Source organism: Ylistrum balloti, unplaced genomic scaffold (assembly GCF_031769215.1).
Source record: "Ylistrum balloti isolate Yb309-2 unplaced genomic scaffold, AGI_CSIRO_Ybal_v1 Utg369752, whole genome shotgun sequence".
Taxonomy (NCBI): domain Eukaryota; kingdom Metazoa; phylum Mollusca; class Bivalvia; order Pectinida; family Pectinidae; genus Ylistrum; species Ylistrum balloti.
This window is the reverse complement of record NW_026781955.1, coordinates 838,617-910,705: the sequence shown is the minus strand read 5'-3', so window position 1 is coordinate 910,705 and position 72,089 is coordinate 838,617. Positions and strand designations below refer to the sequence as shown.

Below are 72,089 nucleotides of genomic sequence, written 5' to 3'. Positions count from 1 at the left end.
TGGGTCATTCTAAAAATATGATGGCAGACAGATTGTCATCTTACCTTTTTGATAGTCATTGATTGTTATCGCTGTTTCTGGAGAAGTATTGAATTTCAAATATATATAGCCCTTTTTTTCTGATCAAATAAACAAAATGTCTCACATGTGGCCATCTTGGAATCTGGCAAAGGCTATATAAAAAATAAAGTTAGCTAATGATTAAGTTGGATAAAAATGAATGCAAGCTCATGATAAAGTTGGATGAAAATGAACGTGAGCTCATGATTTAGTTGGATGAAAATGAAGGTGAGCTCATGATAAAGTTGGATGAAAATAAAGGTGAGCTCATGATAAAGTTGGATGAAAATGAAGATGAGCTCAAGATATAGTTGGATGAAAATGAAGGTGATCTCATGTTTAAGTTGGATGAAAATGAAAGTGAGCTCATGATAAAGTTGGATGAAAATGAAGGTGGGCTCATGATAAAGTTGGATTAAAATGAAAGTGAGCTCATGATTTAGTTGGATTAAAATGAAAGTGAGCTCATGATTTAGTTGGATGAAATGAAGGTAAACTCATGTTTAAGTTGGATGAAAAGAAAAGTGAGCTCATGATAAAGTTGGATGAAAATAAAGGTGAGCTCATGATAAAGTTGGATGAAAATAAAGGTGAGCTCATGATAAAGTTGGATTAAAATGAAAGTGAGCTCATGATAAAGTTGGATGAAAATGAAGGTGAGCTCATGATTTAGTTGAATGAAAATGAAGATGAGCTCATGATAAAATTGGATTAAAATGAAGTTGAGCTCATGATAAAGTTGGAAGAAAATGAAGATGAGCTCATGATCATGTTGCCCAAGGAAAATGAAAGTGATCTCGTGTTGTTGCCAGACAAAATTGTAGGTGAGCTCATGATAAAGTTGGATGAAAATGAAAGTGAGCTCATGATTAAGTCGAATGAAAAAATGAAGATGAGCTCATGATAAAATTGGATTGAAATGAAGTTGAGCTCATGATAAAGTTGGAAGAAAATGAAGATGAGCTCATGATCATGTTGCCCAAGGAAAATGAAAGTGATCTCGTGTTGTTGTCAGACAAAATTGTAGGTGAGCTCATGATAAAGTTGGATGAAAATGAAAGTGAGCTCATGATTAAGTCGAATGAAAAAATGAAGATGAGCTCATGATAAAGTTAGATGAAAATGAAGGTGAGCTCATGATAAAGTTGGATTAAAATGAAGGTGGGCTCATGACAAAGTTGGATGAAAATGAAGGTGAGCTCTTGATAAAGTTGGATGAAAATGAAGGTGAGCTCTTGATAAAGTTGGATGATAATGAAGGTGGGCTCATGACAAAGTTGCCCAAGGAAAATGAAAGTGACCTTGTGATGTTGCTAGACGCAATTGTAGGTGAGCTCTTGATATAGACGAACAAAAATGAAGGTGAATACTTGATGTTTTAGGTGGAAAATAGAGGTGAGTTCAAAATGTTGTTGGATGAAAATGACTACAAGCTTTTGATATAGTTGTATGGAAATGAAGGAGAGCTCATGATGTTGCTAGATGAAAATAATGGTGAGCTTTTGATGCAGTCAGATGAAGATGAAGATGAGGTCTTGATGGGGTCAGATAAAAAGTGAAAGTTAACTCATGATGTTGCTGATAGAAAATTAAGGTGAGCTCTTTTTTTTACCTTGAAAAGAGTGAAGGTGTTGCCTTGATGTGGTCAGACAAATTAACAATGAGCTCTTGGATGTAGCCTGGCAAAATTTGTGGTGATAATATAACAGAATGATGTTGTTCCCCTTTATAGGGATGGAAAGTTGGAGCCTGCCCCGATATGTATATGGAGCTATATGACTTGTTTGAAATATCCAGGTGATTGATACAGGCCCTATGGGTTTCGTGCTACATTTGTTTACAGATGTTGTTGTGGGTCAGGTGATATAAGAAACTGAATCAATCTATATGTAATAAGTCTAACATTAACTAAAGGTAAAAATAAGGAACAATAGTTGATGTTTGATAGTAATAACCCACAGTACAGAATAGTGTAATGCTGAGATTCAGAATCACAGACAAGAAAAGTACAATTTATACCAGTGAAAAAGAGTGAATGTGGTGTAAAGTGCTGAATAAGGCTGAATATAGAACACATAGGAGAAAATGTTCATTGAAAATATAAACCTAATGTTGTAGTATTGAACAGAATCTAAATCCCTGGGGACTGTAAATCATGAAGACAAATATATATTTCTACAGTGAATAATAGATGACATGGGCTTGGTAATTTCATTAACCCTGATATTGATGATCAGGCATGCTGACCCTGGGTCACGCTAATTCAGCTATTTGACTGAAGAACTGCTGGTCTGGCACTAGAAAGTACAGGAAAATTGTTGTGAGACATCTCCCAATGGAAACATGGTTCTAGCAGAGAGAGGTGGTGGGGGGTTGTAAAATAAACTACAGTGGAATTTTTGGTGCACAGAAATGTGCATTGGTATTATTGATGTCACTCCTGTAAAAGCAGTACTTAGCATTTTCACAAAATCAATGAGCATTTTCACAAAATCAATTAATTTTGTGTAAGTTTTTATAGATCTGCCTACAAACTCCATTGACTGTGTAACAGACACTTTGTATCCAAATATAGTAATAGTTTCAGATTCATGCATAATAATTAATAAAACTGCAAAGCATTGTGCTTAGAAAAAAATACCAAAACCAGAATCAGCCAGATTATATATATTAAAGGGAGGTTTTCACTTATCTCATTGTTACCTCACCTACCCAAGGGCAAGTGAGCTTTTACCCTGGCATGTGGTCTGTCATTTTTTCGTTCTTCCATCTGATGTTAACTATTGGCTTTAAGCAACTTCTTAATAACCAAAAGGCCAAGAATAAAGATATTTAAAATCAAGCCAGACAGTGTTTGTGAAAACCAGATGATCTTGCCTCATATTCAAGGTTAGAGGTCAACTTTGTTGAAAGACTTGTATAGCTTCTATTCAATAACCAAATGGCCTAAAATCAAATACTTTGCTGGTACATTTCAACCTAAGTTTGATTCACGAATACGTTGAAAATATTGATTGATAAAACATTAAAGTCGTTCAGTTTGTAAGCCTGTAAGAGTGGATCATTGACTTTTTTTGTCAGTAGAAAATGGAAAGAAATCAGATTCAATGGAGGTGCAAAATTGAGTTGTGAGTCTGCCTTAAAAACTGGAAATGTTTCTTCAACTTTTCAAAAATCAGGAAAAAATTACAAGGATGAGTCATGGATGCATCAAATTAGAAAAGATGACAAAAAATAAAATTACTGCCCATGCTAGTTGTTCATATGTACTTGTTTCCTTCGCTCTTTATCGTATTGGGTGAGGGGAATAATCCTGAGTTTTCTATACAGAAAAGCAGATGTAGGTTATTGACTGTAAAATAAGCTGGCCATATTTGGTTATCAGTGTTGTTACAGGTAAGCATGATTTAATAAGTTTGCACGAACTGGTAATGCCGTCTGTCAGTCGCAGGGTATCGACAGGTAGTAGATTAGGTAATATGTTCATTAGCTTCAGGATATGTAAGTGCAATGTGTATCACTCAGGTTATGATGTGTTCTGTCATCAGTGTAAGCTGATGATGGAGATATCACGTGAAGTTGTATCTATATGATTCATGTACCTGTGGTGATGAGACTTTGTTCTGTACTTGTAAATGTTACTGGTGTCATGCACAAAAAACTACCCTACTACTAAAATGTCTCAAGATACTTTTTATGCACGCATATTTTATATTTTTGAATGCTTTTTAAGCTCTGTCATTCCAAGGGTGTTTAATTTCTAACAACATCGTATTGAAATGTTATCGTTAAGTTGCATTTTAGTTGCAATTACGTAGAAATTGGAATAATAGTTCAGCACAAAAAATACTATAGTTCTATATTTTTTCATTTGTTCAATATCTTTCAACAACAACATAAAACAATGCATGAACATTATTTAAGAAAGTTACTAGTCAACACTCATTTTACACAATCTTTTCACCATATATGGCATGTTGCTGAGATTTAAAAATAAATATAAAGTTTCCTGCACTAAAAGTCTATCTCATACATGCATGGTTAAGATACAAAAATAAATATAAAGCTCTCTGCACTAACATACTGTTGTTGGGCACTATGATATCATAGCTCAAAGGTACTATTTGTGCTGCTGAAATTGTCCCTCATGTAAAATCCTCCAGAATTTTAGTATCCTAATAACTTTCCTAAAACCTCACTGTCAACACCTGCATGTAACACCTCAGAAATGGCAGTCCTGACCTTGGAATCAGCTCTAACACTAAACCAATCCCTCAAACTATCGACTGTGTGAGATACAAACTGATCACATACAGGTACAGTCCGACATTCCCCTGACCAACTCTATCCCTGATCATGTGTCCCTTAAACTCAAACACGTAATTACATCCCCACCTAACACAGGCTCACTTGGAACTACTTAAGAAATTCTTTCAGAACTGGACCTGACTTGGAATTCCGAAAGTCCTCCAACACAGAGATAGTAGAAGTCAACAGTGGCTTTACCTCAGAAAACTCTAACTCAGACTTCTGGAAACACGCACTGCGGACGGAGAGATGTTTGTATGATATTCCAGGTCATAAATCAAATTGGAAACATCTTCTCTCAGTGGCCAACAAAATATTTTGACATTATTGAGAATTCTTATTACTATTTAGTATGTTGACTTTGGTTTCATGTGTTGACCCATATTCCAGGTCATAGGTCAAATTAACCACTACTTCTCCGAAGGGCCAACAGAGCTGATTCTAGAGGTGATTTCTGTTGATAACAGCCCTTGAAATACCCAATGCATTGCTCACTTTCATATGAATGATTATAAATACGGGTCAAGAGTAACATTTGCCCCGTACCAAACGAAATTGCTGTCAGACAAATGAAAACAAAGTGAGAACTGAATTTATTTCACAGTGAACGTGTGCACGACACTTGAGTACAACAGAAGTGATACAACAGAAGTGACACTCTATAACAAGAAGTAGTTTAATTTTGATCTACATACAAATGTTACTTAAGCCTCGAAGGAGCTTCCAAAATAAGCAGTTGACCTCAGAAATGTGTTCGTAGTAAAACACATACGAAGTGGATTTGTAAGACATCTATGCTGATGAGATGAGACAAAAAGTCTAAAATGGATAGCGGACTGTTTGAATTAGTCTTGTTTAGCAACAGGTCAAGTTAGCAGTAAAAGACCGAAAAAGAAGATAATCAATTTTAGATAGAGAAAAAGAAAGATTATGAGAAAATAGCAGTCTGAGTTTGTGGAAAAGTGAATTTGAAAGGCTGTATAATGATGATGAAACGGACAAATTAAGGTGATGACCGAGGCTGATACTCCTGGACCCTCTGCTAGTACTAGCAATGGCAGTTTAGTAGGTGTGATCTATTGTGGTATATGTCAACATTACAAGACCTTGGCAGATCAGACAAACTATATGTTCACCGATAAATATCAGTAATTTACTTAAAGTATATTGTTGTGATTACAATCTTATTGCTCTATGCACGACGTTAAACTGATATTTGAAAAACACCAATTACAATTGAAAGTTATCAGTGAAGACACGTAATTATTTCTTTCGGACAAGTGGATTTATCTGTAACTTGTCTGAGGTACAGAAAAAGTACGTATTGACCCCTTATGAGTGGTATCATTGATCTACAACTCTGTTATCATCGAGGCTCCTAATGTTGATGAATAGCCAGATAGGTTTTAAGGCTTATTGTGTAACAATGGTGTTTTTACCTAAACATGCACAACTGTGAGAATGTTTTGTAATAATTTAGATTTGACTATTGATTTTTACGGCAAGATATCAGATAGCTGGCTTTTGAAGCGAGCAATGACAGCTAATGGATATTTAGAAATTTATCGACTGACTTATACGTATAATATATCCATGCATACTCCAAATCTTGTTGGCCTGTGTACTTTATGCTTATTGAAGTGACCATGAGATAACATAGAACAAGTACTAAAGAACAAAACACAAACACACTTACAACTCTATTTTATACCATTATGATGGAACCAATTTAAACAAAAAGTTGACAGTCACGTACAAGATATTTTGCTACATGATTCAACAGTTACTTTATCTCACCCAGCTCTAAGGGCCTAGTGAGCTTATGGCGTACTACGGCGGTGTTTGTCCATCCATCTTTTAACTTTTTCCTAGAAAATGCTACTAATAATGACTTACAGAATTTTTACCAAATTTGGGTAGAGGCATCCTTTGGGAAAAGGGAAAAAATTGTGTGTAAATGGTGCGTCTGAGGGGCGGGGCCAATAAAATCATTGGATTTTGCCCAAATCGGTCCTAGTCATTTGTAGGTTATGGGGAATCAGAGTTCTATAAAGAATGGATTTCAGCCCCATTGTGCAGGAGGGGCAGGGCTAAAGGGGTAAGTAGAGCAAATACATTAAAATCCTACTCTTCCTGTAGGAATGATTGGATGTTGTCCAAATTTCCTCTGAAGCGTTATTAGATTAAGGAGAATCAATTTTGTTACAAATGGTGGGTCTCAGGGTCTGGAGAGTGCGGGCCCAAGAAGGAAAATAGAGCAATCACTTTGAAATCCTGTTCCTCCTGTAGGAATGGTTGGATTATGACCAAATTTTATCTGAGGCATTGTTAGGTAAAAGGGAATCAATTTTGCATAAATCTTGAGCCTCAGATCCCTTGGGCAGTAGGGTAGGGGCCCAATAGGGAAAATAGAACAGTTTCTTTAAAGTCCATTTCCTCCTGTAGGAATGATAAGATTTTGACCAAATTTTGTGTAAGGCATTCTTAAGTTAAGGGCAATCAAGTTTTTAGGTCTCATGATAACCTATTAAAGATCATTCTTGGTTTTGTACATCATGCGCTTGTAAACAATCTAATATTTGTGACTTCTTCCCAAAAACCCTAGAAATTTTGCAGAAACCATCCCTGGCCTCGGGTGAACCAAGATAGTGAATTATACGGTCCTTACCCAACAAGGGGCCTGAAGGGCAGGGCTAAAACGGTTAAAATTGAATCAGCTTTCAAAAATCTTCTCAACACCAAGATTTGGCAAAATCAAATACTTTACATGGATGGAAGCATCTTAAGGTGCTTTATCAAAGTTATGAATTTTGTGGCCCCAGGGCCTCACATTTTCCCAAGAGGAGGGATTTTTTTCATGACACTACTCCTACTGTCTGAATGAATGAATTTTGCCTAAATTTGGTCTGAAGCATTTTTAGGTGAAAGAAAATTAATTTTGCTAGGTGAGCAATACAGTCCCTATGGGCCTTTTGTTTTTATACGCCCGTCGAAAGACAGAAGTATTATGGTATGGCGCTGTACGTCCGGCGTAAAACTTTTATTTGTCTGGAGATCTCTTACATTTTTCAGCCGATCTTTATGAAACTTTGTAGGCTTAATCACCATGATATGAAGTTGTTTTCCTGAACAGGGATTTGATTTGGTGATTTGAACAAGAGTTATGGCCCTTTGTTTATTTCACTATAGAAAAATTGTCCGGAGATCTCCTCCCACATTTTTCAGTCGATCTTTAATGAAACTTTGTAGGCTTAATCACCATGATATGAAAATGTGTTTTCCTGAACAGGGTTTTGATTAGATTATTTGAATAAAAGTTATGCCCCTTTGCTGTTTTGAATATTCACAGGCGTATTTTGTTCTGCTTTGCGGTACTCTTGTTCAGTTATTGCTCTATTTTATGCACTTTCTTTCATGTCTGGATCATAAATTTACCCATGGGTAAGCAAGGATCATCAACCTTGATGTATACATTGGTCATACTAAAGGAATGTGCAGTGTACTAAGTTCAGGACTGTTGATTCCTCAATTACAGAGTTACTGCCCTTTGTTAAACTTTGGTGTCTGAAGCATAATTTTGCTTGCATTTATACTAGGATAATGAAACTTTGTGTATACATTGACCATACTAAGACAATGTGCAGCTTACCAAATTCAGGGCTCTTGACCCCTTAATTACAAAGTCACTGCCTGTTGTTACAATCATGTGTCTAGAGCACAACTTAACATTGCTTGCATTTAAACAAGGATAATGAACATTGATGGATATATTGATCATGTTAAGGCAATGTACCATGTAATAAATTCAGGGCCCTTGGCCCATCAGTTACAGAGTTGTTGCCCTTGGTTAAAAGTTTTCTTGTTTGTAGCACGACTCTGCCCATAGTTAAGCATTTAAACTATGATATTGAATACAATAACAGGGTAGTGAGGCAAACTCAGGGCTGATACCTCTTCAGTACAGAGTTATTGCCCTTTGTTAAAATATTGTGTCATTTGCATAGTCTTGCTTGCAATGAAACTAAAACTATGAAACTTGGTTTATACATTGGTCATACTAAGGGAATGTGCAGTATACCAACTTCTAAGCCTGCAAACTCTTGATTACAGAATTATTGCCCTAAGGTAAAATTTTGTTTACAATAAAGTCATTTTCGGGAAGCGTTTCATCAGTTTCAGGTTTTAACTAGTCTTTTACACTTTGTAAACTTTATAGCAACGTTGTATAAGTAATTTTGTAAGTTTTGGAACATTTATTGCTTGATTTTGTGGATTTAAATCTTGTCATGAGATTTCTGATTTGTTTTCAACCAATCTCTCTAAACATACAGCCATGTTTTCTCTCTTGGCAATTAGCTTTGTGAACATTAGAAGGGTTATTGCTCTTTGTCTCCTATAGTTATTTCATCTGGTCTGGAGATCGTCTTCTCCCTCAAATTTCAACCGATGTCATTCACACTTGGTAGAATTTATTATAATAACATACATCATAGATTTGTGCTTTTACTTGAAATTTCTTGTTTCATTTCCATATTAAAAATGATTATTTTCTTTTTTAGCAAGGAACAGAGGTATTTTTTCCTATGTGTGGAGTGCTTGATCCATCAGTTTATCTGTTTATTTGAAGTTTTCTTTGTTTCATCAATCCTCTCAGCCTTTTATCCATAACTTAAACATGTCAGAATGTTTGAAGTGTTTAACTAATGCATCAGATGTCATGTAGATGATGTATTACCTGTCAACACGCTTGGTGTGTAAACATGGTCATCAGTATTGTATAACCAAATATCACACTTTCATACAACCATTACATCATAACCATTAATTAAACACTCGACAGGATAAAAATATCCTACAGCTGTTACACTGTGTAATGATTGATAAAATTGCTTGTTGCAAAAAGTTGGAACACACTTTTAGCAAATTCTGTTCTTTGTGTAGATAAAGATCGTTTGTGTTAGACTTCCTTTCTGTATCATCTATAATGTAATGGTGTAGCGTGATAATCATCCAGAAAATGGATTTACCTACAAGGTAACACATCACTAGGGAGAAAGGTGTTACAGGTAGCCTTAATATACATTAAATTTAATGAGATAGATTTGTAGGTAGAAAGGTGTTACAGGTATCCTTTGATATATATTAAATTTGTACAGTGTTGAAGGTATGGAAAGGTGTAATATGCTAGGTTTGGTGCAGTCTTGTAGGTAGAAACATGTAACAATACACTAGGTATGGTGCAGTCTTGTAGGTGGAAAGGTGTTACAATACACTAGGTTTGGTGTAATCTTGTAGGTGGAAACGTGTTACAATACACTAGGTTTGGTGCAGTCTTGTAGGTGGAAAGGTGTTACAATACACTAGGTTTGGTGCAGTCTTGTAGGTAGAAACGTGTTACAATACACTAGGTTTGGTGCAGTCTTGTAGGTGGAAACGTGTTCCAATACACTAGGTTTGGTGCAGTCTTGTAGGTGGAAACGTGTTACAATACACTAGGTTTGGTGTAATCTTGTAGGTAGAAACGTGTTACAATACACTAGGTTTGGTGCAGTCTTGTAGGTAGAAATGTGTTACAATACACTAGGTTTGGTGCAGTCTTGTAGGTGGAAACGTGTTACAATACACTAGGTTTGGTGCAGTCCTGTAGGTGGAAACGTGTTACAATACACTAGGTTTGGTGCAGTCTTGTAGGTGGAAAGGTGTTACAATACACTAGGTTTGGTGCAGTCTTGTAGGTGGAAAGGTGTTACAATACACTAGGTTTGGTGCAGTCTTGTAGGTGGAAAGGTGTTACAATACACTAGGTTTGGTGTAATCTTGTAGGTGGAAACGTGTTACAATACACTAGGTTTGGTGCAGTCTTGTAGGTAGAAACGTGTTACAATACACTAGGTTTGGTGCAGTCTTGTAGGTGGAAACGTGTTACAATACACTAGGTTTGGTGTAATCTTGTAGGTAGAAACGTGTTACAATACACTAGGTTTGGTGCAGTCTTGTAGGTAGAAATGTGTTACAATACACTAGGTTTGGTGCAGTCTTGTAGGTGGAAACGTGTTACAATACACTAGGTTTGGTGCAGTCCTGTAGGTGGAAACGTGTTACAATACACTAGGTTTGGTGCAGTCTTGTAGGTGGAAAGGTGTTACAATACACTAGGTTTGGTGTAATCTTGTAGGTGGAAACGTGTTACAATACACTAGGTTTGGTGCAGTCTTGTAGGTAGAAACGTGTTACAATACACTAGGTTTGGTGCAGTCTTGTAGGTAGAAATGTGTTACAATACACCAGGTTTGGTGCAGTCTTGTAGGTGGAAACGTGTTACAATACACTAGGTTTGGTGCAGTCTTGTAGGTGGAAACGTGTTACAATACACTAGGTTTGGTGCAGTCTTGTAGGTGGAAACGTGTTACAATACACTAGGTTTGGTGCAGTCTTGTAGGTGGAAACGTGTTACAATACACTAGGTTTGGTGTAATCTTGTAGGTGGAAACGTGTTACAATACACTAGGTTTGGTGCAGTCTTGTAGGTAGAAACGTGTTACAATACACTAGGTTTGGTGCAGTCTTGTAGGTGGAAACGTGTTACAATACACTAGGTTTGGTGCAGTCTTGTAGGTGGAAACGTGTTACAATACACTAGGTTTGGTGCAGTCTTGTAGGTGGAAACGTGTTACAATACACTAGGTTTGGTGCAGTCTTGTAGGTGGAAAGGTGTTACAATACACTAGGTTTGGTGAAGTCTTGTAGGTGGAAAGGTGTTACAATACACTAGGTTTGGTGCAGTCTTGTAGGTGGAAAGGTGTTACAATACACTAGGTTTGGTGCAGTCTTGTAGGTGGAAACGTGTTACAATACACTAGGTTTGGTGCAGTCTTGTAGGTGGAAACGTGTTACAGGTATGTTTAATACATGCTTGGTTTGATGCAGTGTCTAGAGCTTGTAGGTATAAGATAATGTCACTTGGTGCCTTTCTGGCAGACACAAATTCAGCGCCGTTGAAAGAATAAATTTTGTCAGTATTACTCATATCCATCTAACATTATAATGAGACATATTATGATATATAGTATTGTCTTTATCACTAGCTATCCTCTCACTAGTCTTTTTGAATTACCCCCCCCCCCCCTCATCATCCCACCCACCTCCCATCCCCCACCCCCTATAAAGTTAATCTTGTCTGGAGAATCTCTCTCATTCTTATTCTGCAAACTGGATCAGTTGTTAATATTAGCCCATTATCCCCTTGAAGGCATTAAATTTTATTGTAGTTTAAGAAGCTGATGCTTTTACTTTGATACTGTATTCATTTGTTTGAACACATCAAACATGAAGGTTAAATTAACATGCAACCTGACATAACTACAGGTATGTTGCATACTGTATGCTATAATGAAGTTTGATATGAATATCTGTATGATCGTGCTACAGTTAACAATAGATTTTTGAAAAATGCAGGCCTTTTGAGCCTCTTGTATTTTGCTTGAGGACCTGTTGTTGTCTTTTGCTGTACATAAGAATGTATGTATAATAATTATGTGTTGGAGGAAGAGATGAGAGTGGTATATGTATGTATAATAATTATGTGTTGGAGGAAGAGATGAGAGTGGTATATGTATGTATAATAATTATGTGTTGGAGGAAGAGATGAGAGTGGTGTAGATTATGACTGAAATGTCTTCTATCTTCTCTCTATCATTTTGGTTTAGGGATCTGAATGTGTAGGTGTACAATAGGATAACAATGCCAGTGGTTGATACACAGATGATGCTAGACAAGTCTTTTGTTTAGAATTGACTACCTTATATGCAGATAGCTTGTGATAATTGTGTTACTTCCTCATGGTATAGGCACATAATACTATTACAAACGACTGGGTATTACAGCCATTAGACTCATGATGTTTCCAGAAAAGTACCGAAATGAAATTGAATTATCTTTCCAGCCAGTATGAGATTGACTCTTTTAATATTAAAAGGACGGAGGCTGTATTATGCCTATTGGTAGAAAACAGATATTCCTGTCAATAATTTCACCTCACAACTTGTTCGTATAAATCAATAAAGCATACAATGTTTGATGGTAGGCCTCATGTGACCCTGTTATATTTTACAGGCCTTCAAACAGAGAAGCACCAAGTTACCAGCACCATTCAGCCTGCAGTTTCTAGTCGTCGCTGTCGTCTGCCAGCATCATTAGTGTACAGCCATTCATTCATGATCCGTCACTGAGGGAAATGCTTGGAAATATTGGATGTAAATGGGCAAGCAACCAAGCTAACATACGTCATTGAAACCAAGGGAATTTACCACTCTTCAACTATCTGGGCTATTGATATGCTTTAAATTTTGTAAATAGTTGCCATTCATCTGACGGAGATCGACATTGTGCTCCGAGGTTTGTCTCCCTTATAAGCTTCCTGAATGTGTTGCAATGCGGAGAGTCCCTGGCCTCTGGCATGATCTGACCGAGGGTTGGAGAAGTAGACGTGTTTACAACAAGTGTGTTGCACCCTTCCAACATGTCAGGATCACCATTAGCTAGATAGTGATGCAGACATCCTTATTAAGTTGATAGTGATGGCCACCGTCAGTCCACTGTGGCCTAGCAATGAGGCAGCCCCAACTCCAAACAGGAAGGATAATGATGTTTCATTGCTCACCCCTAACAGTGGAGGTCCTCATCAGTCACGCTCGTCCTCTATCAGGTAAGGACATACATTACTACACCCTCACGAGTCATACTTTACTTTCATTAGGTAGTTAAGAATATTCATAGAAAGATGGGGTATGTGTGTGTGTAGGGGTGGGATGGGGGATGAACCAAAGAGTAAACCATATGTCCATCAACATTATTAAGTCTGAGAAATGTGTGATTTTCTGAGATAAATGTGAACCTCGATTGATCAATATAAACCCGAACCTTGATTAATCCAAATAAAATTGGACCTTGATTGATTATTTTTAAAAGTACTGTCCATTCGTAATTCATTTCCTATGATCAACAGAGCATCAATTTCAGTTAAAAAAAAACTATCATTTATCATTATGTATAAAAATGAACTTTTATGTTCATTACATGGTATATCAAAGTTCCTAATTGTAGCACATAGCACTTTTTGTCTAATAGAGCTGTTATAAATTCACACCTCAATAATTACTGTATAAAGATTAGCAATTAAAACAACTATATTGTAGCGCAATGTTTTCCATATGAAAATCGCTGAAATAAGACTACTGTACATATTTACTATGTATACAGTCAGCTAAAGATTGATTAAATGGCTGGAGTATACAATTTGATATAATTCAGAGGAAACTTAACACTGGACAAATATTATTCTGTAATTTTCTATGCCACACTTAATATCTGCTCTTATGAATTGTTGGAGAAAGTCAAATGATGATATATTGAGCCCAATATTGGAAGATGAATATTCATGATGTTGTCACTGATTCATATTGATAAAATATATATATGCAAATCAAAGGATGCATGTGAATTAGGGAAAACTTCAAAAGTAAAGACCATCGTCAATAGGAACAGAAGTAACAGAGGTACCCAGGTTTGCTCCTGCCCAAGAACTGAGAAAGTAATAATGTGGAGAGAGGTATCCAGGTTTGTTCCGCTTGAGTTGAAATTCCTCTTGAGTCGAAATATTATTTCCCTTCTATATCTTTGTAATTCCAGTTTGGACGACTCATTGAGTCAAAATTTTGGTTGAGTCGAAGCAATTATTCTGTCCCTTCAGTTGAAAAGTAAGGGAAAAGTCATTCGTTGTCTTGAAATTAATTCTTGTCAAAACATTGGCACGTCTTCTGACAAAATCAGTCAATACATACACAGAGTAGAAAGTCACCTGTTTAATTACCCTATTAAAAGTTAGCTTCTTAATTAGTGTCACCATTCTGTAGAAAGTGACTTACCTGTAACATGTTTACACAAAACTTGAAAACATTTACCTTGGTTGCAAATGTATGAGTTATTTTATGTTTTGTTATTTGGATGAATAAACAATAAAAGGACAAAGTAGGATAAATTCATTTGTTTATTTACTGCCATTTCAAATATGAAATTAAACTATGCAGTTTGCATGCTATCGTAGCCTTTCTTCGTTCAACGGTAATCAACATCAGGAAACTGATATCGTCAACCTTATTTATTCACTTTATTTGAGTCGAAATACGGATAGGCTGACATATTTTCCATGGTCCCTTGAATTTCGGTATTACGAGTTTCGACTGTAGTAGTGTTGAGAGTGATATCCAGGTGTACTCCTGTCTTAGAGCTTGGGAAGTTGTAGTGTTGGGATTGGTATTTAGTTCTAAATTTCCATAATGAAACTTCAGTGATGTATTTGGGGCACAGTCATTTTATAAAGCAGTATATATGTATAAATATCATTTTAATGAAGACTGATCCAATCATATAATGTGAGATATCATTGCAGATGCTGATGTCATTTTCAGGTCATCAGTATTGAACACATACATAGTATCTTAATTTACATGTAAAATCAAAGTGTGAATAATAGATACTATCAGGATCTTTTTAGAATTATTTAATATGGTTCAATTAAATGACATTTGGTTTGCTGTGGTGTGGGATATGATAGAACAGGTGTTCCAGAGATTGGTTTTCTGTTAGGATATGGTAGAACAGGTGTCACAGAGATTTGGTTTGCTGTTGTGTGGGATATGGTAGAACAGGTGTCACAGAGATTTTGTTTGCTGTTGTGTGGGATATGGTAGAACAGGTGTCACAGAGATTTGTTTGGCTGTTGTGTGGGATATGGTAGAACAGGTGTCCCAGATATTGGTTTTCGGTTAGGTTACGGTAGAACAGGTGTCCCAGATATTTGGTTTGCTGTTAGGTTATGGTAGAACAGGTGTCAGAGAGATTTGGTTTGCTGTTAGGTTACGGTAGAACAGGTGTCCCAGATATTTGGTTTGCTGTTGTGTGGGATATGGTAGAACAGGTGTCACAGAGATTTGTTTGGCTGTTGTGTGGGATATGGTAGAACAGGTGTCCCAGATATTGGTTTTCTGTTAGGTTACGGTAGAACAGGTGTCCCAGATATTTGGTTTGCTGTTAGGTTATGGTAGAACAGGTGTCAGAGAGATTTGGTTTGCTGTTAGGTTACGGTAGAACAGGTGTCCCAGATATTTGGTTTGCTGTTAGGTTATGGTAGAACAGGTGTCCCAGAGATTTGGTTTGCTGTTGTTAGGTTATGGTAGAACAGGTGTCACAGAGATTTGGTTTGCTGTTAGGTTATGGTAGAACAGGTGTCCCAGAGATTTGGTTTGCTGTTGTTAGGTTATGGTAGAACAGGTGTCACAGAGATTTGGTTTGCTGTTGTGTGGGATATGGTAGAACAGGTGTCCCAGATATTGGTTTTCTGTTAGGTTACGGTAGAACAGGTGTCCCAGATATTTGGTTTGCTGTTAGGTTATGGTAGAACAGGTGTCACAGAGATTTGGTTTGCTGTTGTTAGGTTATGGTAGAACAGGTGTCCCAGATATTTGGTTTGCTGTTGTTAGGTTATGGTAGAACAGGTGTCACAGAGATTTGGTTTGCTGTTGTTAGATTATGGTAGAAAAGGTGTCCCAGAGATTTGGTTTTCTGTTAGGTTACGGTAGAACAGGTGTCCCAGATATTTGGTTTGCTGTTAGGTTATGGTAGAACAGGTGTCACAGAGATTTGGTTTGCTGTTGTTAGGTTGTGGTAGAACAGGTGTCCCAGAGATTTGGTTTGCTGTTAGGTTATGGTAGAACAGGTGTCACAGAGATTTGGTTTGCTGTTGTTAGGTTATGGTAGAACAGGTGTCCCAGAGATTTGGTTTGCTGTTGTTAGGTTGTGGTAGAACAGGTGTCACAGAGATTTGGTTTTCTGTTAGGTTACGGTAGAACAGGTGTCCCAGATATTTGGTTTGCTGTTAGGTTATGGTAGAACAGGTGTCACAGAGATTTGGTTTGCTGTTGTTAGGTTTTGGTAGAACAGGTGTCCCAGAGATTTGGTTTGCTGTTAGGTTATGGTAGAACAGGTGTCACAGAGATTTGGTTTGCTGTTGTTAGGTTATGGTAGAACAGGTGTCCCAGAGATTTGGTTTGCTGTTGTTAGGTTGTGGTAGAACAGGTGTCACAGAGATTTGGTTTGCTGTTAGGTTATGGTAGAACAGGTGTCACAGAGATTTGGTTTGCTGTTGTTAGGTTATGGTAGAACAGGTGTCACAGAGATTTGGTTTGCTGTTGTGTGGGATATGGTAGAACAGGTGTCCCAGAGATTTGGTTTTCTGTTAGGTTATGGTAGAACAGGTGTCACAGAGATTTGGTTTGCTGTTGTTAGGTTATGGTAGAACAGGTGTCCCAGAGATTTGGTTTGCTGTTGTTAGGTTGTGGTAGAACAGGTGTCCCAGAGATTTGGTTTGCTGTTGTTAGGTTATGGTAGAACAGGTATCCCAGAGATTTGGTTTGCTGTTGTTAGGTTGTGGTAAAACAGGTGTCCCAGAGATTTGGTTTTCTGTTAGGTTACGGTAGAACAGGTGTCCCAGAGATTTGGTTTGCTGTTGTTAGGTTATGGTAGAACAGGTGTCACAGAGATTTGGTTTGCTGTTGTGTGGGATATGGTAGAACAGGTGTCCCAGAGATTTGGTTTGCTGTTGTTAGATTATGGTAGAACAGGTGTCCCAGAGATTTGGTTTTCTGTTAGGTTATGGTAGAACAGGTGTCACAGAGATTTGGTTTGCTGTTGTTAGGTTATGGTAGAACAGGTGTCCCAGAGATTTGGTTTGCTGTTTGGTTACGGTAGAACAGGTGTCACAAAGATTTGGTTTGCTGTTAGGTTATGGTAGAACAGGTGTCACAGAGATTTGGTTTGCTGTTAGGTTATGGTAGAACAGGTGTCACAGAGATTTGGTTTGCTGTTGTTAGATTATGGTAGAACAGGTGTCCCAGAGATTTGGTTTGCTGTTAGGTTATGGTAGAACAGGTGTCACAGAGATTTGGTTTGCTGTTGTGTGGGATATGGTAGAACAGGTGTCCCAGAGATTGGTTTTCTGTTAGGTTATGGTAGAACAGGTGTCACAGAGATTTGGTTTGCTGTTAGGTTATGGTAGAACAGGTGTCCCAGAGATTTGGTTTTCTGTTAGGTTATGGTAGAACAGGTGTACCAGAGATTTGGTTTGCTGTTAGGTTATGGTAGAACAGGTGTCACAGAGATTTGGTTTGCTGTTGTTAGATTATGGTAGAACAGGTGTCCCAGAGATTTGGTTTGCTGTTAGGTTATGGTAGAACAGGTGTCACAGAGATTTGGTTTGCTGTTGTTAGGTTATGGTAGAACAGGTGTCCCAGAGATTGGTTTTCTGTTAGGTTATGGTAGAACAGGTGTCCCAGAGATTTGGTTTGCTGTTAGGTTATGGTAGAACAGGTGTCCCAGAGATTTGTTTGGCTGTTGTTAGGTTATGGTAGACCAGTTGTCCCAGAGATTTAATTGGCTGTTGTGTGGGTTATGGTAGAACAGGTGTCCCAGATGTTTGTTTTCTGTTAGATTATGGTAGAACAGGTGTTCCAGAGATTTGTTTTCTGTTAGGTTACGGTAGAACAGGTGTTCCAGAGATTTGGTTTGCTGTTGTTAGGTTATGGTAGAACAGGTGTCACAGAGATTTGGTTTGCTGTTGTGTGGGATATGGTAGAACAGGTGTCACAGAGATTTGGTTTGCTGTTAGGTTATGGTAGAACAGGTGTCCCAGAGATTTGGTTTTCTGTTAGGTTACGGTAGAACAGGTGTCCCAGAAATTTGGTTTGCTGTTAGGTTATGGAAGAACAGGTGTCACAGAGATTTGGTTTGCTGTTGTTAGATTATGGTAGAACAGGTGTCCCAGAGATTTGGTTTTCTGTTAGGTTATGGTAGAACAGGTGTCACAGAGATTTGGTAGTTATATGTAAACGAAGCTTACATTGTGCAGTTAGTATTAAATGGCTTTTGTTGTTTAAGGTTTTATATGTTTAACTATGTGCATGATGAAGTTGTAAAAAAGATGACCTTGAAAATCCAATTACTGTAGAAATCTATAATTTGTTTCATGTAAAATGTATCCTGAAGTGTCTGGTTAAAACACACAAAATTGGTAACCATTGAATAATAAAAAAAAAAATTCCTTTGTAGTACATGTAATTAGTGTGTTAATTGTACCTCAGCATTGATAAGGACAAAACTGAGTTAATGTTCCAGACCAATTTATTTTTCACAGCTGCTTTAAAACCCAACTTGTTTATAAAAGGAAATTAACTTGAAGAAAGATTTGTAACTTAAAATTAAATTCATTTGAAATTATTTTGCTGAAATAAGATTGAAATGATAAATAAATGATCTCAGTGGTGCTCTTGTGAACTCAACATAAAATCTTCGAAAGTCAATTTTTCTAGTACTCAATTTAAGTTAGTGGAAAACATACCTACCGTTTTTTGTAGATAATAAGTTGCGGTTGTTTTCTTTGGTGGTTGAGCGTGTGGAGGAAAACAAATCAGCAGAATGAAAAAAATAAATAAATAAAATGTACCAGTACACCAGTAAGAGACAGTATTGAGTCTTTTAGGTGTATCTGTACTTCACATGTTTGTGACTGAAACAGATCATCTACAGCCATAAATTGTAACTGTATACAGGAAGATTTTAAGATTGAAATGAGAAAACATTCCCATGGATTTAATTAATCATACCTTTTAATATGAATCGTAATAATATCTTCTAAACTTTTGTGGTTGCTTCGGAAGCCATATCAGAAGTTTACCATAGCCTTTTGCATTCTGGGATCGTTAGGTCATCAAATTATAGGTCAAAGTCTAGAACAACTGCCATGCTTGTTTATGATGAGAATGGCTTTTTGTTACTGATGAGAAATAATTTCCGACTAAAAGAATTTTGTCAGCATGCATTTGTCTGTTCATATTTAACAGTACAGACACCGATGGAGATATTAAGTTAACTGTACTTAATGTCAGGCCCTATATCTTTGCATAGACAATCTTTGGAAGAACACTACCCAAACATGTTCAATAATTGCTTTTTTTAACGTTTTTTTAGCCCACCATCCCACATTTATTCAAATTGCTCTGCATCTGTGGTCCGTGATCCATGGTCCGTCCGTCTGTCTGTCCCTCCTTTTTCCATCCATCTGTAAACTATTTTTGTTACTGTTATTTCTTTTGGAAATTGCATATGTAAGTTCCACTTGGTCCCTAGTGTGCCAATTTGTTTTTGGGCCTGATCAAAAAAACAAAATGGCTGACACATGGCCATTTTGGATTTTTTCAATGAAGCTTGTTACCACTATTTCTTGCAATGTACTCAATGTATCTCTCTCAAATTCCATATGTTGGTTTCTATTGGTCCCTTGTTGTGCCCATTTGATTTTGGGTCTGATAAAAAAGAACTGGCTGACAGGTGGCCATCTTGTATTTTAACTTTGAAAGTTTGTTATTGCTATTTGTGGAGAACTAAAGCTTAGATCTTTCTCAAATTTGTTGTGTATGCTTTCCTTGATTTCTAGTTGTGCCTGTTTGATTTTGGTACTGATCAGAAAAAAAATAATGGCTGAAAGGCGGCCATCTTGGATTTTGACTTCAAAAGTTTGTTGATCACTATTTCTGGAGAGCTTCAATAGATCTTTCTCAGATTTCTTGTATAGGTTTCTTTAGGTCCCTTGTTGTGCCTGTTGGAGTTTGGACCTGATCAGAAAAATAAAATTGCGACAGGCAGCCATCTTGAATTTTTAGCTCACCTGGCCCAAAGGGGCAAGTGAGCTTATGCCTTGCATCCTGCACCCGTCAACTTTTCATTTAAACAACTTCTTCTGAAATACCAAAAGGCATAGAGTTATCATATTTGGCTGGAAGGTTCCTTTGATGAAGCCCAACAAAGTTTGCAGAAAGAAATGACCTTGACTCATATTCAAGGTCACAGAGGTCAAATGTGTTAAAACCTTTAAATGCCTTCTTCCAAGATACCAGAAGGCCTAGAATCATTATATATGGCTGGAAGGTTCATTTGATGAAGTCCAACAAAGTTTGTGAAAAAAATAACCTTGACCCATATTCAAGGTCACAGAGGTCAAATGTATTAAAACCTGTAAACGACTTTTCCCCAAATACCGGAAGGCCTAGAATCATTATATTAGGCTACTATATACCTCTTATGGTATCCTACAAAGTTTGCTTAAAGAAATGACCTTGACCAATCTTCAAGGTCACAGGGGTCAAATGTGTTAAAACATTTAAACAATTTCTTCTGAAATATCAAAAAGCCTAGAATCATTATATTTGGCCAGTATGTTCCTTTTATGAAGTCCAAGAAAGTTTTCAAAAAGAAATGACCTTGACCAATCTTCAAGGTCACAGAGGTCAAATGTGTTAAACCTTTGAAAGACATTTTCTGATTATCCAAAACATCTAGGATAGTGATATTATTCAAAAATAGGTTCTCAAGGATGCCCGGTATATATTTGACCTTGATCCATATTCAAGGTCACAACAGTCAAATGTGTTAAACCTTTGATCAACTTCAGCTTAACCAAAAGCCTAAAATCATAATATGTGGCCAAAAGGTTCCCTTTATGGTGCCCACATAGTGTGTGAAAAAATAGCTTGACCCATAAAAATATTTAAGGTCACTGGGGTTAATTTTGTAAAATCATTAACAACTTCTTATTGACCAAAGGCTCTCATATTTGGCTAGTAAAAGTTTCACAAAAGCTTATATACAAATATGTAGAACCTTCCAATGACCTATTAAAGGAATATATTTGGCTGGGAATTTTCTTGGCATAATTTGGAATAAATTATAAAGACCTTTCACAGTGATGTCAAACTGTTCCAAAAAATAGATTAGGCCAAGCCCCCTGGAGGTCTGAGAGGCTTGAGCTAAGTAATGTGAAAAACTACATGTTAGCCAATTACTTATGTTCTGTTCACAACATTAAAATACAGAAAACATGATTGGAAAGAGAATTGCAAGAGCTTGATTTAAGATTCTTCATAATTATAGCATAAATAGATAAGAAATTCTAAGTTGACCCCATTTGCTATGCAGTGTTTATAGGCCTACAGTGAACCGTGTTATCAGTATATCCCCAGTGACCAGGGGTTAACTGACCATGGTGACATCACTAATGATATGCATGAAACATTTTATTATTGGTTTTTAGTTAGGATTGTGGTTGATAATTACATGTACCTTAATTTTTGCTGTCTTTATATTTAATTGTTGCTATATATTGTTGACTTGTGCAAGTCTCAAATATCTTGTATCTGTGTTTGTAAACAATGATCTAAAGGGCAAGTAAGCTTCTGTTGTCTTGGGTCATCCCTCCAGCTATATCTAAGAGTTTTTCTACTATATTGTTTGACCATCTTCTTTCCTTGATTTAAAAGAAAGCTATCAATTATATTTAACTTGAAACATTATAAGAAAGTCTAAATTCAACATTGCACAGATGAGGGGTCTGACTACAAAGGAACAGAACCCATTTGCAGTAATTTGTCATATTGCTTTAAGCATCTACTGTGGAACATATGCACAGATATAGTACTGTTGGTCAAAAAGATCCAGGTGAGCGATACAGGCCCTGTGGGCCTCTTGTTCCTAGTAAAGATTGTTATTGCTATTTGTTAAGAAGTACTGAATGGATATCTCTCAACTTTCATGTCTATGTAACATTGTTCCCTGTGGTCGCTCTTGCTACTCGTTAGATTTTGGGACTGATCAGAAGAAAGAAAATAGCTTCTAGGTGGCCATTTTGGATTTAGCAGGTAAAGATTATCATTGCTATTTTAGCAAAGGAATGTTTAAATGTCTTATCATTAAGAGCAAAAACAGAGGAGAGAATAGAAGGGAAAAGATATATAATCTTTCAAAGGGCAAATAAAGATAAAAAAAATGGTGGGTACCAAGATCCCTCTGGGATCTCTTGTTGAAACACATCAATAAAATAAAGGATTATCTGTGTATAATTCATTTGCAAACTTATATTAAATGTTTCACTGACAATCTTGACAAGTTGCCTTCCGTTGTCTGTTATATCAACAGACTTTGGTAAACATAATGGTTACCACATCGAAAGAAAGAGTGTGATTTATATTTCAATGTGGCTAATATGTGAATAAAATAAAAAAAATTGTATGCTGAAGATTTATACCTGTTTTGATATGCAGATTGTACTGATTTGAGATCTATCCATGTTTCCTTCGTTTGAAATGTAGTGCCTGTTGTGTTATACTATGATTTAATTTCTAATTACTTGCTCACTATAAAATCAATACAAATTTCTGCATAGCACTAAGTAGTAGGTGTATCAGGATTGATTCTGGCTGTGTGCCCTTGCATTTTCTGGAGAGCTTTTTTCTGGGGCTCTGTGGAGCCAACTATGGGACCCATTCCCAATTGGATTCATTTCAGAATATGGCCAAATATTGCCTCCCTCTTTTGATGCTATGGCCCTGCCTACCTTTGTGTATCTGTTGATACTAGTGCCCTCCCTCCTCTGTAGATCTGTTGATTCTAGTGCCCTGCCTCCCTCTGTAGATCTGTTGATCCTAGTGCCCTGCCTCCCTCTGTAGATCTGTTGATGCTATTGCCCTGCCTCCCTCTGTGTATCTGTTGATGCTAGCACCCTCCCTCCTCTGTAGATCTGTTGATTCTAGTGCCATGCCTCCCTCTGTAGATTTGTTGATTCTAGTGCCCTGCCTCCCTCTCTGTATCTGTTGATGCTAGCACCCTCCCTCCTCTGTAGATCTGTTGATTCTACTGCCCTGCCTCACTCTGTAGATCTGTTGATTCTAGTGCCCTGCCTCCCTCTGTGTATCTGTTGATGCTAACGCCTTCCCTCCTCTGTGTATCTGATGATGCTAGCGCCCTCCCTCCTCTGTGTATCTATTGATGCTAGCGCCCTCCCTCCTCTGTATCTATTGATGCTAGTGCCCTCCGTCCTCTGTGTTTCTGTTGATGCTAGCGCCCTCCCTCCTCTGTGTATCTATTAATGCTAGCGCCTTCCCTCCTCTGTGTATCTGATGATGCTAGCGCCCTCCCTCCTTTGTGTTTCTGTTGATGCTAGCGCCCTCCCTCCTCTGTGTATCTATTAATGCTAGCGCCTTCCCTCTTCTGTGTATCTGATGATGCTAGCGCCCTCCCTCCTCTGTGTATCTATTGATGCTAGCCCCCTTCCTACTCTGTGTATCTTGATGCTAGTGCCCTCCCTCCTCTGTGTTTCTGTTGATGCTAGCGGCCTCCCTCCTCTGTGTATTTGTTGATGCTAGTGCCCTCCCTCCTCTGTGTTTCTGTTGATGCTAGCGGCCTCCCTCCTCTGTGTATCTGTTGATGCTAGTGCCCTCCCTCCTCTGTGTATCTATTGATGCTAGCGCCCTCCCTCCTCTGTAGATCTGTTGATTCTGATGCCCTGCCTCCCTCTGTAGATCTGTTGATTTTAGTGCCCTGCCTCTCTCCTCTGTAGATCTGTTGATGCTAGTGCCCTCCCTCCTCTGTAGATCTGCTGATTCTAGTATTATGCATCCCTCCCCTGTGTATCTGTTGATTCAAGTTTCCTTACTCCCTGTGTATCTGTTGATGCTAGTGCCCTCCCTCCTCTGTGTTTCTGTTGATGCTAGCGGCCTCCCTCCTCTGTGTATTTGTTGATGCTAGTGCCCTCCCTCCTCTGTGTTTCTGTTGATGCTAGCGGCCTCCCTCCTCTGTGTATCTGTTGATGCTAGCGCCCTCCCTCCTCTGTGTATCTTTTGATGCTAGCGCCCTCCCTCCTTTGTGTATCAGTTGATGCTAGCGCCCTCCCTCCTCTGTGTATCTATTGATGCTAGCGCCCTCCCTCCTCTGTAGATCTGTTGATTCTGGTGCCCTGCCTCCCTCTGTAGATCTGTTGATTTTAGTGCCCTGCCTCTCTCCTCTGTAGATCTGTTGATGCTAGTGCCCTCCCTCCTCTGTAGATCTGCTGATTCTAGTATTATGCATCCCTCCCCTGTGTATCTGTTGATTCAAGTTTCCTTACTCCCTGTGTATCTGTTGATTCTAGTGCCCTCCCTCCCCTGTGTATCTGTTGATTCTAGTGCCCTCCCTCCCCTGTGTATCTGTTGATTCTATTGCCCTTCCTTTCTCTGTATTTATGTAGAATCCAGTGCCCTGCCTCCCATTATAGATCAGTTGATTTAATATGCAAATGATATAGGAAGGTGGTGACCCTACAGCCCCAGGATTTTAATAACTATAGAAATTATCTCTCTTGGTCAAAGTAATCTGTGATGTTAATGCTGATGAAAGTCATGGAACTTGATATGTATACAATCAATATATAGACTGTTAACCTCTAGACTACACTGTTCCTAATTATCTTATTGTCACAAAAAAAATAAAACTGATGGTGATTTGGTGAAGCCATGTATGGTTTAATGTTGTAGAAGCTGGAAGGAGAGATAGATTTGGATGGTGAACTGATGATTGTGCCATACAGATTGTGGAAAACTAATTAGTGTACTAAGATTAGAAAGAATTGAGCTTCTCATTTAGACAGTACAACATGCTGAAGACATAGAATTTGTTTGAAGGTCAAATTGAAACTTCAGAAATTTTAATTAGCGAAAAGTCATTGATACTGAATATCATAGAATAAAAGTTCTTGTTTAAGTACAGATATATTCTTGTAATGTATAAGAAGGGTGAATCAAAAAAACCGTACATGCATTCAGTTTATCTAACTATGAGTCTCGCTTTTCATCCAAAAAGAAAATATATATGGACTTAGAGAACATTATGAAAAACATACGATATGTCATTTGTGATTGGGTCCAAACGATTGTAGGGATTGCCTTGACACACCTTGGATGAGCTGGGTCAAATTCTATACAGTTGTTCTGCTTATCTGTCCAAAACATCAAAAATCAATTTTGTATGATTTCTGCCCACCTCAAGGAAGTAGAAAAATGGCACTGCTTACGGCTGATGAAAATGGTGGTCATATGTCATTATTCTTCAATCAATAAGTGGCAACGTTTTGGAGAGTAATTGGTTTGTAGAAGTATTGATATATTGATGTTCTGATGTTATATATAGATGAATTGAAGTTTCATATTGACGTATCACGGCTATACATCAAGGTATATGTATTGATGCTATACGTAAATTTTTTGTGTTCAGGTGGTACAAAACAGGATTTTCCTGCTGAGCTTCTGATAATACCTGGAGTTCACACTAAATGCATGCTGGGCCAAGATAAAATAGACAGATAGAGAGAACTGACATTACTGTGTTACTACAAATTCTTTGTCTGCTTCACAGATTTTAACCAAAGTTGGGTTGAAATATTTTTTGGGTTATGTCATATAAATGTACATGGTCAATAGGGAAAGACTTCTTAGTGCAAGCGAAGATATTTTAACCACATAGAATTTGAGATGTCACTAGGCCAAGATAATGTGTGATCAAGTAGGATCAGAGAAATAAATTTGGAAATATGAATTTAGCAGAGATCTAAAACATTTCATGTTTTGGTGTCACTTGTTGGCTGCAGCTTTCATGTACACAAGAAGAAGTTTATTGAGGCAAGTAAACAGACATTAAAGGATAAAAATGCACTAGCAATGATCTCCAAGTAGAATTTTACCGCAGATTTTCTTTTCCAGATAGAGTATTCTCCCTTTGAAGTTTCTCTTGAGGTGTTTTCATTTCATCAGTCTTATATACTACAAATCCGCTGTTATAAATGCTATCTCTTGTAATGCATTCAACCCTTACAGGCCTGTTTCATATTTCAGTTTTCATGTTCGTGTCAAAAATCACACTGCTACATGATTAAAGCAACTTAATATCATCACTTTAATGTATCCTAAACAGATAAGTATGTGTTATAAGGAAAGTTTAAAAATCAACTTGATAGCATAAACCATTTAACAATAGATTCTCAAGATGATAAATGGGATTTTCTGTTCAGTGTGCACATAAAAGTTTACTTTCACTTACGTTTTTTAACCAATTAAGTTGTAAATTGTTGAGAAATGAATGAGAAACTTTAGACTATATTCGTTCCAGAATATTATACTTAGTTAAATTTTTGCTGATAAGTCAACAATCCTTTCAGTCTTTTGTCAAAGGTCTGTCTGTCACTTCTTTCTCTAAACTAAAGTCAGCTTATTGAGAAAACTTCCTAAAACTTAGGAGTTCACACAAGGTGACCACTAGTTCCATTTTGAATTTTGATTTTTGAAGTTATTAGTTGTTAAGAATATCAGAGGTTTTAAGGCACATTTTGAAATGAACTGAACACTTTCAGATTGTGATCTTGTTATACATGCCACCTTCTCAGCTTGATATGATAATCAAGATGGCTGCTACTGCCACTGTGGCTATTTTCAGAGCGTAAAACACTGAAATCCTTTTGCCATTTTGATTTTTGACTTTTTTAAAGCTAAGGCTTTTTCTTAACATATTTCTATATTAATAACAAGTAGGCTGTTGGTGTTTGAGGTCAAAATGTCTTTGTTGAATGCCAAATTTACTTCATGTGAAATACCTGTACGAACATAATATTTGGGCAAATATTGTGTAACCAAATTTAATTGTATAGCTTTTGCTCCAGTTTAAATAATAAATATTTGATGTCCTGGAGGTATGATTATATCCTTTACACCATAAAGACAAGGATCAAGATTCAACATAGGTGTCGAAAGATCTCTTGGATCTCGTTTGGTTTTAATGGCTTCAATCATTCTTATACAAGTATTCAGAAAGAAAACATTTCAGATGTAAATGAAAAGTACTTTACTTTAAATTATTTTTGTTTTTCTTCAGTTTGAATAAAAATGTAAAGTGCTGTTTCAATCCCTTTAAATTGAACTGTGCTGGCTTTGTGATTTAACCTGTGTTCTGCTTGTTCTAGTTAATGCCTAAATGCTTTAAGGTAGAGTGCTTTATATTCAGCTTGCTGAGTGGTACAAATGTTCCTTACGGCCATGTATATATAGAACCTGCCAAATATTACCCAATTCAATCTAACCATACATTTCATTAGTACCTTGTGTGTGATGTCTTTTGTTTGAACTCATTCTTGCCCAGTATGTACATTATAGAAACCATTGTTTGATTAGGAATACACTGTGGCCTGAGCTTCTTGGTCCTTCAGTTACATACTGTATTTTAGGTTTGATTAGAATCTCATTCAAGCTTAAAATCTAAATAGATTTTTTTTGTTTACATTTAAAAACATTTTAGAGCAGAGGTTTATGTCCACATTGCAATATTGAATGATTGTATGGGAAACTATATTTAGTGCTTGTGTGGGGGAATATATAGGACATAAAATGTCTGTAATTCAATTGGCCAATTAATCGAATGATAGGTATGATTGGGGTCATAATGACATTACAACCAATGGACAGGCAAGCGTCATTGTGTGTACCAGATTTTTATTGGGAAATATGGTGCATGCTATTGCACAATTTTACACATCATGGTTGAAAGCTTCAGAAGAATGATCATACATGAAAATATTTTGAAATAAACATTTCGTTGAAGTATTCATCGGATTTAATCTTTCTGTTTTGGATTTTATGTGATGATTCTGATGGATCTAACTAATATACATGTGGTATTATGCAGTAAGTAACCTTCACAATCTTTTTTAATGCTTTTTTTTATAATGGTGCTGCATGTTGGTGTCAGACAAATTAATAAAAATAGTTTATTTACTCGTACACAATAATTCTGTTAAATCAGATATTTTTATTAATTTCAAATTTGATTGCTTTTCCAAACATCTGTTTAAACATGATCAGTGCTTGTTTTCCATAGCAAATGATAATTATAGATACTAATAATAGCACTAATGTAATGAACAATTACATGAAAATTCATATAAAATTTTAACCATTTTTAGCCCACCATGATCATCAGATGATGGGCTATGCAAATTGTCCTACGTCCATGGTCTGTGGTCCATCCGTCCATCTGTAAACAATTTTTATTATCGTTATTTCTTGAGATGTACTTGATGGATCTTTCAAATTTCATATGCAGGTTCCCTTTGATCCCTAGTTGTGCATGTTTGATTTTGGGACTGATCAGAAAAACAAGATGGTTGACAGGTGGCCATCTTTAATTTTTTCAATGAAGGTTGTTATCATTATTTCTTGCAATGTACTTGATGAATCTCTGTCAAATTTCATATTTAGGTTTCCGTTGGTCCCTTGTGCCCATTTGATTTTGGATCTGATAAAAAAAACAAAATGGCTGACAGATGGCCATCTTGGATTTTGATTTGAAATTTTGTTTTTGCTATTTTTCGAGACCTACTGAATTGATCACTCAAATTTCATACATATGTTCCCTTTGGTCTCTTCTTGTGCCTGTTTGATTTTGGGAGTGATCAGAAAAAACAAAGTGGCTTTCAGGCATTCATTTTGGATTTGGCAGGTAAAGATTATCATTGCTATTTTTGCAAAGCTATGTTCAAATGTCTTATCATTAAGAGCAAAAACAGAGAAGAGAAGAGAAAAGAATGGAAAAGATCCAACTTTCAAAGAGCAAATAAGGATCAAACAATGGTGGAGGCCAAGATCCCTCTTGTTCATTTTGTTAACATATGAATTGGTCAATTAATAGTACCCGCAACATCAGTAAATCCTTCACAAGAATATTGATTTTAAGGTTGTATACACTCAGTTGTCTGTCTGTCTTTGAGAAACAGTAAAACAGTTTGTTTCCTCGATTACATACTTCCTTAGAAACATTTCAAAGTACTATTCAGCAGTAAAAGGCTTTCAGTGTTAATTAGGACTGAAATGGAGTCTGTCCATGTTGAGCGATATTGATCGCTGAATTTGCTGGTTATAACCAAATTCTTGCCAATAGTCCAAGGTCCTCTAATGTTTCAACACTGAAATTGGGATAGAAGGGTTTATTCCATTGGGGTCTAGGGGATCACAGGAAAGTGTAAGGAATGTGTAACATGTTGATGATCAATCTGTATTCAATATGAATATTTGGGTTAATATTTTAAAAAGAGTTTTTTTAAATTTAATTTTTTGTTGAAGATTGCAATACTTATTCATTTTAAACTTGTTAAGTAAATCTCCTATCTGTACCCTTAGTGGATCTGTCCGATAATTCTAGACATGAGATACTGCTGCAATGTTAGATAATTTTCTGCTACTTTCGAAGATTTTACAAAACACATAAATGAATGGCACTTTTTAAAACCAATTGGAAGTAGATAGAGACAAATAATGAATGACTCAGTGATACCATGGGCCTAAATTGTTGACATTATATACAAGATACAGAAAAAACGTTTGCGACGCTCTGTCCATCAGGCTTTCTGTCCCTTTATCTAGTTATTCATGAACCACTTTATTTTTGGAATATCCCTTACTTTCATCTGTCCCAGCTCAGTGGCAGGGCACACAGATGGTTCTGCTGTCCCTGTGGCATGAGGGCTGATTGATAAGTTGTATTGAAGAATTTAAAGCAGGGATGTCTGTTTTTTAGCTATACTATTTAAAGCTGTGTACCCAAAGACTGGTGTCATTTGATCAGTTTACATTGGTAGCACTCAATAATAAACAAGGCAAGTGACTTTAGCAAAATGGACAAAATCACTGAAAGTACAGAGATTCAATATTTGCATAAGGTCTAGCACCTAAGGATATCCATACTGATGATACGGTAGCAACACTAGGGAATGATGCCTATTCATATACTATAGTGAAAATGTGGATGGTGAAATTTCAATGTGGCAGGCAATTGTGCTGTATTTTCCAGGTCATGTGGGGTGCAGGGAGGGGGGGAGCACCTTTTTTTTCCTCATGAGTCAGACATGCAGCTTATATACCGGTATGGCCTATACTGTATTTTCCGGATTATAAGCACTTGGTTTTTTCCTCTATGGTTAGACATGTAGCTTAAATACCGATGTGGCATATACATGGACGAAAAAAATTCGGCAGAATGAAATGAAATAAAAGAGAAGAGTATCGTCTGGACATTGGTCCCAGACGGTTACGTATAAGGTGTACCACGTGCAATATGGACCTGGGTAGCTTCACACCCTGATAATTTTGGTTACTGTAACATGTCACACTTCCAGAAACCAAGGATACCAGTATGAGACCTCAGTACCAAGTTTTTTGAAGAGATCCTCTCTGTCATGTGTTTGTGACTGAAACAGCTCATCTAGAACCACAGCAAATATGTTTATAAAAGAATTGCTGAAAATCGGCCCTGCTGTTTATATACCGGTGAGGCTTATAACCTGGAAAATAGGTAGTTATTTTAACTAAAGACTATGAATCATTACCAACAAGTTCATTCACATAACTGCATATAGCCCTGTCCCATTGTTGCACCCCTTTCAAAATAGATTCAAAAAGAAAGAAAGAAATGGACTTTATTTTTTGTTTGTCATACAGCATTATATAAACAACACTTTATATACGAAAGTAAGTTTCTATTTGAACATTAGTAAATGAATATAGGCATGACCTGTAGTGTCTTAGGAAAATAGAGTGTTGCGGAAGTAATATTTTGATGTCACCCTTCACATAACCTCATTTTGCGTTCAAAATATGCATATTCATCAGACTAAACTGAAGGGGACAGAGCCAGCTTTTGTGTCATCTGTGCTATGAAATAGACAACTTACTGCAGACAACATACTAATGTACTGCACCATTTTAGACTGCTATACGGCATTGTGAAAAAGAAAGACCAAAAAGCCTTTCAGGGTTCTGACCATCTTAATCACTAGCCCTCTTCCTTTGGGTTGTGACTTTGTGGCCCACATAGGACATAAAGCAACATTAAAGAATAAGCTTCTTGATGTCCAGAATTTCATGAGCAGTAATGACTGAACAGCCCAACATCACTGGAGTTACAGGATGGAGTATCATGTATCTGTGTCAGGTTATAGCATGTCAGTGTGATGACACTTTAAATGTGTACTTGGGTGATCTGATGATCTGTGAATGCAGTCTTTATATATGACCTTTAGTTGCATGTTGTAAGGAAGAAAATTTTGAACAGTATGATACTTTAAACTCAAATACAGAGAAATTCTTTGACAGAAAATTTCATATTAAAAATGCATCTTGCATCTAAATATAGACATAGTTGCTTCCCTTTGTTGATATTTTTAATATAAAAAATGGCTTAGTTATCATTTTACCAAGGTTCGCAAAACTTCTATTTTGTATACTTGCTGCTAAATGGTTAGTTTACAATGCTATACATTTATCTGTTAAATCTATAGCTAAATAACACATCTAATGTAATTGTTCTAAAGTTCTTCTTTGTATTTTACAGATCACAGTCATCAGTGATGAGCAGAAAGGACTCAAACAGAGTAAGTAGCGTATTGTTTTGGTCTGGTGAACAAGAAGTAACTTTTTTATATTCATATTTGCTACCTTTGATATATTCTCTATTGTTGTGAGGGTGATGATACAGATTGTAGACAAGACTTTCAGTTATTATAAATGTTCAGTATTGCTAACTATTTCTGAGAATGATTGAAAACTTTGAAATACAGATTTGAGAGTACCATAATCTGTTTGATAACTTATCAGAAAGGATATGAGTTTATTTTAGTTTTTAAGTAAAACTGCAAAATTTTGAACCATGAAATAAAGAACAACCTTTACAGTGTCTAAGAGAATACCTTTGATATGTTCGTGTGTTAAAATTAATGTTCTAAAGTCAAGATGTTTGGACTAGCGTCAAACACAAACAATGAAAGAAACCAAAGCTTGAATATATACCATTTGCTTGTATGGAATTTCCTCAAGGTGTAGAAATTAAATTATATGTTCTATGCTGACCAGCTTTCTGAATAAAATAAAACTTTTTAACTTTACAAATTTTATCTAAATATGGTTTGAATATGTATATATATATATGCATTATTTTTTAGAACTATTATTCTGTAACTGTCTGGTCATGATGACCTGTGTAAAACATTACATTGTATTTATACACTATACATATGTGTTGGTGTTTATAACCACACACACAAAAAAGAGAACAGAAAATAGGGGTGATGGTAAAATTATCATTCCTGAACAGAAAAGTGAGAATGTCCAATCCTCTGCATAGCTTTAGACTGTTTTTTTTTTCTGTCCTTATCCGTATGTAAAAAAATGTTTTCTGTGGTAGTCTTGCAGGTTACCGATTTAAAAATATGGTTTTATAAAATCTGTTTTCCTTTATTAAAGGAGTCCTTTCCAACAATAAGCAGATCCAGGGCAGAAAAGTTTCACAAACTCTTTAAGTCTGTCACTGAGACAGAGGACCCCATTGACTGTAAGTACAGTTGCTCCTTTGTGTTGATCTCTTTGTGTTTTTATTTCCTTATCATATTACTGTTACATAATTGACTTAATTAGCCAAACTTGTGTGTGGTGTTTGTATCATTTGAAATGACTCTATGCTATTTAATTCAGATCAGGGTAGCTGTATGATAATTAAGTTCCTAGAGATTGCAGGTGTGACCTACTTTAGGGTTTTTTTTAGGTTTCCCTTTATCTTTAGATTTACCTGGTAAATTTTAAGATGGATCAGAAAAACAGAAGACCGGCAATTCAAATTTGATGTTACTATGTCTAGATACATATTTCTCAAATTTCTTTGATTCTTTTAAAGCAATTGTTACCTGCACAATTTTGAATCTATAAAAGGTAAAAGATTGGCCATAGGGGGCTGAGATGGGTCTTTCCATTAGAGCATTTGTCTACATAACCTCAGGTATGTGTGGTTTAGTGCTCTCTATTGTGGCAAGTGTGTTTCTCAGGAAACTGAGACCGGTCTGTGATGATGTGCTTGTGTCCTTCAGCAAAAGTTACTTTGCCCTAATTGCTCTGGATGGCATGCAACAGAGCTAATGCATTTTGTTCAGTGAGGTATTCACGTGCTACCACAGGGAAACCCACCTGAAAGTAACCTTGGTTGTTCATATTACGATAAACACAACAAACGAATTTAAATAATATATTCTTGGCCATAGATAGTCATCCTTGATTTTGACATCTGATCACTATGTTTATACACAATGTATCTATATTTGTCAGAAAGGTTTGCCCTCATTAAGTACGTTTCTCTTGTAGAAGCAATAGCAACCATAATGATAATACTGGTGGGTGTTCAGAAGAATTGATTTTCTATTAGATGAAAGCTGACTCCAGCCTGTCCCTCTGTACTTATGTTGTAATCTGTGTATAATATCAGAGATACCGATTTTATATTTTTGTGTTGAAATTTTATAGAAGTGTGATATATGGTTTACCAATCCAGTATATATCTAGAACATTGATTGTCATCTCCACACATCAGAGGCATTCTTCAGTGAAGTAAAGTGTCTTTGGTAGTCTCATATTGTTAAAAAATTGAAATTATCCTAGTGTTAACAACTACGTTGGACCAGCAATCAGATGAAGCCACCATCTTTTATTTGGCCTTTAGGGGATGGTTGCAATTTGGAATTGGATGTCTGGAGATTTTTAAATTACTGGCATTACAGTAGTATTGGTGCACAGCGACAAACAGTAACGTTTCTGCTGTTGGTGTGATATTCCATCGCAGCGTTGTATTCACTGGAAGGCGGTTTTCCCACAAAGAGCCAAAAAAAAAGAAATGGTTATTACTATTGTTATGATGTTTTTTGCAATATCCGAATCGATGTCACCATATCAACCAGGTCTGTTCTGTAAACCTTTTCCAATACCATAGTGACTTTAACAGGACCTGCATATCTTTCTTGCATTATCTTCTCAGATTTGTTTTAAACCTTTTGAAGTCAGATTTATTTTAAAAATTAAAGATAAAATTGTCTAGAAATACAATTAAAAGGTGTATTAAAATCTTCTGAGGTAATATAACATCTAGATAGATTTTACACATTAGGTTCAACAAAGGTAGATTGGATCAATAGTAACACCATGTTGTTTGAATTGTAAATTCTTAAGTCTTTGTTGACAAGGTTTGTACAATGGCCTTTTCAACACTATGCATTAGTTTGAGGTAATTCAATTGCCTTGCCAGTAAGAAACGGTTTCTACTATGGTACATCATCCAGTAGGAAATGACTTTCTTTAATTGGATTTCATATTCTGTTCCTGTTCTAGCAAAGATTCCAGTATTAACAAAATCGTTTTTTTGGAGGAAATTATAAGTTAGTAACTATTAGCTACCCATTTGTCTGTCATATACTGTTTGTTTGTCCATCCATTGGTAGACTGTTTGATTCGCTATCCATTCATAGACCGTCCATCCATGATCCATTGTAGACGATATGTGCGCATTCATTGGTCTGTCTGTCCATCAATTAATAAACTATCTGTCCAATCATCACTAGACTGCTCATCTCTCTATTGGTAGGCTGTTTGTCTGTCCTTTCATTGGTCTGTTTGTCCATCAATCAGTGTTATTTTGTCAAGAATGCTTTTTTCATCCAAATAAACTTGATTCTATACTGATGTGATCAAGTTGCCTGCACACCTGGTTTTACTACTTTTTTATATGCCTTTGAAAAGGGTACAATACTATGAAATGTTCCTAATGTCTCTCCATTAGTCAGTCACTGTGGTCTTAGGAGTCAGTCACTGTGGTCTTAGGAGTCAGTCACTGTGGTCTTAGAAGTCAGTCGCTGTGGTCTTAGAAGTCAGTTGCTGTGGTCTTAGGAGTCAGTCACTCTGGTCTTAGGAGTCAGTCACTGTGGTCTTAGGAGTCAGTCACTGTGGTCTTAGGAGTCAGTCACTGTGGTCTTAGGAGTCAGTCACTGTGGTCTTAGGAGTCAGTCACTGTGGTCTTAGGAGTCAGTCACTGTGGCCTTAGGAGTTAGTCACTGTGGTCTTAGAAGTCAGTCGCTTTGGTCTTAGAAGTCAGTCACTGTGGCCTTAGAAGTCAGTCACTCTGGTCTTAGAAGTCAGTTGCTGTGGTCTTAGAAGTCAGTCGCTGTGGTCTTAGGAGTCAGTCACTGTGGTCTTAGGAGTTAGTCACTGTGGTCTTAGGAGTCAGTCACTGTGGTCATAGGAATCAGTCACTGTGGTCTTAGGAGTCAGTCACTGTGGTCTTAGGAGTCAGTCACTATTGTCTTAGGAATCAGTCACAGTGGTCTTAGAAGCCAGTCACTGTGGTCTTAGGAGTCAGTCACTGTGGTCTTAGGAGTCAGTCGCTGTGGTCTTAGAAGTTAGTCACTGTAGTCTCAGGAGTCAGTCACTGTGGTCTTAGGAGTTTGTCACTGTGGTCTTCGGAGTTAGTCACTGTGGTCCTAAGAATCAGTCACTGGGGTCTTAGGAATCAGTCACTGGGGTCTTAGGAAGCAGTTACTGTGGTCTTAGGATTTTTTCACTGTGGTCTTAGAAGTTAGTCACTGTGGTCTTAGAAGTTAGTCACTGTGGTCTCAGGAGTCAGTCACTGTGGTCTTAGGAGTTAGTCACTGTGGTCTCAGGAGTCAGTCACTGTGGTCTTAGGGTTTTTTCACTGTGGTCTTAGAAGTTAGTCACTGTGGTCTTAGAAGTTAGTCACTGTGGTCTCAGGAGTCAGTCACTGTGGTCTTAGGAGTTTGTCACTGTAGTCTTAGGAGTTAGTCATTGTGGTCTTAGGAATCAGTCACTGTGGCCTTAGGAGTTAGTCACTGTGGTCTTAGGAGTCAGTCACTGTGGTCTTAGGAGTCAGTCACTGTGGTCTTAGGAGTTAGTCACTGTGGTCTCAGGAGTCAGTCACTGTGGTCTTAGGAGTTTGTCACTGTGGTCTTAGGAGTTAGTCACTGTGGTCCTAAGAATCAGTCACTGGGGTCTTAGGAATCAGTGACTGTGTTCTTAGGAAGCAGTTACTGTGGTCTTAGGGTTTTTTCACTGTGGTCTTAGAAGTTAGTCACTGTGGTCTTAGAAGTTAGTCACTGTGGTCTCAGGAGTCAGTCACTGTGGTCTTAGGAATTTGTCACTGTAGTCTTAGGAATTAGTCATTGTGGTCTTAGGAATCAGTCACTGTGGCCTTAGGAGTTAGTCACTGTGGTCTTAGGAGTCAGTCACTGTGGTCTTAGGAGTCAGTTACTGTGGTCTTAGGAGTTAGTCACTGTGGTCTTAGAAGTCTGTCACTGTGGTCTTAAGTCACAGGATTTAAATAATGTAATTAACATGGAATAGTTTTATCTATGTTATATAGATGTATTGAATGTAGGGTGAACTACCGCCACATGGAGCTCATTGACACTCACCTTATGGTGTGAATGTCACAATAGTTTTAATATTGTATCTACACTGTAGTTGATGAGATTGTACACATAATATTGATCTCTATTTATTAATCTTTTCCAGTTATAAGCTGAACTACTTACAACTAAAACATGGTTTATTTGATTATCCTTTTATATCACGGAAAAGATAGAATGCCTGCCGTAGTATTGATTGTGTATTCAACAAAAATGTCTCGGATGATATATGGATTTAAAATCCTCAATCAATATTTTATTATATCAACTGAAATTGATCCTTTCTGACTTGACAAAGGGTTCGCCTAGTCCCTGTTTGATGGGACCTCAAGGTTTTCATGTAGTGTAATAATTCACACTGCTCTATACGAAGACATTTCCTCTGTGTACACCAGTATAGTTTGAGTCCGTTGACATAAATCATCATTAAATCTCCTTGCGAGACCACTCCTAAAGCACAAAAACTCTTCTTTTTTCTGCTTTTGAAAATTTTTGTGAAAAATTAAATTGTATCCAGGGTTTTACAAAAGAGATACAATTCAAATATTGGTTTAAGTAAAGTATTCAAAGCAATATTTATTGCACAAGTTGAAAGTTATAAAGATATCATTTGTATTCAAGCACAATACCGAATACTGTGGCAACAGACATAACACTCAGGGCATACAGGTTTAACACTTTGGAGGGTCACAGACATAACACTGAGGTTGTCACAGACACATCACTGAGGTTGTCACAGACAATGCTTTGGTGGTCACAGACATGACACTTTGGGGGGTCACAGACACATCACTGAGGTTGTCACAGACAATGCTTTGGTGGTCACAGGCATGACACTTTGGGGGGTCACCGACATAACACTGAGGTTGTCACAGACACAACAATGAGGTTGTCACAGACATAATGCTGAAGGGGTCACAGACATAACACTGTGGGTACCACAGACATAACACTGAGCTTGTCACAGACATAACACTGTGATGGTTACAGACATAACACTGTGGGTGTCAGAGACAACACTGAGGTTGTCACAGACATAATGCTGAAGGGGTCACAGACATGAAACTGTGGGTATCACAGACATAACACTGAGGTTGTCACAGACATAACACTGTCGGGGTTACAGACATAACACTGTGGGTATCACAGACATAACACTGAGGTTGTCACAGACATAACACTGTGGGGGTTACAGACATAACACTGTGGGTATCACAGACAAACACTTTGGGTGTTACAGACATAACACTGAGGTTGTCACAGACATAACACTGTGGGGGTTACAGACATAGCACTGTGGGGGTAACAGACATAACACTGTGGGGATCACAGACATAACACTGTGGATGTCACAGACATAACACTGTGGGTGTTACAGACATAACACTGTGGGAGTCACAGACATAACACTGTGGGTGTTACAGACATAACACTGTGGGTGTCACAGACAACACTGTGGGAGTCACAGACATAACACTGTGGGGGTCACAGACATAACACTATGGGTGTCACAGACAACACTGTGGGAGTCACAGACATAACACTGTGGGTGTCACAGACATATCACTGTGGGTGTCACAGACATAACACTGTGGGGGTCACAGACAACACTGTGGGTGTCACAGACATAACACTGTGGGTGTCACAGATATAACACTTTGGGTGTCACAGACACTGTATAAGACTAATCCTGTGTTCATTTGTGCATTTTCTGACAACCATATCATGATTTTGTATTTTTCAGATTTCTCATGTGCCTTCCTTGGAGATATCCTACTACAGGGTAACCTGTATGTGTCACAGAACTGGTTCTGTTTCTACTCAAGGATCAGGGGCAGGGGGCGACTGGTAAGTGGACTTTTCTGGTTAGAGACTGACTGAAGATTTCATAGGTAGGTAACGATTGGTAAGGGACTTCTATAGGTAGGTGACAATAGATAAGTGATTTCTATAGGTAGGTGACAATGGATAAGTGACTTCTATAGGTAGGTAACGATTGGTAAGGGACTTCTATAGGTAGGTGACAATGGATATAAGTGACTTCTATAGGTAGGTGACAATGGATAAGTGACTTCTATAGGTAGGTGACAATGGGTAAGTGACTTCAATAGGTAGGTGACAATGGATAAGTGACTTCTATAGGTAGGTAACGATTGGTAAGGGACTTCTATAGGTAGGTGACAATGGATAAGTGACTTCTATAGGTAGGTGACAATGGATAAGTGACTTCTATAGGTAGGTGACAATGGGTAAGTGACTTCTATAGGTAGGTGACAATGGGAAAGTGACTTCTATAGGTAGGTGACGATGGGTAAGTGACTTCAATAGGTAGGTGACAATGGGTAAGTGAATTCTATAGGTAGGTGACAATGGGTAAGTGACTTCTATAGATAGGTGCGATGGGTCAGTGACTTCGATAGATAAGTGACGATGGGTAAGTGACTTCTATAGGTAGGTGACGATGGGTAAGTGACATGTTTAGGGAGGTGACGCTGGGTAAGTGACTTCTATAGGTAGGTGACGATGGGTAAGTGACTTCTATAGGTAGGTAACGATGGGTAAGTGACTTGTTTAGGCAGGTGACGATGGATAAGTGACTTCTATAGGTAGGTGACGCTGGGTAAGTGACTTCTATAGGTAGGTGACGATGGGTAAGTGACTTCTATAGGTAGGTGACGATGGGTTAGTGACTTCAATACGTAGGTGATGATGGGTAAGTGACTTCGATAGGTAGGTGACGATGGGTAAGTGACTTCTATAGGTAGGTGATGATGGGTAAGTGACTTGTTTAGGGAGGTGACGATGGGTAAGTGACTTCTATAGGTAGGTGACGATGGGCAAGTGACTTGTTTAGGTAGGTGACGATGGGTAAGTGACTTCTATAGGTAGGTGACGATGGGTTAGTGACTTCAATACGTAGGTGATGATGGGTAAGTGACTTCGATAGGTAGGTGACGATGGGTAAGTGACTTCTATAGGTAGGTGACGATGGGTAAGTGACTTGTTTAGGGAGGTGACGCTGGGTAAGTGACTTCTATAGGTAGGTGACGATGGGTAAGTGACTTCTATAGGTAGGCAACAATGGGTAAGTGACTTCTATAGGTAGGTGACGATGGGTAAGTGACTTCTATAGGTAGGTGACGATGGGTAAGTGACTTGTTTAGGGAGGTGACGCTGGGTAAGTGACTTCTATAGGTAGGTGACGATGGGTAAGTGACTTCTATAGGTAGGCAACAATGGGTAAGTGACTTCTATAGGTACGTGTTGATGGGTAAGTGATTTCTTTCGGAAGGTGATGATGGGTAAGTGACTTCTATAGGATGGGAACAACTGGTAAGTGAACTTTAATTGGTAAGGGATGATTGGTGTGTGGACATCAATGAGTAAAGGATGGCTTGTAAATGGGCTTCTATAGGCAGAGGAGGATTGGTAAGTTGACCTCAACAACTGTTTACTCATGACAATATAATGTGCCTTTATTGGACTTTTTAGAACTCTATTTACAATTAATATGATCTTTAATAAATCCCCGGCTACAAAATGTCCCAAGTGACCAGCCTACGAATGTCTAAGAAGCAGGAGAAAATTGGATATTGAAAGCTGAATTTTAACAAATTTATCCAGAAATAGTTTCATAGAAAGAGCTTAAAATCTTTCATCTTGCTACTTACCTTAGCAGAAAGAGTGGGTTGTAATTCTGTGAGGATTGGAAAAAAGTCCATGGTACAAAAATTTACAAGACAAACAGTACATAGAGAATATATTACAATATCCAACTACTTACGTAATTCTGGTATCCATATATTATTAACGACAGTTGTCTCGATTGTAACTGTTAACCGTTACAATATGACAAATCAATTTGCAAGGAATTCCACCCTAGACTTCCTTATCTTAGGGAAGTATAACCTAGTTTATCACATCAAGTCTGTAAGCTAACAGACCAGCATCAGTAAGTGATGAATGGGACAGCCAAATCAATGGAGAATATCTTCTCTATGTATCACTGATCATACATTGTTTATCAGCATGGCGAGCTTTTAAGTTTATATGGCACTTGGTGGCATTGAGGTTATGGTATGGTACATCATTTCTTATGTCTGTTAGTCTGACTGGGTGTATATCTGTCTGTGTTCCAACATTGTGTTCCAGATATTTTATGAACCCCTCAACAGATTTGCTTCATAGTATGTATCATAGTCTAATAACATCAGTTTTATACTTGATCAGATTTAGGTGTAGTGAGCTTGGCCTTTATTAATGAGCTGTTATTGGTAAATTTTATTTAGTTTGGTAGAGTCAGTTATGGCCTTTGTTAGGACACTTGAGACAATGTCACATGGTGACATATTCTAATACCCTTCATCCAGCGTTGTGCATCCGTTAACAATTTAACACTTTCGACTTCTTCTCAAAATTCCCTGATCCAATTTCAGTGAAATTTTGCACAAACCTTCCCTGGCCTCTTGCTTATAAACTGGTTTTGGTAAATTACATTTCTTTGGGTAGAGTGAATTATGACCTTTGTTTATGAACTGTTTTTTGGTAAATTTAATTTTCTTTAGGTAGAGTGAGCTGTGGCTCTTTTTTATCAACTAATTGATCAATTTTAGTTTGCTTAGATAAAGTGTGTTGTGGCCTTCTAATGAACTTTTGACTTCAGTCCCTCTGTTATAGGCCATCATGGAGGGTGATAATCATGATTTTACTGATTTTTACAGCAGGAGATCCCAATGGAGAAAGTCATCAGTATAACTCGAGAAAAGACTGCCCTTATCATCCCAAATGCCATTGGTCTCCAGACAGCTCAGGAAAAGGTAAAAATTCACTATTCAGTTCAAGTGTTCTTTTCAAATTAACTATGATGAAATCATAGTCATTGCAAGAGTACTCATTATTGACTCGGAATTACTTACATAAGGAGGTATAGTTATATTTAGTGTTAGATCATCTTTACTTTAATTAAGCTTACTGTAAAATAATAAATATTTGTGCAGGATTTTTTTTCATGGGTATTTTTAATCCATGAATACATTATTCACTTACCTGTTAAAATTAGGTTATAAGTTAGTAATAAGCTTATAAGAGCTTAATTATAATGTTTACTGAAGCTAAATATAAATTAACAATATTTTGTGCAGCTAGTTAATACTAAATTTATAATGTTTACTGTAACTTGTTAGAGCTAACTTTACAAACTTTACTGTAGCTAGACAGTGCTAACTTTACAATGTTTACTGTGACAAGTTATAAATTAACAAGGACTACTGTAGCTAGTTAGTGCTAACTTTACAATGTTTACTGTGACTGGTGATAAATTAACAATGACTACTGTAGCTAGACAGTGCTAACTTTACAATGTTTACTGTGACAAGTTATAAATTAACAAGGACTACTGTAGCTAGTTAGTGCTAACTTTACAATGTTTACTGTGACTGGTGATAAATTAACAAGGACTACTGTAGCTAGTTAGTGCTAACTTTACAATGTTTACTGTGACTGGTGATAAATTAACAATGACTACTGTAGCTAGACAGTGCTAACTTTACAATGTTTACTGTGACAAGTTATAAATTAAACAAGGACTACTGTAGCTAGTTAGTGCTAACTTTACAATGTTAACTGTGACAAGTTATAAATTAACAATGACTACTGTAGCTAGTTACTGCTAACTTTACAATGTTTACTGTGACAAGTTATAAATTAAACAAGGACTACTGTAGCTAGTTAGTGCTAACTTTACAATGTTTACTGTGACAAGTTATAAATTAACAAGGACTACTGTAGCTAGTTAGTGCTAACTTTACAATGTTTACTGTGACAAGTTATAAATTAAACAAGGACTACTGTAGCTAGTTAGTGCAAAGTATATTGTTTTTGTGTCTTATTTCATTGTGTAGCTTGTTTGTGCTGAGGAAATGATTTAAGTTGTATGTAATTATACTTTTTGCTGGCCTGAATACAATTGCAGGTAAAAAACATAGGCTAGCTTCACATCATAGGTTGATTTATTATCGGCATGTACTCTTGAAGTGCTGCAACGCTAGTGGCACGGCTGGTTCATTCATGGCCATAAATAGACAAACATGTATCAAATATTTATATAATGAAGCAATTCACATGGTCTTGCTCCCAGAATAAAAGAATGGCTCTTTGTAGACTAAATGTACAGAAGTGTTGGCCCTGTTGGTTATTTCATGGATGTATGTTCTTGCAAGATTATGTATTGGACAGAGGAAAATAAATTATTGTTCACTTATTAATGTTCTATAAATGGTCTGATACAAGCTTTTGAACCTAGTTTGACGTTATTGTCTCCTGAGCAACGTGGTCTTGCTAACAATACCTTGGCTTTGTGTGTGTTTGTATAATTAAAACCATTATACCTTTTTAAGAGAGGATGGAGTCAGCAAGTCAAATGGAACAAATTTCAAACTTTTTGTCTTATACACACCAGTTTATATTTCTGCAAGTCATAGTTTAAAGTTAGCAGACAAAAGTTCTTGTCTCTCACGTCATGGTCTTAGGTATAGCTAGTATCTATATTCTTAGATAAACCTGCACAAACTTCTTGTCTAGCACACCATGGTGTAAGGTTAGTAGGTAACTTGACTAACACACCATGGTGTAAGGTTAGTAGGCACAAACTTGTCTAACACACCATGGTGTAACACACCATGGTGTAAGGTTAGTAGGCACAAACTTGTCTAACACACCATGGTGTAAAGTTAGTAGGCACAAACTTCTTGTCTAGCACACCATAGTGTAAGGTTAGTAGCCACAAACTTCTTGTCTAGCACACCGTGGTGTAAGGTTAGTAGCCACAAACTTCTTGTCTAGCACACCATAGTGTAAGGTTAGTAGGCACAAACTTCTCGTCTATCACACCAAGGTGTAAGGTTAGTAGGTACAAACTTGTCTAGCATGCCATGGTGTAAGGTTAGTAGGCACAATCTTGTCTGGCACTCCATATTGTTAGGTTAATAAGTACAGGGTTCTTGTCTAGCACATCAAGTTTGCCACACAACTTACAATAAATAAAGGTTTTTCAGAAGTGACTGAAATATAAGTATTATATAATGCTTCATGTTAACCACTGTTATCATGACTTACACTTTAAAGATATATAGATAGCAAAAGAAGCAATGGGGTGGGAACAGGCCCAATAGGCCCTCGAAAACCTGATTGGTGGTTCTAAAGCGGGGCTGTGTTTAAGGACAGGTCCCTGGTTTAGAATTTATAATATTTTTTCTCTAGTTACCTTGTTTGTTGAATGTATCACTGAGATCTGTTGTCTTTTTCAGTATGTGTTTGGATCCTTCATCTCCCGAGATAACACTTACAAGTTTCTTTATAGTCTCTGGAAAAAAACCCAGCAACAGGTAAGAAAACACTCAATTTTCATCTTTTGTTGTTTTAATAAATCTTGTTACAAAGTGTCCTGACAACCAGGGATGTGGTGCTAAATCTGTTCCATGGTTTATTTCAGAATGACATGCTGGTACATATAAGAAATGATTCAAATACCTCAAATGAAGTAAGTAACCTCAGCCTCCTATTTCCTTACCTGATCTCACCTGGCTAGGTTTAATAATCAGTTAATTATAACCAGGTATTCTAATATTATATGTAAACCAGCTTCCTTTTACATCCATTTTACTTTCCTAAATTTCACAAAGATACAAATTCAGAAAAGTTAATCACCATGAATTAAGACAAGGGTAATAAACAATGATTAAAGTATAGTATGGTATAGTCTATTTCATGGAAGTTAATAATTAAAGTATAGTATGGTATAGTCTATTTCATGGAAGTTAATAATTAAAGTATAGTATGGTATAGTCTATTTCATGGAAGTTAATGATTTAAGTATAATATGGTATAATCTGTTTCATGGAAGTTAATGATTTAAGTATAATATGGTATAGTCTATTTCATGGAAGTTAATAATTAAAGTTAATTACTAAAGTATAGTATGGTATAATCTGTTTCATGGAAGTTAATGATTTAAGTATAATACGGTATAATCTGTTTCATGGAAGTTAATGATTAAAGTATAGTATGGTATAGTCTATTTCATGGAAGTTAATGATTAAAGTATAGTATGGTATAATCTGTTTCATGGAAGTTAATGAACTTGTTGAAATAAGGAAATGGCAAAAAAGATGTTGCTTTTCAACCATGACATAATTTGTTTATAACTTGAAAAAACAAAATCATGTAACACAATTTCATATTTTCAGGTCATTTCAGACATTTTAAAGCAGCAAATATTTGATATTGATAAGTGAATTGAACTTTAACTTGGAAGAGTATATTTTTCATCTCAATGCCAGGCTGTTATATAGGTTTGATTTTTCTTGAATAGATATCCTTCACGATGTCTCTAGACCAAACTGTACCAGATGACCCGGACAGGAAGTACGAATTGAAGACCAGTAAATCCTTCATATCCCCAAATACAGACTTTCATAACAACAATGTAATCACTGCCCCAGACTCCGGTCAAAACAAGCTGGACTCATGTGAGTCAGACTCAAGTGTGTGTCCTGAGTGTGGAGTTGTTGACAACAGTGATTCCAACAGTAACAAAGACGTTCCACTTGAGACAGAAAACAGTGTACAATCCACTACATTTGTTCATTCTGAGATCATAGGGCAGAGGGAAGAGGTCATTGAAGGTTGGAAATTCAGCATTCCTTATTTTATTCAGTGTAAGTTCCAAGGAAGTTTTATTGTAAACTTGAGTAATTACCAAGATAAAACATACTATTTAGCTCAGCTAGTCCAAAGGACCATCCATTCTTGTCCATGGGCAATACTTTAAGCCCACCATCATCCAATTATCCCATATTCGAGATGGCGACCTTCTCTGTTTAGGAAAGGTTACTTTAAATATGTATGTTCTTGTTTCAGGCTTTGATTGTCGTAAAATGTATGCAGCATTTTCACAGCTGGCTGTGAAATTTCAAAAGTGAGTACATCTCTCTGAAATTCTTATTTCTATGTGCTACTCACATTACTGAGAATCTGACATGATTTGGGTGTGGTCTTGCATCATGTTGATGTTTTCTTCAGTGAACAAAGAAAATTTAGTTATGAATGTCAAAATAATTGGAGATTCAGTTTAGTATTTGCTTTATCTGGGGCATACAGCAAGATAAATAGGGGATCTAATATGAGTTTTTGTTTCATAAATCTCCTAGGAAATGGAAACAAGTGTAAGATTCTGTTTATCATACAAGTTAGAAACTATACAGTGTTTTATTAGACTGATATAAGATCATATTTGATGATATTCCCATTCCATATGTCTTTCTTTGATGACATCAAAATCCATATGACATGAATAGGTTATGATGTCATAATTGAAATGAGTTAAACATTCAGCCAATCACAGCTCTACTGGATGAGATTACATATGTGGTCCTAACACAGTTTACCTAATGGCGTTTTCACTGAGAACGGGGTAGTTGTGTGAAAAGTATAAGTCCGTCTCAGTGACCAGTTCTGATTGTTGACTCTTGTTCCAGGGTTCCCCGCACCAATCTCCTGCTGGCGATATGTTCAATAATGTAAGTATTTAGATATATTTAAGAATCGATTGCTGACCATTCAAGAGATCTGAAAAATTTATCTTCTGAAAACAACATAAAAATTAAGAATTATGATAATTATATCTCCCCCCTCAAGGAAATGTTTTCCGCAGAGCTTACCTGTATAGACTACCAGGTAGATTTGTGCATTATCTAGCAGTCATTTAGTCTGGATTTTTCCAGATTTACATTACCTATATTCTTTGATATTTCCAGGGTACTTTTCCTGTTGCTGTCAGCTGTGGGACTGACCTACAAAATCCTTCTACTTCAGGCCAAATTAGAAGCCAAAGATATCTGGTCTCCAGTCTCTCAATCATCATGGAGGTAACATACACTTGTGTGGCAGTCTCAGATTATTTGTTTGATCCTAGGTCTCTTTTTGAGAATATTGATAATATAATATTTCATGATCTCAGATGTAAAATGTGTTTTAATTACTTCTTTTAAAACACCAAGAAGCCTATACTCATATTTGGTCAGTAGCATGCTTGAGTGAAAGCATATATATTTCAAGTGCCTTGATTTTGCTCCAAAATTGTGACACCTAAGGGTGGTTTATCGTTTTATCACAGGGAGAAGTTGTACCAGACCATTTACTCTATGCAGTCTGACTCGCATCTAGCGACAGTGAAACAACTTCATTCTGTTCTACAAACCAATATAGAGGTCTTAGAAGAGGTAAGTCCATTAAGCTCATTTTATTTTATGATAACTGATAATGAATCACTGAATTATTTAACTTCTTTCTGAATGCTTTCATGAGCAGTATGAATGCCATTTCGACAAAGGCAAGTTAACACTTACACTGAGTTTGTCTTTATCCAGATGGAATTCATAATGACCAGGAATGCCAACTTAAAGCAGATTGACATTTACATTTATCATTTTCAATTTATATCTTACAAGGGGAGGCAACCTAGAGTTGTTTACATACTTGCATATGCTTCTGGCTGTTCATGTGTACTACACACCTGACTTAATAAGGTTACACTGTAAGAATGCCATATATTGGTAAATATTTTACTTTGATGCCATCATGGTATTTTGAGACTATGGACAGTTACCGGTATACTGCATTGCTGGAGTATGTGAAAGAATACAATAAGTATCTGTTGGAACAAGTTAGTTCTTATTTTCCTTCATTTTTGTTTACAGATAAATTTGAGTTTAAAAATTCTCCATACACATACAGAGGAGAAGGGAACATGTCAAAGTAAGGATGGAGACGAACCATGTAGTTAACACCGGTCAACGTTTTTCCAGTCCCATTTCAAGACTGTCATAATATATTTGTTAATATACTTGTTGACACTTTGCCTTTTTGGCTTGCAATGTTTTCTGTGATATATATTATTATGACCACAATTACTTAATGAACCACTTATATCAACTCCAGTGTGATCATTTTTGTTTGAAACAAATATCAGAATTTTTTTTAAACAACTGCCATGTTATTGGATTTCAGTGTGATTTTTGAATTTTATTGTGTTTTGTGCTGAAATGTTGAATGTTAACTGTTAAAAGGTTCTGTGTGAATGTACATGGAGGCTGATGATTTTAAAAGTGTGAAATGAAAGATTATGTACATAATCTTTTGACAAGAAGTTGTTATCATTTTTCCTGTCATTTTAACTTTTTATCCTGATTGTTATATTATATGTTAATGATGTTGACAGATTGTTTCTTTGTTGCAATTACAAATCTATTTTTTCATCATGTTTAATTTATTTTACAGTGGAAATCACAAATGTAAAACATTGTTGTGTTTAATTTATTTTAACAGACCAATCACAATCACAAAGCAACTATGTCATCATGTTCTATTATTTTTTTTCCTGGAAAATCACAATCGCAGATGCATTTTGTTTCAAATTTATTTAAGGAGGGAAATCACATTCACTAATGTGCTTGATTTTCCTGTCTTATTCCTTTTACTTGGGAAATCACAATCACAAATGTACAATTGTATTTCACTTTCCTGTCTGATTTATTTTACCTGGAAAACTCAATCACAAATTTGTTTTGTATTCATGTCTAATGAATTTTACTTGGGAAATTACAATTACAAATGTGTTACATTTCCCAGTCTAATGATGATGTTGTTTTTTCTTACTTCACTTGAAAAATCATATTCCATGTTTATTGATTATTTTGTCCTAATACTTTTATGATTATTACAGTCTCAATGGCCCATCAACACATTTAAGTCATAAAGGCAATCAACAGGTATACCTGTTGCACAAGTGATGCACAATCATATGCTTTAAGAGTGTAAATTTGAGAGTGCAGGTCACCAGTTGCTCCTCACAAAGCTAGAAATTGCTGGTTTAAGCCCCATTGTGAGCAATCAAGTTTGATTTGTCCAATGAGAAGATGCAGTTCCTTTGGAATTATTTTTCCAGAGTTATGGCCCTTGAATCTAGAAAAATAATTTTGCATTTCACTTCATTTTCTTTGATATTGAATTGAAATTTGACATAGTTTTTATATTGTTTTGACCAGCCCCACTTTTAATTAACCTTTGTTGTTGGCCTTGGTCTATCAACTCCTGATACAGTCTGAAATGTCTCAAGTATACCACTTCAGTAACACTTAAAATTCTTCACTTTTCCTTTGTTGCCAGTTGGGTATCACGACACTCTGATACTGCAACTTTATTACACTTTCTTATTAAAGATTTTGTGCCATTGACCACTCCATCTGTATGACGTTTCATGAACTGAAGAACTCTGGCTTTCATTGTCTTCATGATTGAAGACTTTGTGAAGGGGGAAGTAATGTAAAAATTGTAACACTGGTTGTCTGACCATAGATTTGATCATATCTTAAAGGGAATTTAATAACAATTCCTTCCTAGTCTCAAAAAAAAAATATGTAATTAATACCAAGCAAAATTGATATAACATGAAACATAATCTTAATCAGTGTATATTTTAAGCCTGTAAACATACAAAGGTATTATGTGTTTACCTATTTAGTGAGAAACTATAACAAGCATTGTGCAAGATTTGGTCTGATCAGTACAACTGTAAAATATTAAACTTTCAACTTAGAAATATATACAATAGTAGCCCTGACTAGTTTGGTAATTTGCCTTTACCCTGGTGGTACAAAATTTACTCGGAGAGTAAGATTTCCTTTGTTCATGCTCCAATGGAAGCCATTTTCCATTATTCGTTCCTGTAACAGTTGTAAAGCATTTATTTAAGTTACTGTAAAGTTTGATGCTTTAGGAATTATGGAACGGATCCAAATTTTCTTTATGTGTGTTTTAATTATTTTTATTTTTCATGATTTCATAAAAACTGTGAAAAATAAACCATCTTAAAAAAATAACATCTATTATAGTATGAGTTGTCAAAAATCATCACAATATATTTTGTGTTACTTTTTTTCAATTTATGTATAAAATGAATATAAAACAGGCTAAATAAAGAAAATGAATGATTTTGGGAGATGCATTTACTGATATATGGATCATGATTTTGAAATTTTTTATATTTCTTTATATAAATACAATATATTATAGCTCTTTCCTATATTTCTTGAGAAAAAAAAGATTTTTTTTTTTATTTATACTTTTGTATCTATGACAATAATATGGATGTCAGATGGAATTTAACTACTATACATATCTAATTTTAGAAACTTTTGTTTTTAATAATGTAAGAGAACGTTTGTAAAAAAAAAACAAATTCAACCTTATCTTTCCAAAATGAGTTGCGGTTGAATTTGGCAGGAAACATTAAAATTGAAGTAACTGAAAAATTTGTTTAGATAGATATACTAGTAGTCTCCAAGATTCCTTTTTGTGCATTTTATAGGAATATGGCTGTATTATTAGATATGTTGATGTAAAAATCGTATTTGCAAACTTAAGTTACAGGGTATCCAACACCAGAAGTTACAGAAACACCCTCCTGTGTGTTAAGTTATAGGATAACCATCCTACCTCTAATGCCCATGTGTGAAGTGATAGAAGCCCCATATGATCAGCTTTAGGACACCCCTCCCCATGTGTAAATTAACAGAAACCATTCCCCATGTTTTAAGTTACGAGTAACCTCTCTAAAATTATAGGAAACCCAACCCCATGTGCAAAGTTACAGGAAACCCCTCTTATATAAAATTATAGGAAGCCCAGCCCCATGTGCAAAGTTACATTAAACCCCTCTTATATAAAATTAGAGGAAACCCATCCCCATGTGCAAAGTTACAGGAAACCCCTCTTATATAAAATTAGAGGAAACCCATCCCCATGTGCAAAGTTACAGGAAACCCCTCTTATATAAAATTAGAGGAAACCCATCCCCATGTGCAAATAAAATTAGAGGAAACCCATCCCCATGTGCAAAGTTACAGGAAACCCCTCTTATATAAAATTAGAGGAGACCCATCCCCTTGTGCAAAGTTACAGGAAATCCCTCCTCTTACCGATACATAAAATTAGAGGAAAGCCATTTCCATGTGCAAATTTACAGGAACCCCTCTTATGTAAAGTTACAGGAAACCCATCCCCTTGTGCAAAGTTACAGGAAATCCCTCCTCTTACCGATACATAAAATTAGAGGAAAGCCATTTCCATGTGCAAATTTACAGGAAACCCCTCTTATGTAAAGTTACAGGAAACCCATCCCCATGTGTAAAGTTACAGGAAACCCCTCTTATGTAAAGTTACAAGAAACCCCTCTTATGTAAAGTTACAGGAAACCCATCCCCTTGTGTAAAGTTACAGGAAACCCCTCCTTCTATGTAAAATAACAGGAAACCCATTCCCATGAGCAAAGATACAGGAAAGCCATTCTCCAAGTGCTATGTAGACTTAATGCATCTCAGATAGATTGATTGGATATTTTAACAGACGGGTAAAAAAAATGTATACAGAGGTTCAAGTTTAAAAAAATGTGGAAATTAACCTTTTAATGTATACATCACTCAAATAGTATGTCTGGGGAAAAAAACAATATTAAAGAATGTGCAATAAGCAAAATCATTGAAAAATTTGTCTTAGTGTAGCACAATGAAATAGATACAATCAAGGAGAATTATTTACATATACGATGAAATTGGTGTTTGTGATACATCTCTATTGTACTAATGAGGGCATTGTTATTGTCAATATTTCAAAATCATTTTTCTTTTTTTCCAATTTGTTTTTTAATGATGATGTTTTTGAAGTGTGAGTTGTTAGTAAATATAATGATATGCTGCTACCTTGGTAAAGTTCAGGTTACATAGTATATTTTCAGAAGACTAAAGAGACATTCCTTCTAATTTAAACCTATTAAGAACATTCCGACAAACTATAGGGAACATTCAGCCAAGATTATTCCTACACAGAACATTCTGCCTCTGACTAGCTTGATCATATTGAGAACACTCAGTTTAGCTTACACTTACATATAAGTTACACCTACAGTGAACATTCATCCTAAGTCATACCTACTGGGAACATTCATCCTAAGTTATACCTACTGGGAACATTCATCCTAAGTTATACCTACAGTGAACATTCATCCTAAGTTATACCTACTGGGAACATTCATCCTAAGTTATACCTACTGGGAACATTCATCCTAAGTTATACCTACAGTGAACATTCATCCTAAGTTATACCTACAGTGAACATTCATCCTAAGTTATATCTACAGTGAACATTCATCCTAAGTTATACCTACTGGGAACATTCATCCTAAGTCATACCTACTGGGAACATTCATCCTAAGTTATACCTACTGGGAACATTCATCCTAAGTTATACCTACTGGGAACATTCATCCTAAGTTATACCTATACCTACTGGGAACATTCATCCTAAGTTATACCTATACCTACTGGGAACATTCATCCTAAGTTATACCTACCTACTGGGAACATTCATCCTAAGTTATACCTACTGGGAACATTCATCCTAAGTTATACCTACTGGGAACATTCATCCTAAGTTATACCTACAGTGAACATTCATCCTAAGTTATACCTACTGGGAACATTCATCCTAAGTTATACCTACAGTGAACATTCATCCTAAGTTATATCTACTGGGAACATTCATCCTAAGTTATACCTACTGGGAACATTCATCCTAAGTTATATCTACTGGGAACATTCATCCTAAGTTATACCTACTGGGAACATTCATCCTAAGTTATACCTACTGGGAACATTCATCCTAAGTTATACCTACTGGGAACATTCATCCTAAGTTATACCTACTGGGAACATTCATCCTAAGTTATACTTACAGGGAACATTCATCCTTACTTTACCGACAAGGTACTCCTTCAGGGAACATTTTGTCTGGCTTACTCTTACATTGAAATTTCCCAATAGATTATTCTTACATAAAGCTTTCCTCTTAGCTTTAACTTTCACCTACAGGAAAAATTCCACCTAACATTCTCGTACATAAAACATTCCGAATAGCTTAATCCCACATTCTGCCTAGTTTTCACCTACAACTACCTTACACCTACAGAGAATATTTTGTCTAGCTTACAACTGAAGTAAAAATTCTGTCTAGCTTACATCTACACCTAAATTACACCTAGAGGAAACATTCCATCTAGCCTACACCTTCACCTAACTTACACCTACAAGGAACATTCCATCTAGCCTACACCTAACTTACACCTACAAGGAACATTCCATCTAGCCTACACCTAACTTACATCTACAGGGAACATTCCATCTAGCTTACACCTTCTCCTAACTTACATCTACAGGAAACATTCCATTTAGCTTACACCTACACCTAACTTACGCCTACAGGGAACATTCCGTCTAGCTTACACTTACACCTAACTTACACCTACAGGAAACATTCGGTCTAGCTTACACTTACACCTAACTTACACCTATAGGGAACATTCCATCTAGCTTACACCTACAGGGAACATTCCATCTAGCTTACACCTACACCTAACTTACGCCTACAGGGAACATTCGGTCTAGCTTACACTTACACCTAACTTACACCTATAGGGAACATTCCATCTAGCTTACACCTACACCTAACTTACACCTACAGGGAACATTCCGTCTAGCTTACACCTACAGGGAACATTCCATCTAGCTTACACCTACACCTAACTTACGCCTACAGGGAACATTCGGTCTAGCTTACACCTACACCTAACTTACACCTATAGGGAACATTCCATCTAGCTTACACCTACAGGGAACATTCCATCTAGCTTACACCTACACCTAACTTACGCCTACAGGGAACATTCTACACTTACACCTAACTTACACCTATAGGGAACATTCCATCTAGCTTACACCTACACCTAACTTACACCTACAGGAAACATTCCATCTAGCCTACACCTACACCTAACTTACACCTACAGGACACATTCCATCTAGCCTACACCTAACTTACACCTACAGGGAACATTCCGTCTAGCTTACACCTACAGGGAACATTCCATCTAGCTTACACCTACACCTAACTTATATCTACAGGGAACATTCCGTCTAGCTTACACCTTCACCTAACTTACACCTACAGGGAACATTCCGTCTAGCTTACACCTACAGGGAACATTCCATCTAGCTTACACCTACACCTAACTTACACCTACAGGGAACATTCCGTCTAGCTTACACCTACAGGGAACATTCCATCTAGCTTACACCTACACCTAACTTATATCTACAGGGAACATTCCGTCTAGCTTACACCTTCACCTAACTTACACCTACAGGGAACATTTCTACTACAGGAATTTACTGGTACACATAAATTCTTACTCATATTTCTTTTCATTTGCAGAACATCCATTTGGAGTTATCCAATGATAAAACAGTATCTTACTCAGAGTAGCTTTCTGCATTAAGTCAATGTAGTAGTGGATACACTTACCAGCCTCTCTATTTGACTGTAAATTTTAAGTATTTAAAAGTAATTTAAAGTGATTATTTTCTGTGAAAATGTTTAAACATTGAATATATGAACACGCTCACACATTTATGATTGACGTCTTTCTGATCACAGTTGCCAATGTAAACAGATCGCCCATGATGGCTACTTCTGTAAAAACTAAGTGTTTTTTTAAATAACCTATATCTGATTATTTTGAATCATTCAGGGAACAGAACAGGTGTTTCATGCCTTTTATGCAATCAAAACCATTTGCCCTCAAGTTGCGACCTACCAGATGGAACTATTTCCATCAGCCTGTGGCTTTGAGAAAAAGTTCACTGGGTTGGTGCCAACACCTAGGGGAGATAGTTTTGACTGCTGACTGATAAGGTATAAGACATACTGTTCTGTGTTTGCTTTGTTCTATTTGCTTGTTGCCTGAACCAGAAATGGTGCCAGTTTGATTTTTAGTTTCAACACAATTAACTAAAACAAATTCATGAAAATATCGTAGATAAAAGTTAGAAAATTTCTAGAATATTACAAGTTTTGCTTTTCATTTCCTTGTGGATTCTTTCATTGTAATAGAACTTTGTGATCATACTTTTCTGTTACAAAAGTGAAATTTTTGATTGGGTTTAAATTTTGTTTATTGTTTCCATGACTTTTGATGTAGATGTTGTGAATTAAGTGTTTTCACACAAATTTCTTTCTATCTGTCAACCATTATGCTTACGTATTTAAACACTAAAGATAACTGTTTAAAGTGACTATTTCGCTCAATGAATATGTTGAAAAGTGAGAATCATTTACAAAGTTCTGTTGAATTCTTTATATACCATTACTTGTTGTCTATATAGTCTTTGTGGGAGAAATTGTTAAGCATTGTGATGAATTTCATATAATCAGATTTGATTTAGTTTTTATTTGTTTCCTATGTCAGCATTGACGAGATGTTGCAAATGTTTGTAGTATATACTAGTTTTCATTTTGATATTGTATTTAAAAAGACAAATATCTGGGTTTTTTTGTCCTACTAATCAAGAATGTTCACATTTCTGCAGAAAGTTTGTAATCAAATATCAGCCACCTCTTTAAAGTTGAAATAAAAAAATGAAAATTTTGTTTTGAAGTAGTTTTTTAAAAGTGCTTTCTATTTGGGAAAGTGCCAAGCATCACATACAGTCCATGTAGTACTACTTATCCTGCTAAGGGTTAGCATGTTAGATTTGTACCTCCGACTCAGTAATTAAGGGGAGGAGGGCATATCAGCGGAGGACCTGGCACTTCACCTTTTATTCAAATTCAGTGGTATAATGGACAAAAAGCCCAGGAGCTAGCACTTTACCTCTTAATCAAATTCAGAAGATTGGATCAGCAGTGGACAATAAGCCCAGGTGCTTAACAGTACATCTAACACAAAGAGGAATGACTTATTATTGGTCAAAATATGGGTCACAGTGTCCTACGAAAAACACAACAGTCAAATACCATCCAAGATGATTATACAGGTTAAGTTTCAAACTTAATTTACAGTTCCAAACATTAACTTCATCTTTCAGACAGACCTTCCACTTTCATGTGAGATCATAAAAAAGGTTTTTCTCAATCCAAGGTGAAAGGTGAGTGCATTACCAACAAGCAGGGCAATCACCGTAAATTGAGATCAGCTCAGAGCAGAAATCTTCACATAGAAGAATAGTACGAAAACAAGGCCATACTTCAATGTTTTATTGTGATATAAACTTTCATCATGTCATGTAAACAACATATTCATACTGATAGATCTATAATTTGATAACATGATCGGTGTCAAAAACAGTAATATTCGCATGGTATATTTAAAAGACTACCTCCCAAAAGCAAATGTCTTTGTCCACTGTAAGTGTATTTTTGCTGTGTATTTAAAACATCACATTTTAAACAATACATGATGTATCTTAACAAAAAAAAAAAACCATTTTTATAAAATCATCTTACTTCTATTGAGGACTATTCAGGTACTGTAAATAGCAAGTACATATTTATCATATAGGAATTCTACTCCTACTGAACTTAAAAAGAACCACTCTTTTCACTGAAAGTTTTTTTATCACAAACATAAATATCAACAAATCTGTTCATCTGTGACAAAGAGTAATTTGTGCTAATCAACATTAAAACAGGAGGCTCTGTATAAGTTAATTGTAAAGTTACATGTATGTTACTACTAAAGTAACAATGAATGTTACTGCTAAAGTAACAATGTATGTTACTGATATAGTTACATTTGATGTTATGTACTTTAAAGTTACATGTATGTTACATCAGTACTAGTTCTGTAACACTATTGTAAAGCTATCTCTCAGATTCACACACCCACCCATACACATGCATCCAGCCTTTAGGATCAGTTCAATCAATTCACTACATCTTTGGGTAGTTTTCTAGTTCATATGGTCCAGTTTCATCCCAGTACTCATCAATTGGCTTGGAGAAAGCATCATTTTTCCTAAATGGTGAGTCACGAGTCTTGACCTGCGAGACACCCTGTAAATCAACACAATCAAAATCACTATTTATATGGAAAAATGCAGCACTTAAATCTTGTTTGAAAGGCTGGTCAGTGATAACCAGTTGTCAGTGAAAATTTTCAAACATGAATAAAACAAAGACATTCTTAATCATTTTACAATTGCAGTTTTGTTGAGACAGGCCAGATTGGTATATTCTAAGTAATAATTTTGCATTTTGATTGTGCAGTGGCAGCAATTTAAATTTTTCGCAAACCACTGGTTAACTCTTAACTTTTGAGCAACTGGGGCCAGGAGACCATGGCTTCTTCCCATTATATATCACAAATTCTTTTCACATTACATGTGTGGACCTTAGTGCACTACTAGTTCACCTGTATTCTCTTTCTTGTGCACTAGGGTGTAAAGATTAGTCTACACTCAACTGAATTACAATTTAAACAACATATATTTACCGTGATTCTATCTTTGTGTTCTGACCAAAAACTGACTGGCTGGTCTTTCCTATAGTCATGTGGCTGAAAACATAAAAAAAAAAGTATCATCATTTTGATAGAATAATTGTCAAGAAAAGAAAAAAATGATAAATTTCTAATGAATTAAGATTAGTTATGAAAAATTCTGCTTAAGGAAAATTTTCACATCCTGTTCTGAAAATATAATTTAGATAAATTTGCCATGAAAGTATTTTCAGTAAATTTAAAGCTCACTTTCATCAATGTTATAAAGAGGATTTCCTATCATAGATTGTTTCTCTAGTGACATGTACCACGGATGACCTGGTAATTTATTCTTAGTTTTATCATGTTTATATTACCAACATTGAGAATGAAGTATCTGTCAACACTCACCCGTGTAGGAGCTGGTTTCACATGTTTAAATTCTTCTTTGTTGAAATCTTTCATTGTCACTGATCGGAAATCTGTGCGCTCTGGTTCTGGAGGATTTATATCATCTTGGAACACTTCTTGACTAAAATGATCAGAAAAATGTTGGCATAAATAAGTTTGATACAGTGGAAAGAGAAGGCACCAGAGTGAAAAAAAATATTAATTCTCACTCTGTCTTAGGATCAGAAAAAATAAAATCACCATTTCACCTTTGATACATATTTCAGTAAAAGTATGTCAAAAAATGAATACAGTCATATCTGAAAAACTTCGAACTAAATAGGACATTACCTGACTTTCTCTAAAAGCATCTGTTTCATAAGTTCTTCTTTTTTCCCTGTAAGAAGTAAAGTTAAATCATTATTAATTTGATGCTATTAGCTATATGATATCATAGTCAGTTTTTAATTTTTTTTTTTTTACCAAGTATGAATCAGGTTCAAACCCTTAAACCCTTAGGGATCCATGTACACAGCTTTTCTCTCTCTGTCTCTCTGTCTCTCTCTCTCTCTCTCTCTCTCTCTCTCTCTCTCTCTCTCTCTAATATTCCATGATCTGGCTTACCCTACATTAACACTGAAGCCATTGACAGACAGATGGATTATTATCATAAAATCATCCTGCCCATGTAGATCTATCTGTCCATAAAAAGCTTTGTCCTTCAGTTAGATTTTACATGCATATTTTTTCTCATTCCATGATTGAAGGAAACATATCCCCCCCCCCTTTTCTTTTTCTAAATTTAACAATTAACATTGTTTTGAGGTAAATGAAAGCCAAACCTATTACATGTATTTCAGATTATGATGCATGTTTTACACAAAACCTTTTAGGGGAAACCCTGCTAGTTCATATTCTATTTTCAGACTTTATGTTTAAAGGTCCAATTCTCTGGGACTATGTTTAATATTCATTAATTCATACTTTGATGGTTACAACATAGATGTCACAATTTTACACAGAAAAAAATCTCTGAACTATGTCCTCAGCAGGAGTGCAAACAATGTTTTAAAGTCAGGCTTTAGTGATTTATTACCAGTGAGTCTCACTCCGCACGGCTCGGGCCTTTTGTAGGATGCTCGGACAGTGGTCAGTTTCTCTGCATTGGCATCAAAATCAGTGGTCAATACTCCCAGATGTCCATCCCTGAATTTCTGAGCACTACTTGTTATATTTATATCATCTTCAACCTCATCAAACTGTTTCACGGCTCTCTGCAAAGTGAAAAAAATTAAACCTCTTAGTTGTGTTGTGTCCATATTTTTATTTCATCTCTCAAAATTCCTTCTTCATATATCTATGTGAAAGGTTGTGGACATTTGGCTTCAATGATATTGACTGAATGTATTGTATTTCAAATTTTTCAAATGATAACCAAAATTGTTCTGTTGCCTTATTAGAATCACTTTGTATAGTTGGAAAGAGCTCCGAGAACCGACACGGACTACATGTATATAATCACAGACGTCTTCATCCAGTAAATAGTAGCCTAGTAACAACAGGGGGGTGAAAAAGCATGACGTGATTTATACAAAATGTATGGGGATACGTTAATGACAAAGGATAAAGTATGACTATGGGTTACTAGACATATACTTGAGAGAAATTTCTGGAGATAACTTTCAGCTGACACTGACTGTCAACAAAAAAAACAAAAACAAAAAATACTACTACTCAATAACGATACAATAGATTAACCACAAATCCACTTACCTCCTCAACCCAATTCTCAATCAAACACTGGCTATTTGAATTGTTGAATCGTATTTCATTCCTTCCTTCGTTGAGAATGCTCATCTTGAGGCAGTAAATGCCGCTTCACCCTGAGAGCAGCACGGATCAGATTGTTCTACCACAAGTTTCTATGGAGATTGTAAACAATAGAAGAGAGCTATCCAAGGGGAGTAACTCGTGTTGAAAGCTAACACTGGTAAATGTAATGATTGCCCGTTAACCAAAATTTAAATCATAGTCATTACAAGGTAATTTACAACAGAAGAGAAAAGTAAAGATTAAGTAATGCACAGGACAAAAAAGAAATAGATCTTTCAATGGTGGATCGTAATATATGGATACCATATGCAAGATTTTATTTAACAATGGTTACATATTAAGTAGAGTACTAATCTTATATATGGCCCTCATAAGTAAAATAAAGGAAGCATTTACTTTCTCATTTTCAATGCGCATAACCATACGATTGGATGACTTAATATTTGTACTTAACCTTTAAAATTGTCAGTATTTCATTCAATTATGTCCTACCAGTGTATGTTTGTATTATATCTTAAAGTTTTGCTTTATGATATTACGCAAAACTACATCATGAGAATTTCACAGAAATCACAGAACAAAGGAAAAATGAATTTTAAAATAATGAAAAATAGACAATATCCAAATTATTTCATGAAAGAGTCTAAGCTTACATAAGACCGAAAAGTGGTAACATTACACTAATATTCAAAAGATGATAAAAGCAAACAAAACAAAAACAGACCAATGGTGTCTTCAGAAGTGTTCATATAAGAGACTAATATTTTCAAAATAACCCGAATGTATATATTTTTTATTTATCCTTTTCATAAATAATTAGGATACAACTATTTTTTAACTGCAGATAAACACCAATAGATAGTAGCCAAATGCCCCGCCATTGTTTTAGTAGGAGTTGCTTCCCCTACACCAGCATCTGAAATTATAAGTGAAAAAGAAACCAGATTGACTTGTATGATTAGTGTCAAATTCCAAATGCCCAATTATCGTCTGAAATCATCATACGAAATTTTACCTGTTCAGAAAAAGGTTTTGCTTCTGTGTTCAACTATGTTTTACGATATAGTTTGAAAAGGGTACCGTTTTTAGCTTACCAGAGAGATTATATAGAAAGGCTCGTTAAAATTAAGATACACGTCGCCAGAACGCTGACGTTCGTCGGTGAGACGATACCCGGACACGAGAGGATAACCAACCAATCAAAATAGAGGTATAACAAATATCCCGAAAAAGAAATTCGTATAAGGTTCTTTCATCACACGACTTAACGATGGTGAAAACAGCATCTCATTTACACCAAAATCTCTTTCTCGTTCTTTAATGACGTCACATTGCATACGGCGCCAATGAAACTATGACGTTATATGGTTTCGTTGACCATCGCAATATTGACGGGCCAATTCAACATGAAAAATTGAATATATTCGTAACTTTCGGGTAGTTGGAGGATTTCAGACAAGGCTAAAGTGATGTTGCTTATTGTCATTTAAGTGAACAAAAATGCGGGAAATGATATAATGAATCAGAAAGTGTAATTTCTATTGTACTGTATATAGATGTTGTTTTTACTTTTATTTTTAAGCCACTGGTAGCATCATTCGGTGACCTTGGTCTCTGGTAAAATCAACGGCGAGGCATTCGTGGGGTATAAAACTCATGTTTGAAGAGAAGGTTTATTTCAATATAAAATAAATTCATTTGTAATGTCTTATACTCCTATCGTTTTTAAGTACGTTGCTTTCCATGGTTGTATTAAGGGTCAATGACAGGAGCGCTAATTTGATTAACATAGTGTTTTGTAGAATTTTGCGGAATCACTCGGCAAAAGATAGGCTTCAAATCTATCACTCTCCTTGATTTTAGGACCCGAAAAATAATATTTCAACGCGCATGTTAATTTTGAAAAATATCTAGATTTTTTTCTGTAATATTGCTATTGCAATACATAAAGCACAGCGACCGCTTCTTTTTCAATTATGATGATATCCTTTAGCAGTTCTCTATCAAAACATAGTATCTTAAAAAAGTTAGATTTTTAAACATGGTCTAGAATGAAAGGTTTTGTCTTTGAACTGCATTACAGAATCAAACCCTCCAAAAAACCATCTTTCGGCGGAACAAACTTTTTTTGGCAAACAGACCGTCTTGACCATCATGCATTAACTTCGGGCTCACCGGTATAGGCTTATAGTCTGACGTTATTAATCATTTCATTACAGTAATGTAACTTATGTGATATAATCTCGACACAGGGGATATTCATAAACGCTCAACTTTGGTTCCAAAGTCTCTGGCCCAGTAACTTCAAAAAAATAAGTATTTTAGAGGGAATGTACAAACACAATCAATAAAATCAAATAGAAATACAATTTGAAATGGCAAAATGAAGATATCTTCAGTAATTTCAATTCTATCACAAAGAAAATAAAACGCATCCATAACTCATTCGTAAAGATGTAAATATTACGCGCAAATGGCAATAGTTCGTGCCTGCAGAAAAGTGACGTCACACAAAAAAATGGCGACCGATGAGTGCTTGAACTGCGTCACCAGCCAATGAAAGATGCAGATACATACGATAAGTAAGTTATAAGAATGTTTGACGGTTGCAGTCGTTTTTTCTATAAATGCATAACGATAAAGATTGGTCTACATTCAATATATAGACTTCAGGTGGATTCGGAACGACACAAAACCACATAACCACACAAATAACCAATGTCCTTCGACATCCCAACTTAATTTGAACAAAAATTCAAAGTTTTTCAGAAAACGATAATGATGGTGGTTGAGAAGTGTCGTCAAGTCTTAATCTCATGTTAGGGTCTATCACATGCACTTAATTGCAATAAAGGCAAATGAAGTAAACAACTGTATTTTTATTGGTCTCGCAGAAAAGTAACTGTGCATTTATAGTAAATTATACGATGATAATGTCAATATGTAGGATAACAAGCTTAATTTACATATGAGGTATATAATGTGTACCATAAAGGACTATAAATTTTACTTAAAGTGACATCATTAAGGGAAATAATTGAATATTTCTCAATGAGATCACAGTGATGGCTGTAAACCTTCTTCATAATTCTCACCAACCTGCATCTTTTGAAAGCCAGTGTTGTGACTTTGTCCATTGGACGATGACTTCATGCAAAAAAAAAAAGAGAAAAAAATGTGATAATGAGAACAGGTCGTTGAATATTGAATCAATTGCGACATGTTAACACCATAGGTTGGGGATGCAGGATTGTTGCTATCCAGAAATGGAATGTTCAAAATAGGAAAAAATTTGAGATCATCATACTTATCATACAGCTTGGTTGAAAGCTGTTCAAGTTGGTTTTGATGAAGGAAAGAATCAAGAAAAGGGGCTGATGTAGAAAAGTATTGTGTCATTGATTTCAAATTCTAGTGCATATATGATGGATGTCAATTCATAATATCAATTCCACTTCTTGAGTAAACAGTATTCTTTAGTTTGGTTCAAACATCTTATATCTTTCATGAAGACAAAAGCAGAAAAACCTGCTATTAAGTCTTTAAAAGTTTCCAACACGTTGACTAGCACAACTCCATGCTATATACTCAAAACAATATCCAACAAAAGTATCACTTACTGAAACACTGATTTGTTGTTAGTAAGGTAGTAATAATGATTGAAAACATATATTTTCACAATGTTTTAATGCATTTGATGCATCAAATCTTTTCAAGGAAAATTGAAAATTAGAACGCAGGCATTTCCATCCATCACATCCTGGAGTCCATCATGTATATCATTTCAAAAGCTCCTTAAAAAGTCACTAGAGATTGTTTTGTTTCAAGTTCACTGTAAAATTAGTTAACCTGAAACAATCAGTTCATTTATCTTTTAATACACAAGTCTGTTCAGTAGCACCAATAATGTGTCTCATGTGAAAACTCACAGAAAATGACAACTTGAAAAAGTGAAAATGTTATGAAGATGTATGCATTTAATTTATTGAATATTGAAAATGCTGCTTGTTTATATAAACATGTCCCTACTCCAGATACTGATGTACAAATGGTATATAGGTACAATACAGGTAAATTGGAGCTCAACTGTGGGCTGCACAATGTCATGCTTTGCTGTGCAAACATTAAAGAAATACAGTACATGCCTAGAGATTCTTGGCAATTGTCTATTAGTCTGTATCAAAGTCCTTGTTAGAAGTCAAACTGACATTAATTTGGAAAAGTTGTTAAAATTAAGGAATGTTTTCCTAACTTCTAAAAAAAGAATATATTTGAATAATTATTGTAGAGATTTTAATTGAGTTAGCACCTTTTGCTTTGTTCACCTTCCTCCTCCCCAGTTGGCACATTTGTGTTGTATGTCACTCCACAAGCTCAGATCTGAAGTCATTGTTACCTGGTTGGTCTACTGAATCATTGCATAGTTTGATACAGTGTTAAAACTATGAATATCAATTGATGTCGTGACATCAACAATCGGCTAAGAACAGAATTGTTTGTACCTGCATGAAAGTACCTTAGGAAATGACAAAATTATTGCAACTGCCCTGATGAAGTCGGCCTACCCCTGATGAAACCGGTTGGCATGTATACATGTACATATAGGTTAAATGTAAATAAAGCACTATTAACAGAATATGTCGGGTTTTGTTGTGATTGCACCTCCTTGCTCATATGTCTAAGACACTCTACACTACTTCTCCTTTTCTGAGCATAAAAACTGAAATTGATTATTTTGGGATTGTGTATATTAGTGACCTAGTTAAAACTTACAGCCAAAATCATTATTAGTTTAATTTATCTTGTAGGAATGCAGCACATGGAAATTAAAACTACAGACACCAATTCTGGACAGGATGGGAAAGAAGCTGTGTATCAAGTCCTTAAGATGCTTTAGGGAAAATTGTGTAAGTTGTGTTAAAGTTGGATGTGATTTTGTCCATAAATTGAATACCGTGGTCTTACTTCACTTGGTATGTTATGAATAAGTTGAACCAAATTTGTTTCTTTCTCAATCTAATCAGCTACATTGATTATGTCATAACATTAGGTAATAACAAAATTGATGTACATGAACAACACATGCACATTAAAAATAAACCTTTTAAGTTCAATCTAGAAACAAAATTTTCTCTAATTTTAGACATATCTTAATTGTCACATTCATGACATGATTTACCATTATTGATGGCCTAGGTAATTTCTGGTCTGTATCGATAGTTACAATCGAAGGAATTACAAGTGTCGCAGTGTTATTTTACGGTGATAGGTGCTGTAATGATGACAATTAACAGGGAAGCTGGTATCATATCACAAATTCCTTCCTTTCAAGCTCAACAAATAAATACACTGCAGTCCGTCATATTAGAGTCCAATCAGTCATGTTTCCATCATGTTACATGCTTCTGACATGCACAAATTCCTCCAAAATGGCTATATTGAAATTTGAATCAACTGAAAAGGTCATAATATGGAAATGAGAAAACTTTATCAATTGAAATGCTGCAAACAAATCAGGAGAAGGTACAATGTTTGTTGCAAAACAACTTCAAGTGGTAAGATAATGTTGACAAAATAACAACTTACTATCAAAACTTTGCACCATCAAAACTGTATATTTTCACCGACACAAGTCAGGAAAACTAAAAATACAACTTGCATCCCAATGGCATAATTGTTTTAAAGGAAGTACACTAGGGTCAGATAACTCAAAATTGTTCGCTAAGATTATTCAAGTCTGAGAATGGCGCATCCTTGCTTGATTACATCGGAGACATAAAATGTGTACCAAATCATGTGTAAACAATTTATACTAAACTGTTTTTCCAATGTTGGTGCATGTATTAGTAATAAGTGATTTTAGTAAAATGACACATTTGTCATGATTTATATATGTGGACATGTAGCTGTTCTATGTCAAACCCAAATTGTATAAAGTAAGTTATAAAAATCTGTAGAAAGAAGGGAAATCAAATATAATGAGGTATACTTGTGTAGTTCTTCTCCACTTTTTTTCTTATACATTTGAAAGTTTCAACATCAGTTTTACTATTTTTAGGGAATGACTTTAAAAGATCACATTATTAAGTTGGCATGCTGGTAGATTAAGCAAAGAAAAAGAAATAACTATAAGATATGGAAAAATGGTAAATGGAATTTAAAATGCTTGCTTTAGGAGGATTTATCAGATACAGGTTCTCAGATAATGTATTTTGACACGATTCATGTATTCTTACAAATGTTATGATTTTTATGATAATATTATATTCAAGCAAAAGTAAGATATATATATGTATATACTAACATACACAATTGATCCATAACATCACAAAGAATGAATTTATTTATAACTCTCAATTACTGAGCACAAATTAAGTGAAATTAAGATAATTTTAGGAATTATTTTTAAAAATTGCATGTATATCAAAGCAATGAGAGAAACAAATAAGATGCAATGAGGTAAAAACAGATATGCATATAATACTTATACACACACATGCACACATAAAAGAGCTTATGTCCATAAAGCCAAAAAGACTTAATTTGAATGTAATTGAATATTAATGAGAAAAATTCTGATTAATGATTAAAGAAGAAAATCTTGGTGTAGATTCCATAATCTCAGAGATTTCAGATAGTAGTCACAGCTGATGGACTTTGAGTCCCAGAGGTTTGTTGTAACCTCCATTACATGCCATATTTTCATTAATAGAGGTTCTGATTATACACATGTAATTGGCAGTGCTTGACATTCCTTTGAAAATTAATCAGTTTTGATTTTCCTTTAGAGGAACCTCCCAGGTTTTCAAATGTTGACCTTTAGCATGGGGACTGATGGAACCTATAAGGATGAAACTGCTGTATGATGCAGTTTAATTTATTATTTGGCTCTACTCAATACTGCATCTAATTTTGAATTTATATTGAAAAGTTGCTATTCTCTTATGCCTGTTGTTCAGTCCTTAGAATATGTAAAATTTCCAATTGAGGCACTGTTATCTTTTTAAAAGATTTCAATATTTCAACCTTGATTAATACAATCTCAACAGTAGCTGGGAGAAACATCTGTGACAGATTAATCACAACATATATATACAATATAGAAACTTGTTTAACATAATGCTAATATCTGTTTCATCTTTTTATTTCCAATACATGTGTGAGCTATCAAAAGTATGCAGTGTTATAAAATATAAAAATTTGCATCACAAAGTAGGGGAAAATTTAATAATTCTATTAAAATTGAGAAGATATTGGTGTTTTTTTTCCCATTCTCCTGCCACAGCTGATAAACTCTACATCCAATTATTAAACCTCCATCACAGAAAAGTCTTAGAATTCCATGCATTCATATCTTTGCTTTGGTTTTCTTGGTGTGTAGAAGCAATCAAGATATTTCGTTTAATTAAGCTTATTTTGCTCCCAGGAAACAGCCAAAAAAAAAAAGGGAAAGATTCCAGGATAGTCTGCAAGATATTTCTATTCAAAATCAAACATGTGTAACTGTAAATGTAAATGAATTTTAGAGAAATACTAAATAGACAAATGAGAAGGAAGACACAAATCACAAGAACATGAACATCAGAATGACATTCACAAAGGAATTCAGAAAGATGATGAAGACAATGTGAAATATGAGTTATGAGTACTTGGTGTAATCCGTCTGGGTTGCCCAGTGGTTAAAGCGTCTGACCATCTTCATCACTATAGTCACTTATCACTGGTTGCAGGCCCAGGTCAGCAGTTTTTCTCCAAGAATTCTGACTTTCCTTCACCACCTACACCTGACACCTGATCCTTAAATGATCCAGCTTTCTGTTAATAGGAAGTATCAATACACTAAACTAGTGTAAGATGGAGATGAATTGAACTTGGACTTAAGTTTCATTCAAATGTCAGTTTCTTTCAATATATAAGTAAGTACAGTATAATTTCTTTCTTTAACTGTACAGAAATACTTGTTCATCTATATCAATTATATACTGTTAAGTAAAGGCTACAAGCTAAAATGCTTATCATTTTAGGATATTTTACTGTTACATATGAACCCCGTGTATCTATACACATATGTAAATCTATGATGTGCAAAATCTGAAGTATTGGTGTTTTTTTAATTTCTTTCTTGTTTATTTATTCATTATCCCCATGCCAACAAACTGTGTTTTTAAACCTTTTCTTATATCACAAGCAGGGAAAATCGATTGGTTACGATAAATTCCTTGCAGTTTTGAGATCACTGTAACTAGTCCTGTCAATGTCACCAACTCAAATGATTCAGCGGTTGCACTATCTGGCAAGATTTCATGAACTCTGTTTCAAAATTGGTATATGAATGTTTCTTATATTTTTTCATGGACTGAACATCTTCATATTAATTTTTATCATATTTGATTGACTCATATTTGAAATTTTTTAAAAGAAAAACAGCAAAAATTTCATGGTACCTTGTGGCAATCCAGTACATTTTTTATGACATTACAGCTTCTAAATTGAGTACTTGCATTGTATAAGCCTCATTTTTTCTGAGATGTAGTCTTGTGAATGGTGATAAGTATAAAAAAAAAATCCCTATGTGACTGAAAAGACCAACGAAACAAGAAGAGAATAGATAACACCGTCAATTGCCACACTGATGTTCAATGCTCAATAAAAACTATTCATCATAGATTAAAGATCAATTTTGTCATCTCAACCACCAAATGCCAAGACATCCAGTAGAAATTATCTGATAAGTTGATAATCCATCCAGAGTTCAATTTGTTGTGAAGAATTTCGTTGTAACGACCAAGACCACCCGGTATTGATATATGACATGCAAAAATTAAGGGAAAAATTTGCATATGATGTTAGTGAACTGCAGTGAGATAGTTTTACATTCTTCAGCTTTGATAGAAGGATCAGCTTTGATTCCTGGATTTTAAAGTTGGTTTTCACACCGGGATTCATAATATCATTGCTGCTGTATATTTATAATAGGAATGTCAGATATTTAGTTTAAAAATTGTGTCACTTAAAGTCATTAGGGGTTGTTAAATTAATTTAACTGTCAGAATTCTGGAATCGTTGCATTGGATTAGGAGTAATTTATCATAAAATCAATAAAATTGACTCAGACAGCTTTTAAAGTTATACTTGAAGATGTACGTCATTATTAGAGCTAATATGAATCCAAATATTAAATTTACTTTTTGTTGAAGATAAGATTGAGTAAATTATAGACTACTTTACCAGGTGGGTCTATCGGTGTATCATACAATATGTGATACTCGAGATAAAACAAAAAATATTTGTGCAACTCAAGGAAATGATTTTTTTTTTTTTTAGATTAAAGCAGCACTTGAACCTTCATGAATAATTGTTTAGTCATTGTTCTCGTAGATTTCCATCTGAAAGATTTAGTATTAGTAAAGTCACCCCTTAAAATAATCGGCTGTTTTATAGGGAAGTGGAATACATTTACATGTTGTAATTTCCTTGGGGAAAATTGAATGCATTTTTAATTTCAAAATTCAGGAAATTAAAGACTTCTTTTAGCATTAAGCAATATCATAAAGCAACACGTTCAAGCTGCTTTTTCTATTTGACATGGGTAATTGACTTTCGAGATTGGTAATACAGACTTAGAGTTGTTAGCTCACCATCAGAAGGGGGCTGTTAAAATCACCAAACTGCCAACGTTCCTCATTGTTCTGTTAGCTGTCCATTAATAATCTTTGTTATTTTTATAATGATTTCTTTAGAAAACTGGACAGGTCTTTTCCAGATTTCATATGTAGGTTTTCCATGGTTCCTAGCTTTACCCTTTTTTATTTAAAAAAAAAATACAAACAAATATACAGATTAGCTAACAGGTGGCCATCTTGGATTTTGATCATGAAAGTTAGCTATCACTTTTTTTCTGGGAATTACTGGATGGTTCTCTCAGATTTCATCAGTAGATTTTGGTTTCGTGTTGTGTCATTTTAATGACGCCTCTTTATATATTAATATATCACAAAGACGGCAGGTATACGATTTTGGTGGTTATAATGTTAATGCATGATGATATTATGTTGATTCAGTTCATAATCACTTTACCAAACAGTAATCTTAGTATGTAGACACAATAAATTTATTATAGTCAGTTCAGTTTAGTACAAAAAATACTAGTGTTTCAAGATGTCATCAAATGATTATGTCACCCCTGGAAACCAGATGAAGAGTGAGGTAATATTTGATTGGATGTTGACGCAAAACCACTTGATACAATTGACCAATAAGAGCCCTATGATCCTATGTTGTACTTGATTTTTGGACTGATAATAAAGAGAGAGAGAACAAGACTGATATTCTGCTGTTGTGGATATTCATATTGAATGTTTATTATTGCTATTTCATGAGAAATACTTGATAGATGTTTCTTAGATTTCATGCATAGGTTACTCATACTCCTTAGTTGTGTCATTTTGATTTGAGGCTAAAAACAGGACAGCAAAATGGCGGAAAGGTGACATTTTGGATTTGACAGGTCAGGATTATTGCTATTGCTTAAGATGAGCCTTTAAATTTCTTTTAAGAAAGAGCAAAAGCAATTGAAAATAGAGAAAACATGATGTATTTATGAAACAATATGCCCCCAGTTGCAACGAAATTCTGATGTGGGACATTAAAACTGTACTGTGTAAGGCATGTGCTAATTTCATGCACTTTTTGTAAAACATTGAAGTCTTCATTGTGCAATAGTTAAGGCCAATGTTTATGTTTTTCAAATGTACATTAAACATCATGGTCAAGGTTACATGGTGCGGTCCTCCTTATGGTAACTGGTGGTAACCATACTGAACAACATGAAACAGACCCCATTTCATGCAATTCAGAGCATTAAGGGTAAATTGTCTTGCCTAAGCACACAATCACATTAGCACGAAACAGTCCATTTCTCAGCTACTGGAGAAAAACAAATCGTCATGGGTAGAGAGTATTGAATCATGCCTGTACTATCTTCACCTAAGGTTAAGTAAATGAATGGTCTAGTTTATTTCGTTCTGTTTATTGTTTCTTTACATCCTATGAACAGCCAGAATCACTTCAGGATGTGCTAGATTTGTGTAATGAAGGATAGCCTGAGCTCCAGTAGAAAACAATCCTACCTATGACCATTGCCCTACTGGCCTACCCAGAGGTGGATGGCTACTGATGAAAATGGTCTGGTGCTTTTGCTAATCTGCCACCACAAACCTGCCATTGCTCTTACCATGCTATCCATCTATCTGATCTAAGTGGCATCAATCATTTGAGAGATTTTGGAACCGCAAGTGTCCTTATCATTAGGTTGAACGAGGCTGGTAAAAAATTCAATCATTATGATTTCATTAAGCAATATTGGAACCCCCCTTTCATTTCTTTTGCAACTCAATGACAAATATTTTCTGTAAAGGTTGTTATCAGATATTTTGAATTTTCATGGTTTTAACAAATACTTAAAAGAAAAGATGGTGTATTTTCACATGAAAATGTAATTTATTGTAATTACATTTATATTCAGTTTGAAAATGTTACACATGTTATTCTGTTTGTTAAAATCTTCATATTGGAGAAAGTAAAGAGAATGATTATACTAGAATGGTCTGTCTCTGATAGCTAAAGCTGACAATGCATGTTACTAAGAACTCATTTTGAGATAAAAGAAAAAAGTTTCCGTTTCCAAATGCTTGGGAGATGCCCCCTATGACAGGATTTAACACTTCTTGTCAAATTGGTTATCATTTCAATATTGACTGCCTGAAGTGAAACTCACCTGTATGTTATCTTAACACATAAAAGAGTTCACTCACCTGAAGACCTTGAAGAGGCATGAAGATGATCAGCACTTCTCAGCTATCCAAAATTTACAACAACTAAAAACAAAAAATAACAAAACTGAAAACGCAGCAAACACCCTATATTTCCTGAGACACCTGCATATGCATTAAACACAATTTTGTTATGTCACTGAAGCACTTGAAAAATGTATAACAAGCAAATATTTATTTGTTTTTTTTTTTCAATCTTAGTCATGTAAATGATGACCTGACATAGGGAACTTTTTTCTGAAGGAAATAACTGGAAATAGTAATGGAAGAACAAGGTAGGTTTTGCCTTGTTATTCATCTGTTGATATAATGTGTTGGGTTTTTTTTCTGTAAAAAATGCATGCTCATAGTTCATTTCAGGTCTATTAATTGTAATGTAATTTAATGTGTATTATTCATTGTTCATTTCCAGGTTCTTTACTTCCTGGAAGCATATATTCTTATACAATGTGTCTCTATATATCAATAAAACCCTTTTTACTGTCATTGAAATGATGATAACTAGTTTGACAGGTTGCAGGCCTTGTATACCCTGGGATACTTATACCTGTTTCCATGTAAGATTTTGGATCTTTAGGTACAATGATGGAAGATATTGTTAACTTTTGAAGAAGATATTTATATAATTATTTTTATCTCAATTTGTAAGTTTTTAAGTATCATCAGCTTTAATCATTTCTCTGATTTCAACTAAATTGGTCTGAAAGTGAACTGAACCCAACAGTCACCTAGATATATGATGGATAATGTGATCATATTAATGATGCCTGGTTATAAGACTTGCATGTCTTAAAGAAACTTGTTTAGTCATTTAACAGCAGGGTAGTACAATGATGGTGTTTTAATATTTCTTAGATCTGAGAAAAATAAACTGTTGTTTGGCATTGATTGATAAATTCCTAGGCTGTATATCAGTATTACAGCTTTTTATTTTAAAGTTACTGTTATTTCACTTGAAAGGTCATCCTTTTTCATAAAGCATGAAAGACAGTAACCCTTTTTT

At 35.7% G+C, this 72,089-nt stretch overlaps 2 protein-coding genes across 2 annotated transcripts; one reads left to right on the top strand and one right to left on the bottom strand.

Moving 5' to 3' along the window:
* Positions 1 to 12,944: 12,944 nt before the first annotated feature.
* On the top strand, positions 12,945 to 47,451 carry LOC132543341 (protein Aster-B-like). Its single transcript, XM_060206832.1, has 13 exons — positions 12,945 to 13,072; positions 31,711 to 31,750; positions 32,619 to 32,706; positions 38,355 to 38,458; positions 41,332 to 41,427; positions 43,915 to 43,992; positions 44,100 to 44,147; positions 44,979 to 45,324; positions 45,527 to 45,584; positions 46,144 to 46,185; positions 46,423 to 46,533; positions 46,782 to 46,887; positions 47,365 to 47,451. The coding sequence occupies exons 1-13, from the start codon at positions 12,945 to 12,947 to the stop codon at positions 47,449 to 47,451; spliced, it is 1,332 nt and encodes a 443-aa protein (XP_060062815.1).
* A 9,034-nt stretch (positions 47,452 to 56,485) lies between these two features.
* On the bottom strand, positions 56,486 to 59,280 carry LOC132543339 (sperm-associated antigen 8-like). The gene is made up of 6 exons (XM_060206830.1): positions 59,196 to 59,280; positions 58,519 to 58,696; positions 57,774 to 57,819; positions 57,444 to 57,564; positions 57,048 to 57,110; positions 56,486 to 56,608 (listed from the first exon to the last, which is right to left on the bottom strand). Exons 1-6 carry the CDS (start codon positions 59,277 to 59,279, stop codon positions 56,486 to 56,488), a joined length of 615 nt encoding a protein of 204 aa, XP_060062813.1. The 5' UTR covers position 59,280.
* Between the last annotated feature and the right edge of the window lie 12,809 nt (positions 59,281 to 72,089).

Coding starts and splice junctions, on each gene's coding strand:
- LOC132543341 (XM_060206832.1), top strand. CDS start 12,945: ATGGCCACCGTCAGTCCACTGTGGCCTAGCAATGAGGCAGCCCCAACT. Junction 13,073..31,710: donor TCACGCTCGTCCTCTATCAG/GTAAGGACATAC, acceptor TGTATTTTACAG/ATCACAGTCATCAGTGATGA. Junction 45,585..46,143: donor CTGGCTGTGAAATTTCAAAA/GTGAGTACATCT, acceptor CTCTTGTTCCAG/GGTTCCCCGCACCAATCTCC.
- LOC132543339 (XM_060206830.1), bottom strand. CDS start 59,279: ATGAGCATTCTCAACGAAGGAAGGAATGAAATACGATTCAACAATTCA. Junction 57,820..58,518: donor GTGCGGAGTGAGACTCACTG/GTAATAAATCAC, acceptor TACTTCTTACAG/GGAAAAAAGAAGAACTTATG. Junction 57,565..57,773: donor ATGCTTTTAGAGAAAGTCAG/GTAATGTCCTAT, acceptor TGATCATTTTAG/TCAAGAAGTGTTCCAAGATG.